General features: G+C 41.1%; 3 protein-coding genes and 1 long non-coding RNA gene across 4 annotated transcripts in view; all 4 read right to left on the reverse strand.

Annotated features, from left to right (window-relative positions):
- Positions 1–7,940, reverse strand: part of LOC308098580 (phospholipid-transporting ATPase ABCA1-like) — a 91,462-nt gene extending 83,522 nt beyond the window's left edge. Inside the window, exon 1 of the mRNA XM_080446990.1 lies at positions 7,796–7,940. The gene's annotated coding sequence lies outside the window, so the exon portion shown is untranslated. The remainder of the gene's footprint in view (positions 1–7,795) is intronic.
- Positions 7,941–25,741: 17,801 nt separating this feature from the next.
- LOC308093993 (C-type lectin domain family 17, member A-like) lies at positions 25,742–57,978 on the reverse strand (the record flags this gene model as incomplete). The annotated part of the gene is made up of 6 exons (XM_080440409.1): positions 57,791–57,978; positions 48,275–48,364; positions 47,649–47,753; positions 26,461–26,597; positions 26,122–26,234; positions 25,742–25,865 (listed from the first exon to the last, which is right to left on the reverse strand). Exons 1-6 carry the CDS (start codon positions 57,927–57,929, stop codon positions 25,742–25,744), a joined length of 708 nt encoding a protein of 235 aa, XP_080296535.1. The 5' UTR covers positions 57,930–57,978.
- On the reverse strand, positions 26,852–32,519 carry LOC308099069. The gene is made up of 3 exons (XR_013934353.1): positions 32,336–32,519; positions 27,483–27,572; positions 26,852–26,970 (listed from the first exon to the last, which is right to left on the reverse strand). It is a non-coding gene; the product is annotated as an uncharacterized lncRNA (long non-coding RNA).
- Positions 34,473–44,066, reverse strand: LOC308098965 (uncharacterized protein). Its single transcript, XM_080447446.1, has 6 exons — positions 43,884–44,066; positions 36,943–37,032; positions 36,170–36,424; positions 35,918–36,051; positions 35,511–35,623; positions 34,473–35,230 (listed from the first exon to the last, which is right to left on the reverse strand). Exons 1-6 carry the CDS (start codon positions 44,020–44,022, stop codon positions 35,107–35,109), a joined length of 855 nt encoding a protein of 284 aa, XP_080303572.1. The 5' UTR covers positions 44,023–44,066; the 3' UTR covers positions 34,473–35,106.
- Positions 57,979–71,869: the final 13,891 nt, after the last annotated feature.

Raw genomic sequence — 71,869 nt, forward strand, 5'->3', positions numbered from 1 at the left:
TTGAAATGAAAACGTTTGAGAACCACTGATATAGCAACAGACGTTTTTTTTCAGAAAACTGTTAGGATTTAGAGGACATTTTGTAGATGCGTTCCAGCAGAATGGGAAACCCCCAGTGTCGTGAGGCTGAATAAGGGTTTTATGGGTTTTTCTCCTGAATTTCAACAGTAAACTGTTGACCCTCGGCTGTTGACCTTTTCTTGGCAGATCCCAGCAATCCCAAGTTACGTATTTAACTTTAACTGTGGTGTCCCTGATATGTGGGTCCTGTAGAGAGAGGATTTAAGAGTCCTAATGTGATGGATCGTCAAATTTCACAATTTTCCCTTTGTAACTGCAGATCATATTTGAAAAATCAAGAAATAGCTAAATAAATATTAAGGAATACGATGAGGAAACTTCAGTTATGATTACATAATTAGATGATATCCACTCCCTGAGAAGCATTTTTCATCTATTTAACAATCTGATATCCTTTTGCATCATAGCCTACACCAGTGGTTCTCAAAGTGGGGTCTGGGGACCCCCAGGGGTCCTTGGTGGGGTTCCAGGGGGTCCCTAGCGAAAGTAGTTAATATGGCGTCACAATCATTTTAACCACTTTATCCATTCATATGTTGGCTATTCAAAAACAGCAGATCTACAGGCTCACATCTGCTATTTTTGAACATTTCTGAAAAATCTTAAATATATATATATTTTTTAACACAAATCTTTGTGTCCGCGACCAAATATATATAATGTTTTCCTTGGCACGAAAAGGTTTTTAGAACTACTGGCCTACACAGTGCAACTGTGTATATAAACCATAACATTCTAGGATTTAATTCACTGTCAGTGAGTTGCAATATTGCATCGTTCAATTCTAAATCACACCTGAATAAATAATGGATGTTTTCACTGTCGCAATAAAACACAAACAGGGACTTAGACCTCCAAACATTCTAACACCCACTCTTTGGCACCGACAGCTTCTCCTCTCACTCAGATAAAAGTGATTTTATCTGAACAATCAAAATAAAATATAGTTTTTTTGTCACGGTGTGGCTCTGAAGGAGTCTAGCCGTCTAGAACAATGGTTCCCAAACTGGGGGTCGGGACCCCAAGGGGGCCCCCAAATGAAAAGTAATAAGAAGAAGACCATTACTACGTCAAAAGTAACCAAAAACAACTATAAAAATTGGCAAACATTGGCCAAATTGTCAAATATTACCCAAGAAAGGTGCACAAATTGTGAAAATAGACGATCTAGAGCTTGAAGTTCGGCTATTTTTCCACAATATTTATCTGTGGAACCGAGTCAAACTCAATTAATTCCTCAACTCGTCTCCTACAATTCCAAGTGCTTGTCATGGTGGGGGGTCCCCAGTTTTAATTCTTTAGGGGGGTCACGGCCTGAAAAGTTTGGGAACTCTTGGTCTAGAAGAGGCTAGACTTCTAGTCCGTCCGTCTGTCTGTCTGTCTGTCAGTGGTGGAAAAAGTACTCAATTGTTTTACTTAAGTAAAAGTACCAATACTGCAATGTAGAAATACTTTGTTACAAGTAAAAGTCAGAAATCCTAAATTTACTTGAGCAAAAGTACAAAGTACACGCTGCGCGACGCATTGTGAGCTTGTAGATCGGCTATTTTCAAATGGCTGAAGTGCACTGACGGGTGGATAAAGAAGCAATTATGACATTATCTATGAGACTAATAAAGTGCACAGGGATTGCTAAAGTAGCCTAACTTCACATCAGTAAATATTTGACATCAAATTTGTATCACATAAAGACATAATAGCCTTACTTGTGCAAAATGTCATCAACTTCAGATTCTCCCCAGTGATTTGTCTTATAAGCCATTCAACTGGTGATGAAGTCACTGTTTAATTAATGTGAAATAGATCAAACTGTCCGTCCTAGCCAAGACAACAACATTTGCTCCTGATGCAATCAATTTGAACATGGTAGTGAGTCACTATGTAAATGAGCACTTAAAGTAGCTACAGTCCATTAAAGGAGTAGTTTACCCCAAAATAACTTATTTTCTATCAATTACACACACCATGAAGCATTGAAAACATGGAGAATTCATAGAAAATAAGTACTTTTTGGGGTGAACTACTCCTTTAAACCAGGGCTGCCAACTTTCAGAAATTTGTAAGAGTGAGACTTTAACTGTCATAATGCGTTCGGCCGCCGGCGAAAAAAATTTTGGGGGCCCAAAATTTTAAAAGGGCCCTTTTTAACGCTGATTTAAAGGAATTTAACATTAAGACTGATGTCTTCACCCCCATGCCAGCTGCTCTCCCTGTCGGCCCCCTCATGCTTATATAGTGTTAATAATTGCATTTATTAATTAATTCTGATGAAAAACACGACTACATTATGCCAGTCACATTTATTCAACATTGGGTTTGGACACAGGTTTCACTTAGAGCAAAGGTATTATAATATGTTACTCTCTACCTCCCCCTACAGGCTGGTATTATAATATGTGACTCTCTACCTCCCCCTACAGGCTGGTATTATAATATGTTACTCTCTACCTCCCCCTACAGGCTGGTATTATAATATGTTACTCTCTACCTCCCCCTACAGGCTGGTATTATACTATGTTACTCTCTACCTCCCCTACAGGCTGGTATTATAATATGTTACTCTCTACCTCCCCCTACAGGCTGGTATTATAATATGTTACTCTCTACCTCCCCCTACAGGCTGGTATTATAATATGTGACTCTCTACCTCCCCCTACAGGCTGGTATTATAATATGTTACTCTCTACCTCCCCCTACAGGCTGGTATTATAATATGTTACTCTCTACCTCCCCCTACAGGCTGGTATTATACTATGTTACTCTCTACCTCCCCCTACAGGCTGGTATTATAATATGTTACTCTCTACCTCCCCCTACAGGCTGGTATTATAATATGTTACTCTCTACCTCCCCCTACAGGCTGGTATAATAATATGTTACTCTCTACCTCCCCTACAGGCTGGTATTATAATATGTTACTCTCTACCTCCCCCTACAGGCTGGTATTATAATATGTGACTCTCTACCTCCCCCTACAGGCTGGTATTATAATATGTTACTCTCTACCTCCCCCTACAGGCTGGTATTATAATATGTTACTCTCTACCTCCCCCTACAGGCTGGTATTATACTATGTTACTCTCTACCTCCCCCTACAGGCTGGTATTATACTATGTTACTCTCTACCTCCCCCTACAGGCTGGTATTATAATATGTTACTCTCTACCTCCCCCTACAGGCTGGTATTATAATGTTACTCTCTACCTCCCCCTACAGGCTGGTATTATAATTTTACTCTCTACCTCCCCTTACAAGCTGGTATTATAATATGTTACTCTCTACCTCCCCCTACAGGCTGGTATTATACTATGTTACTCTCTACCTCCCCCTACAGGCTGGTATTATAATATGTTACTCTCTACCTCCCCCTACAGGCTGGTATTATAATATGTTACTCTCTACCTCCCCCTACAGGCTGGTATTATAATGTTACTCTCTACCTCCCCCTACAGGCTGGTATTATAATTTTACTCTCTACCTCCCCTTACAGGCTGGTATTATAATATGTTACTCTCTACCTCCCCCTACAGGCTGGTATTATAATGTGATTCTCTACCTCCCCCTACAGGCTGGTAGGGCCTGTAATAAAGGCCAATCAAAAAGAAGGCCATCAAATAAAACGATGATTTTTAAGTCCACGGAAATAATGAATTTAACTTGAAGGTTAAGGATGATTTAATTTTAATATAGTACAAGAATAGTGTAACTACTGTATCTGTAAAATATAACCCATTTATTTCATAAAATTATGTATTGGGTTATAGCCTATTTGTCTCAATATTTGTCACATTCAGCCCTGGACTTCACTGACTGTAGGGGTCACATTAATCACATTAGAATCACAGATTAGAGATTTTATGTATTTTCCCCTATTTTCTGTATTTTTCACTATTTAAAATATAGTATTTCTTAATCTTTAATAATTATAGCTCGTAGATTGGCTTTTTTCACCATTTGAAATTGTTTTAAAATAAAAGGTCAACAGTTTTCCCAACCGACAGAGAGTCAGAGACAATATTTTGCCTATATATGGTTCTGTATTAGTGTATGAGTCAGTTTTAGCAGATTTCATTCTAATTGGCTACTGTAGACTGCCTATCAATTTCATGGGCCTGGGTAGGGCCACCTGGCCTGGCGGATATCTTCCCTGTTGCGCAGCAGCACGTCAGCAAGTGAAGGAAATGAATAAATACAAATAAACATAATGTTTTGATGGATAAATGCAAATGATTAAATCATATATATATCTTCGCTGTCAGGCCGAAACCTTGTATTTCCATATTTCAACTTTATGTTTTTTCATAAATGAATGCCTTACTTCAGCGGTTCTCAAACTGGGGTCCGGGGACCCCCAGGGGTCCTTGAGGAGTTACATGACTTTAACTATGAGAGTGTTCCATTTGTACACTCTCAGAGTTAGGATTTCTTAGTATAGATTGGGGTCCCAGAGATAGCAAAGAGGTATCAAATGGGGGTCCGTGGCCTAATGCTTATTAAACTGGGGGTCCATGAAATTAAAAAGTATGAGAACCACTGCCCTACTTCATCATACAAGAGTGTCACACTATAAGAGTAAAAATAGCCGATCTACAAACTACCAACATGCCGAGATATGATGTGTTGTGAGCTTGTAGATCAGCTATTTTCACAAATTACAATTTCCTATATTGTTTGTTGATTACTTTTCATGCAGTAATGCTATTTTATATTTCATTTCTTCCTTCTTTTTTTTATTAAAAAGGTCTTTAAAAAAATGGTCACTTTACTGTCATCTGGGGACCCCCCCCAAACAAAAAAATTACGTGGGGACCCCCCTGGGCCTTGTGGGTCCCTGGTCCCGACACACAGGTTGAGAACCAGTGATTTGACTAACACTGCTAGTCACAGTTTGTTGTTAAAACCACCAGCAACATGTATGCTGCTCACCAGCAGCCTGTGTAACGTTTAAGTCTCATGTAGTCAGACCCACCATTTCATCAAAATAAAATGATTTGTAAAGATAATGTGTTTGTAAAAAGGAGGTGGTTAAGTTATCTACCGTTTGACCCGCTTCAGAATCAGTCACGGCATATTGAGGCGCTGACAGACTCGTCGGTCGGCGTTTCACGTTGTATACTTTTTTAATTTCTCCACCAAAGTATTGTGCTTCCTTAAATCCTTCTCCTTGGCTAGAGAGACGCAATGACCCGCCTTAAGCTGCCTCTGATTGGTTTGTATTAGTGACAGACGAGCGTCATGTGAACCGTGGCTGCAGTCCATCGCGCAGCGCACCAACCACAAATCTGGAAAAGTCGTCCTAAAACACCCTCGCCCCCGGTCTAATGCGGCGGCCACGGTCCGCGAAAAAAGGGTGGCAGTGTGTTTTAGGACGAGGCTTCCGTTTTCCACCCGAATGCTCTTTTTTTTTTTTTTTGCTGTGAGAGGGGGTAAAAAGCGTGAGAAATGGCAAGTGTGGCGTGAGGCGTGAGAAGAGGTTAAATTGCGTGACTCTCACTCTCAAAGAGTGAGAGTTGGCAGCTCTGTTTAAACAAAGTAAAAATATATAATTTCCAAAGGACTAAAGAGACTAGAGACAGACATACATAGGCTAGAAACACAAACATATAAATTCTATTCATTCCACTGATGGTTTCGAACTCTACGGGCAGCCTTTCCTTCAATGTAGCCTATATGTAGGCCTACTGTGTGTGTGTGTGTGTGTGTGTGTGTGTGTGTGTGTGTGTGTGTGTGTGTGTGTGTGTGTGTGTGTGTGTGTGTGTATATATAAATGTTTTGCGTGTGTGCGTGCAACATAGGCCTATTGCACACAATTATTGCCTTAGTAGCTCATATTTGCATATGAACAGGCACAGCCAAATGAAATGGAAGCTCAGTGACATCATGATGCAATATGGCGAGTGTCACAACAACAACAACAACAACAACAACAACAACAACAACAACTGATCTATAAGCTGGCCTGGGTAGTAATACAGTGGTTCTCAGCCTGTGGGTCGGGACCCCCAGGGGGGTCCCTAGATGACAGTGAAGTTACAATACGCTCTATGCACAACCAGACATTTTTGGAGAGAATCGGCCCTCTTTCTTACTTCCTTCACATGTGTTACCGATGATACTAATCAAGGCTCTGTTTCATTCTGGTCAGGGTGCTGATATTGTGCATGCTGGCTCACTGGAAAACACTCCATTTTGGTTCCCAAATTGCCCATTATGGTGGGTGTGTAACTCTGAGGGTGTACAAATGGACCCTTACGGGTCCATTTGGTTCCATTTGTACACTCTCAGAGTTATGGGGGTCCTTGAAAATAAGCCATTTCACAACAACTGTGCTACAGTAAGTGGAACAGAGCCTTAATTAGTCTCATTGGTAACACCTGTGAAGGAAGTAAGGAAGGAATGTGGCTGCTGTGCATAGAGCCTATATTGAATGACTTTTTAAGATCTGCTACTTTCACAATGTTTATCTGTGGAACCGAGTCAATCTAAATGTAAATGCATCAACACCTCAACACCTACACATTTCCATTTGCTTATCAGGTTGGGGGGGCGGGGGTCCCCCGACTCCCCCCAGTTCAAATATGATTATTTGGGGGGGGGTCGCGGCCTGCAAAGTTTGAGAACCACTGGCTGAATAGATGATCTGTGAGCAGCGACGCGACACCGTGGTACCGAGGAGTTCTATCACTATGCCTAGAATGGTGCAAAGCACCACTGCGCCCCTGGCGGCAGAACGCGGACATGATCAATTCCTGTACTTGTTTACTAAAATAATACCCGACTCACGTGCCTCAAGATCACATCCACACACACAGTGATACACACTGATTCATTCATTTATCTACATCGAGGACCTTTCGACCACTGTCTCACTGGAAACACATCAAACATAAAAAATAAAACAAAATATTTTTCCAATTCAATTTGATCCTGGATGATCGGATCAAAAATGATATCGTTCCACACATTTTGCACCACGATGAATGAAATCGATCGGTAATATAAACGATCGTTACTTCAACATCAACGTAAACCAAAAACAATCACTTAAAAACAACATTTTGCAGCGCAAACCCCCGTTGGAATCGTAACAAACAAAACCCCTACGAAAAAACACTTGACAGCCATAAAAACACGTTCCTTTTCATCACATTGAGCATAATGTTGTCCCTGTTGATCGGTGTTGATCAAGTCAGTGAAATAAACACATAAAATGCGTCTAAACTTGAATCTGCGGCTTCTCTATTGTTCCCAATGAACACTGGGGTTACTGTCGGTCATTTCAGCGCAGCTTCGCTCTTCAATGAAAACGACGCTCAAGATGCTTTTGGTGAAAAAAGACAAACCGCTTTGATCTGATGTGATTTTGTTCCTATAATAATACATATAAAATAAGCTATAACTTCAAATGCCATTCAGCACATTGTGATCGATCAACAGTTATACAATCATGGCAAAAATAAATGTTTATAACTCATGATTAAGCTGTTGCTTTGTCCAGAAATCAACGGACTAGTGGAAATCATATAGTCTTAAAAAACAAACGCACATAACTCACAGGGAGGATTTCAAGCTGTATAAACGGATCGTGTTAAAAACACATTTATTTTATTTGTGGAAATGATTGATGACACGTTATTACCAATAGCCTATGATCACGAAAACAACAAAAAAAACATAAACAAAAAAAAACCTTAAAGAAAACTCCGGTACTCACCAAAACCGTTATCCTTTTAAGCTTTATGTTTTCCTGCTCTCATAAATTGTAATCCCTTTGTGGAGGAGAAAGCTTAAGAAAAAGGTCACTTTCTCCTGTCTTTTGTGTGCCTCTCTCTCTCCCTCTCTCAGCTGTTAACTGTATCTGTTCCAACGCACAACTGTTCCCCCCCAACAGGCTTTTATACCAGCGCTGAGTCTGAGTGCGGAGCGGAGAGGAGAGGAGAGCCGAGGAGAGGAGAGGAGGAGAGAAGGAGGTAACTATCGGTCAGATCGAGCAGAGAGAGCCTTGCCTGCCTGTGTTTATTACTGCTGCCACATATAAGGCGAGCACGTGCCCGGTCAAAACATGCATTAAAGGGGCCACGGTGCCCTTATCATAGCCTATATACAATCCTATCATAACATATTATATAGGTTTTGTGTATAATGTGTGCCTGTGTGTGTGTGTGTGTGTGTGTGTGTGTGTGTGTGTGTGTGTGTGTGTGTGTGTGTGTGTGCGTGCGCGCACACACAGCCTAATAATCCTATCATCATAACATATTATATAGGTTTTGTATATGTTATTTTATGTATTGTGTATTGTGTATGTATGTATGTGTGTGTGTGTGTGTGTGTGTGTGTGTGTGTGTGTGTGTGTGTGTGTGTGTGTGTGTGTGTGTGTGTGTGTGTGTGTGTGTGTGTGTGTGTGTGTGTGTGTGTGTGTGATAATGCACAGTAGATTTTACATTTCCCAATCAATAAAGTATTATTGGTTTAATATCACAATTTATTTCTATCAATGTTCTGAGTCTGAAGTTAAATATAGTTATGAAGTTATTATTATGTCAACTCACTTGTTAATACTCACATTTGTACTCAGGGGCATTACTTGAATACATTAACTTAAGTTACTTTCCACCTGTAGTATTTTTTTAATATTGTTGAATATGATGTGATGTATAGTGCTATATGATGCATTGGTCATGGAACGCGGTAACACGCCGTCCCACCACCTTTTGAGCAGGAGCACACGCACGGACGTGCACGCGTCGCGCGTGCACATAAGAATGCGTTCCACTCGATTCGTGCACCAAGTACCCACCTGGCTACTTTACATATAACAGTAGGTCAGGTGTGATAGCTAGTTGCGTCTGTAGATCAGTTGTTGGCACTTGGTAGGCTGTAGGCAAACAATAGCCAGCAGATAAAGGCATTTCACACCCATCAGATGCGCAACTCAACCCCCGTCTGGGCTCTCTCCATTCAAATGCATTGGTCTAGCAAAGGGCAGTGGAGTGAAAGATCAAGCTCGTTTCACAAGCCATAGTCAGGAGGATAGCCTAATCTTATCAGCGTCCATATTCGTTTTTGTTCTTTCCTCCCCCGTCATCCCACTGGCCGGCAACAACATTTTGTTCCGGGAGGGCCAGAGTCAAGCCCGTCTCACCACCTCAAGAGCAGACACTGGGCAGATAGTTCAGTTCAGTTCAGTTTATTTCCATCTCTTTTGGACAAACAGAAAGATACATATATATACACAAGTGCATATATTAATGCAAATTTGAAAAGTCATAATCACAAGAAAAAAGGAGGTCCATGGCACAAGTTCGTGTACATGAGAAGTGTCCAAGAAGCTGGAAAAGGGGACAGGGAGACGCATAATGCTTTTCGAGCCCTACCCCTGGCTCAGTTTGCAAAAGGAAATAAATAAGAAATAAGGTACAGTGTTTGCAACAGCAAACCTGATTGGAAGTTGCTGCATGAAAGACATAGGCCAAGAAGCTCTGCTTCCCAGCTGAGATTGTGTCCACCACCAACCTACGACCTGCCCCTGTGCTATATAGGTCGGCCTCCATCAGGGATGATCAGGCACATGTAAATCCTCAAGCTCACGGTGCCCAAGACGCGGAGGTACGCTGAGCTTCAGTCGATGCGCAACAGCAAGGCTGGAAAGTTAAGGTCCGACCCGACCAGTGGAAGTAGGCTGCAGAGGCTTAGTAGCCACCTCAACATCCAGGCTGGAAGTGCGAGGGAAGGCCCAGCCCAGGAAGGCCAGTCAAGGAGGAAAGACTCCACCTAGGCCCTCAAATGAGTAATCCAAGGCGGAGTTCCCTATACCAAAAGCCGTGAAGGAGTGTAAAACCCTACTCTCCTTCAAAACCACTCTAAAAGAGTACAGGTGGCTGCAATTCGAAACTGGCCCCTGTAAAAGTCAAAGCATACGCCCCCCCCCCCCCCCCAACTGTTTACTGTACATGTTTTTGTTTTTCTGTTTTCAACGTTTTTATGATGTTTTGCATGTAGTTTTTAATTAGTGTATATCTGTCTGTCATTAACTGTCTCTGTGAATTGAGTACAAAGGACCCCAATGGAAACAAGCCATAGGCTTTCTTGGGTTTTAAAACTCTTAGCTTTACAATACATTACATTACATTACAGTCATTTAGCAGACGCTTTTATCCAAAGCGACTTACAATAAGTGTATTCAACATAGGTAGGCAAGGAAACTACTAATCACCAGAAGAATTAAGTGCATTCTCTTCTAAAACAAGCAACTAAGAGTATACCTAGCGCTAAGGTAAAAGTGCAATATATCAGCTACCTACTTTCATAAACAGATGAGACAAATAGGAAAAGCAAATGAGCAAGAACTAAAACAAATAAGTGTATCAAATAAACAAGATCCAGTAAGACAAGAGCTCGTACAACTAATTGACGACAAGTAGGCAAGGCAAAGAGGGCTACCCGTGTTTCCTGAAGAGGTGGGTTTTCAGCCTGCGGCGAAAGATGGGCAGTGACTCTGCTGTCCTGACATCAGTGGGGAGTTCATTCCACCACTGTGGGGCCAGAACAGAAAAAAACGCGTGTGACCGTGTAGATCGGCCAGAGGGACCACTGAGCAACGGGGCAACCAGTCGTCCCGAGGCGGCAGACCGAAGTGGTCGGGCAGGAGTGTAAGCCTTGACCATAGCCTGGAGGTAATACGGGTGCCCTAATAGGCTAGCACCTGTATTTGAACTGTACTTTCCTTTGCCTTTTTTTGCAAACTGCTGTCTGTCTGTGTATTCACATGAGAAGCGCAGTGCCTTAAAGCACGTACACATTTTGACACCTTCATAATCCTTGACACCATACAGTAAGCATTACATAATCTGTCCTGTCCTCTGTGTGTGTGTGTGTGTGTGTGTGTGTGTGCGTGCGTGCGCGCGCACGTGTGTGCGTGCGTGCGTGCGTGCGTGCGTGCGTGCGTGCGTGCGTGCGTGCGTGCGTGCGTGCGTGCGTGCGTGCGTGCGTGCGTGCGTGCGTGCGTGCGTGTGCGTGTGTGTGTGCGTGCGTGTGTGTGTGTGTGTGTGTCAGAAGCCCTTCTATGCCTCTAAGCTAGGTTAACTTCACTGGTTAACTGGGCTGGCCTGGCCACTGTCCTGCAATGGTCCAATACTCCATATATTCAAAGGCCATGTAGCCTACTGTAAGGACACTATCAGGACTAGGTCACTAGTGCAATAGTGTTGACAACAATTCAAGATCATGAACCCACACATGCGCGCCTGTCTGTCTGTCTGTTTCGCTGCTTAGTAGACTGTCCGTCTTAAGATTTATACTGTATGTTTATTCATCTGTCAGAAGAGCACATGATGGGGTGATTTGAGGGAGGATGAGGCATTTGTGTTGCTACTGAAAGGGGCAGGCATCTTGCAGACAATATATACTGTATTCACCCATTTTCAACCATATCTTATGGTCCTCACTAATGTTCATTTTAAGATGGCACAGTTTGGCTGTGGACAGTTTAGAAACCTGCCTGGGGAAGGGGATTCCAAGCTAAAATAAACTACAGCCTTTATCTTCCTGGAAAGTTAGCATGCTGAAATGGAAGCTATTTTTTTGCTAAATCAAATAAAATATAAAACGTTTGTTTGAAATGACCAAACCTGTCTACCAATGATGTCGCTGGTAGGGTAGAGTGAGACTGCCATCTCATAATGAGCATTAAGTAAGTAAGTAGGGCGGAGAGGCTTAGTGAGGACCAATTATATGGAGATGAGGTTGAAAATGGGTCCTTCTACATTACATCACGCATAATTATAAGCAATGATTTACAGTAGCTGCCCTGGCATCGCTAACGTAGCAAAGGCTTGACATACAGTACAGAATAACACAGTGACAAATGACATATCAGCAGTGAGAAACGTCAGAACTGCTTACTGTTCCATTAACAATCAATTATAGAGCATTCTAGAACTTTCTTTTAAATCAAAGCTGAAGACTTTTGCTGCTGCCTTATATTGACATATTTGACTAATTAATTCTGCTTCAATGTAACTTTATTCTCATATTTCTATCTGTTTAATTTGATCGTATTCTTATTTCCTATTATCTTAACTCTTTAATAACTATTTTTAATGTATTCAAATGTCCTTTATAATGAGTTTATTTTGCCCTTAACCACTTAAACTCTATCTATAATATATTTGATTGACCAGAGTCCCCCAGGGGTCTATACTTGGCCCCCTCCTTTTCTTCCTCTACACCAAATCTCTTTGTCAAAAAGAGCAGCTCTAATAACTCATAATGTGTTGTGTGCTTGAACAGTAGATCTGCTATTGTTGCCGAATGTTCACCTATTATTACATGCTACTTGAACATTAACCACTTTACACTGTAAAGCCTTTTGAATAGCCTTGTTGTTGAAATGTGCTGTACAAGTAAACTTGCGTCTGTGTCATTTTAGATGTCTTTGGCTATTCAAAAATAGCAGATATAGAAGCTCATAGTGCGGCACTCTGTGCCGCACTATGAGCTTGCATATCTGCTATTTTTTTTAAATCGTGATTTTTTTTGCAAATCTTTGAATGTATATTTTTTTAAACGAACATTTGTAACTCAAATCTTTGCTTCTGGGGGTCCCCTGGAACAAAATATTTTGAGATGGGGGTCCGCGACCAAATACATATAATCTTTGACATGAAAAAGTTTGAGAACCACTGATATACTGGTTAAACCCTGAGGAAGACTTTACTGTTGAAACGTTGGTTTCATTTAAAAAAAACATTTTGCATCGTGGCCATGTGGCAAGAGCTGTTGCGGCCTCATCCTTTGTCAATACCACTGATGTCCTCATGTCTTATAAATGTATACAAAAAATTGTGACCAATAAAATACTCCAGTCAGAGTCAGACATTGTCTAAAAAGGCAAAATTGTTACTCCTACGACTTTTAATATCCACATAAGCCATATATTATACTTATATAGTGTCGTGTGGCAAAAATAGTCGATCTACAAGCTCACAAAGTGTCACACTACAATGTGTTGTGAGCTTGTAGATCTGCAACTTTTTGCTTTTGATTCGTTTCTGGATATTTTGGCATATTTTGGATATAATGACCTACTGTATAATATGCCCAAAATAGAGATAACGTGGTGAAGTTTAAATTTGTATTGTTTGTTTCTTGGTTGGTTGTCTTTTGGATGAAAAGGTAGAGTTGTATGATTCAGACTCAGAGTCTGAGCCAGAGCATGATGGACGACCATCTGGTGGTGATTATCTGGGACCTGGATAATCAGGCCAGGAGACGACATAACCTACATTCTGCTCCTCCACTCTGCTCAATTCCCTTCCACTGAGTCAGCACTTTCTTCTTAATGTGTCATCCTTTCTTCCTGACCTTTCCCCCAAGATATGTGGTTACTGTAGCAGCAAGGAAGTGGTCTCACACGTGATTCGGCCCCGATTGTCTTACGTCATCGGTTGCAATGCACAGAGGGTCTTTATATCACAAGGCAGCATGTCCGGCTCTGACAGAGAGAAATGTGGGAATACTGGACTGTCTGTGGTTGGTCTCCGGAGGTCCGTGGTTGGTCATTTCATATGTCTGTCACGCATCTTTACGCCGCGGCTCTGCAGGATTCTAGCCGTCTATAAGAGCAGTGGTTCTCAAACCTTTTCGTGCCAAGGACCCCCAAATTGATGTATGTGGCCGCGGACCCCCACCGGAAAATATGTTGTGCCAGGGACCCCCAGAAGCAAAGATTTGTGTTAAAAATGTTCGTCTTTTAAAAACAAGATTTAAAGATTTGCACACATTTTGAAGATTTTTCAAAAATATCTGTTATTCAAAAATATCTTGTAGATCTGCTATTTTTGAATAGCCAAATGATAAAACATGGTTAAAGAGGTTGGAATGATTGTGACGCTGTATTAACACATTTTGCTGGGGACCCCCTGGTCCCCCCCAGGGAGCCCTGGGGGTCCCTGGACCCACAGGGGTCCATCTGTGTGTCTGTCTGTCTGGGTGTCTGTGTGTCCGGACCAATCAGTGCCAAATGTCTTTGGTATGCTGTCAGCGGGCCACAGAAGAACCTCAATTATTATTATTTTTTGCATAATGTTTTATATCATCTGAAATATGTAGGCTTCAAGACTTCATGGGACTTAGATCGGGCCGAAACTTTGACAGAATTTGGAGTCATACATGATAGATGAGATCATAGATGTCTGAGGTCACAGGCTGGTCTCATGAAGACCTTGATCCACATTGGAGCCACGCCGTTCCCATGTGGGTCCCGAGATTCAAAAAGGAAATGTGTCTTAGAGGGCCTTAACCACTTTTCAATAGTCGTTCCCCAGACGTTACATTATGGGGCTTTTACAGGACATAGAATTGCAACTAACAGTCTGGCTATTGTGAGACTAGCAAGGAGGATACCCCTACCTAGATTGCTCTACTGTAGATTGTTAATGGAGGTTTTGTTCTTTTGGTGTAATCTTATGCTTACTTTGTAAATATTAGTCAAATGAGAAATGATTACTTTGTATGCTGTACATTACTGTTATACTTTATTGCATATTTTCTACACTCTATTAATACTTTCCCAAAGGTACCATACTCGGTAAGTACGGTCAGGTTTTCCAATACAGTGATTTAACAGCAATATAATATTCCTTAACCACATGACATGAACCCTAGCGCCCCGATTCTGGGCATGTCAAAGGCAAACATTCTGCTAAAATATCCAAGCTACAAGCTCACCACGCATCACAAAGCTACACATTGTGAGCTTGCAGAACGGCTATTTTCAGCAAAAGCGTTTTGTAGAAGAGAGGAAAATGGTGGGGGCCAAGTATCGACCCCTGGGCAGGGACACAGGAGGAAGGAGGGGGGCAGGGGGGATTGAACATACTCAGAAGAAATAGAAAAAAACTCCAACATCTACACTTCATGGAGTACCTTTAAAATAAAAAATAAAAATAAAATAAGTTACAAATCCGCAGATTTCCGCGCCCTTCGGTTCTAAAATGCCCTCTGCGTCCTTGCCCCTGGGGATATAGGCTTTAAATGGTTCATCTTTTATCTGACGGACGAACAAATGTTAGTGCTATAATGCGACATTCCAAAAAAATCCATTCCCGTGCCTGCATGTGAATCTAAATCAGCTTTTATAACACATTTGATGTTACTCTGTTCGTTTTGGGAGCACCGTAAAACATTTTTGGATCCTTCCTTGCCTCAGGATAGAAAAAAAGACTTGCACCCCACAGCCTTCATAAATCCCTGCTGGTTGGCACCTGGCACCGCACCGCTAACAAGGTGAAACACAGTATCTGGGGAATGTCTGGGCATGCAGGGCTACAAGTTAATCAGCACATCGTGCAAAACGGTCCCCTCCTCCCGTGTATGAGCAGCACCGTCTGGGGAGCAATGAGTTCTTCTCCCCAGCGGGGGGTCTCCTTAAGACAGACTCCTCATTGAGACAGATTAGTTATTTAATAAATCACGCGGATCAACACCTGTCATCGGTCCTAAAATTGCTCTAATTCTGGTTCATTTTGCATGCAACGTGCCCATGCCAGGCTACGTTTGGGTTCACTATGTTGGTCAATGTAGATTTTTGGGGCGTTTTCAGGAGGATACATGAATATTGATGAGCTCTCACAAATGACAGACTGATGAGGGTGTTGTCATTACAATGACTGCATGTTATGACATTTGAATTCATCACAGTTATTTAGTTAATGAGTTTGATGGTTAGGCAAGAAGGTTGAGTAAATAAATACCATAGTTGCAATTATTTATTTGCTGCAATGGTAAATAGTAGTGAAAGAGCTGATTGATAAGATTATTGGGGGGATACATTTGAATACAATACAATACACAGATATATAGTGGGCTACCTAATCTATCAGGAAATCCCAATAAAGTCACATCTCCTAAACCTTGAAGTGGCTTGGCTGTAGGGGAAATGTAATGTCCCCAAGGGGCAATTTGCTTTACAGACAAAAGTCCATACATTATACAAACAAACACGGAACCAGTGGTGGTAAAAAGTACTTGATTTTTTTACTTACAGTAAGTAAAAGTATCAATACTGCAATGTAGAAATACTTTACAAGTGAAAGTCTGATATTCAGAATTGACTTAAGTAAAAGTACAAAAGTATTGACACCAAAATGGTACCAAAAGTAAAAGCACTCATTATGCAGAGTGTCCCATTTCAAGTTTTCAAAATGTATAAATATCTTTTGAAATAGCCGATCTACCCGCCGATCTACAAGCTCACAACGCGTTGCGATGCGACACGTTGTGAGCTTGTAGATCGGCTGTTTTCGAAGGATTTGTGAGCTTGCAGGTCGGCTATTTTCATCGAATGTTAGTCTACGCTATATGACATTTATGTGGGTAAGAGTAGCACCAGTGACCATTTTTTTCCAGGTTTGTTCCTATTTTCAAGACTGAAGGTCATTACACACGTTGGTGGCAGGGGCTAAAATCATAGCCTGCAGCTTACACATGACACAGTTCAAATTAATTAATGCAAATTCATACACACAAAATAAACACCCCCAGGGTGGAAGGACCTTAACACTGCCAAACCAGCAAATCATAGAAAAGGAAAATACACAAACCGGTGAATATATATATATCTTCCTCATGTCCACTTTAAAACTATTGGCGCCAAAGTGAAGCTTCTCGTCTAGGACAGCGCCCAAATACTTATATTACCATTGGCTCACACTTAATCACACAGAGTGCAGGGGCAAGGGGACGCCTCCCAAAATCAATAGACATTTCTTTGGTCTTAGACATATTTATTTGTAGGAAAGACTGGCCACAACAAATTAATCTGGGCCTGGGTCATGACTGGGCCATGATAGGGCTCCACGCCCTGCAGATGACTCACGTCCCGATTATACAGTCATCGGAATACTTAAAGACACATCTTGATGCGTCATTGCATCAGCCACTCACACTCATTTTTATGTAAAAACGAATAAATGGTAAAGTATGCATTTATAAAGTAGCCTACCTTTACCCAAAGCTCGGTACAATGTTGGTACAATGTGAATGTGTGTGTACATTCACTGACACATTCACACATCGACAGTGGAGGAAACCATGCAAGGCACCAACCTGCTCACCAGGGAGAAGCTAGGGGTTAAAGTGCCTTGCTCAAGGACACTTTGACGCTAACAAAGGGAGCCGGCGGGATCATACAGGGAACCTTCCAATTCCAATGTGGCCGCTCTACCTCCTGAACCACTGGTTTGCCTGCCACATGAAAATGGTGCACTGAGGGGATCCAGTGGAAGATGAGGGTTTACTGGATTCCATAAACCCAGACCCTTTGATATTTGTTTGTGAAGAAATCAGTGAGCCAACAAGCTGTGCTCAAATCCATATTAAAAGAGCCTGTGTGCAATAACACGTGGCTGAATACAGTTAAAAGCAGAAGAACACTCAACAGGGGTGGACTGGCCATTTGGCGTACCGGGCAAATGCCCGGTGGGCCGCGGGCCAGTGGGCCGCTGGGCCTCAAAAAAAAAAAAATATTTTCGCTCCCGTTTTCGGATTATTACGGTCATTTCCGGGTCGCGCGGCCCAATTATTAGTTACGTTAATGTTTGGGCTGGGATGCTTACCAGCAGGGGCCTCAGTGCGGCTGCAGAGTTCATGTGCAGGGCTGGGCTGAAACAGTGAAACGCTCTTCCCCCCCCCCCCCCCCCCCCCGTTGACAAAACGGCCCAGGGGGTGGTGGGCCGGTCTGGACCAAAATGCCAGGGCTGAATTTTGGTCCCAGTCCGGCCCTGACACTCAATAAAAAAGCAAACATGCAAGGTCCTTGTGTCCCGAATTGGGCCAGTACGTGTCTAAGTACAAGATTTAACAGGGGACTGTACCTCCACTGCCCTCGTTGCCCCTGTAGGTAAACTGTAAGGGGTCCAACATGTCATGCAATATATGCATGGAAATGTCACATGACAGATTTGACAGCTTTGAGGGATTGGGCTGTGTTTACAAAGATATAAATCACCCCATAATTTCAGCATAACAGAAGAGTAACTTGACACAGCAACTGGATAACATACTGTACACCAAAAGGTGTACCACATTGCAACATGCAATGTCGTGAGCATGCACATGTGTTAATTTAACTCAGAGAGTATACAAATAGAACCAAGGAGTAGTTCACCCAAAACATTACTTATTTTCTATCAATTACACACCACATTTTTTAATTTTTTTTCCTAAGCCAATAATTTGATGACCGGTGGAGTCTCCATTGAGTCCGCCGGTCATCAAATTATTGGCTTAGGAATGCAACAAAAACAAAAACAATATCCATGAATTCAAGGCTTCATTGGGTTTGTGTAATTGTTAAAAACTAAAAACTAAAAAGTACTTTTTGGGGTGAACTACTCCTTTAAGTCCAATTTGGTCCATTTGGCTCCATTTGGTTTCAGAGTCAAATGAACACTGAAGATTTGACTGTATAGCATTTGCCTTAACGTGCTAAGTCACCGGTATTCAAAGGCCCATTTTCAAAAATACTTTTAGATGGAAGTTGAATATAGACCTTTATATTTGTATTTATTGTTTACGGTTCAACAGCTTGTCTCTCATTCATCTCTATATGTCAGGTGCAGTTATTTCTACTGTATGGAGAACAATTAGTTGTTATGGCTGGCGCAGCTTGGGGCCAGCTTACACATTAGGGGCTGACGGGACCACTGGACTAATTATCCCTCTATTGTTAACCACTTAGGCCCTGTTATATACTTTGTCGTACGACATTGTTGCACGAAAATAGCTAAAATAGATGCAACCCTTTGTGAGCTTGTGGATTGGATATTTATTGGTTGTAATAATATAAAGATTTCACCTATAATGACATGCATAAAATATTTACGCTAGGTTGAAAGTGGTTAAATGAATTGTGAAGTGAATTTCTACCACAGTATCATTTACAGTCTTTGGAAAATGATCTTATGTGTTGTACTTCTCAAACATTTTCAAAACCAAGACCAGAATGGTTGACAATTTAAGTTTTGTGTTTCAATGAACGCTGGTACCAAAAGTTCATTGTCATTCGTCATTTAGAGCAGTACAGTGCACAAACTGTGGATCGGGCCCAAACTTGGGTCATGGGAGAGAAAACTATTGGGTCACGGAATTACAGCAACATTGAAAATACAACAAACCAAGAAATGAAAACATACTCTCAGTTACATCTTCACTTTTAAACGTACTGCACGCCTACGTTTATGTATTATGTGTTAAATATATGTTTCTACTTTCGGAGTATGCTTTGGTGCCTTGAAACACTTGACAAACTGTGCCTGAAATAGACCTCGTTTGCTCATGAATGCTGTGAAGAAAACTAAAGAAACAGAACTTTTTTTTCAGAACGCAAATGCTTTATCCCGACCCTTTCTTTAGCTTTTAACCACTTTAACCCTTTGATTGATTGATTTAGCACTTTATTGAAAATGAATTCAAAAGGAAAAAAACACAAGCCCGAAGGCTAGTTTCCATTGTGGTCCTTTTGGTGAAGGGAGGCACGGAGCAACAACACAAATACAAAACAGATACAAAAAAAAAATTCAAAACAAGAAAAAAAAAAACAACGGAAATTGACAAAAGAAAAAGACAAAAACAAACAGAAAAGAAAAAAGGGCATTTTCACATTAAAGAAAAACAAAAAAGAAGTAACATTTATTCTCTATGATCAGTATAGACCCCTTAACAGACGACGTCACACTGATAAGAACCAGTATGCGCACGCAGGCCGGCACCAAATGAAACCCATTCTGTCTCGCTAGGACGCGCCTCACTAGCCAACACACAAGAGGAGGTTGATTGAACTGATACCAGCGCACCCCGAAACAATATGTTTGGAATTGATTGCATGAAACAATCACCTGTGCGTCCAGTCTCAATGTTGGTAAACACATAATTGCTCTATAGGTTTAGAATTAAGTCATATTATTGTAAAACCAGCTTGGGCATGTCATTATAGCAGAAGTGGATCAGCTATTTTCCTTTAAAAAAATAATAATGTTCAAAACATTTTGAAAATAGGGTTTAAGTGGTTAATTTAATCATGGCTGTTTTCATCAGTCAGTCAATATTTTTTGGGTCATTGCTGAAAAAGACTGCACCTCATAAAGGGCCCATCAGAAACAAGCCTCTTGGCACTTTTGAACGCTGGAAATAGCTATTTCACTGGAGAGAAAGAAGAAGAAAAAAACGTTGATGGAAGTGTGCACAGTGATTCTGCATGATTCAGCAAATGCCTTTCCAACATGATCTGCTTGCCTCAGATATGTCACATAACGTTGTTGTCGGGCAGAAACCTCATATCTCCACAATTCTACTTTTTATGCTTTTAAATGATTGCCCTACTTTGCAGTGGTGGAAAGTAACTAAGTACATTTACTTAAGTACTGTACTTAAGTACAATGTTGAGTATTTCCAATTTCCAATACTTTTACTTCTACTCCACTACATCTCAGAGACAAATATTGTGCTTTTACTCCACTACAATTATTTGAAAACTTTAGGTACTAGTTACTTTGCAGATATAAATTATTACATTATGAAACATACATTAACCACTTTAGTCCTATTTTATACCGAGGCTATTTGAAAATAGCAGATCTACAAGCTCACAACGCGTCGCATCGCGACGCGTTGTGAGCTTGTAGATCAGCTATTTTCAAACATTCTAGTACTTTTACTTTTGGTACTTTAAGTACATTTTGATACCAATACTTTTGTACTTTTACTCAAGTAAATGTTGAATTCCTGACTTTTACTAGTAACTGAGTAGTTCTACATTGCAGTATTGATACTTTTACTTAAGTAAAACATTTGAGTACTTTTTCCACCACTGCTACTTTGTCATATAAGTGTCTCATACAAAAAGATACAGTTTTATAAATATTGAACCAATGGAAAAGTATTAGCAAGAGCTTGGGACTAAATAAGAACTACATTGGATCCATTGGAAGACAGGTTCTTTTTTTCCATTTCCTGAAAAGTAACAGTTTTGGACATACAAGGTTTCCACCCGACAGCGACAATAAGACAAAGTGATGAGTTTCCACAAAACCTCAGAATTCTGGGATATTGCCAAGTCAGAATTGCAAGGGAAATAAACTTGCAGCTCAAGCTTGTTTATTTTTTACTCCGTGGGGAGAAAGGACTTCACATCTCCATAGGTTCACTCGGATACAAAACAAAGAAAAAGACACTACAGGGGAGACAGGCTACCGGGGGCATCTGTAACAACTTGGTTTTTATGTCATTACTCAAAAACCCCTTCAATAGTTCAGTTTTTTTTAAAGATTTATTTTGGGGCTTTTCTGCGTTTATTGGACAGGACAGTAGGCTGACAGGAAATGGGTAGACAGAATGGGAGTGACATGCAGCAAAGGCAGAGTCGAACCCGCGGCGCGCCGTCAGGCTACATCGAGCCTATAGGTGCCTGGAAAGCTACGCCAGCGGTCCAGAATTCATTCATTCAACCTTTATTTAAGACTCTCGGAGAACTCATTGAGGGAGACCCTCATTTACAATGATGCCGAGATTACACACATAAATAACATAAGAACAACAAGAAAAAACAATAAAGTTGACACAAACAGTTAAAACATTTAGTTAAAACAGAATAGTTCACTTTTTGAGTAATGACATCAATTGGATACACTGTTTTATGTCCAGTAGGTTATTTGTATCTGTGTTGTACTTGTAACAGTCCTCAAAATGTTTGTACAACAATGTTAGAGTCGTAATTGACTGCAACACTAGAAGTCAACAATGGGCGGCCGAAGCTGAATGGTCAGTGAGCCTGCCTGGGAAACTGAAGGCCCTGGGTTCGGTTCTAGACCTCAGCAATGTGTCGAGGTGTCCCTGAGCAAGACACCGTGCCCCCGTAGCACCCACTGCATCCTGTTACTTAGTTAGGATGGTTTAAATGCAGATACCTCATTTCACTGTATATGCAAATGTGCAGTGACAAATACCACACAAAGGAGTGTGGACTACATTAGTATTATCTAGCAGTTACATCTTCCCCCACGGGTGGGGATTGCAACAGCATATGGGGACAATTGTAAATACCAAAGACCAGTGGTGGAAAGTAACTAAGTATATTTACTTAAGTACTGTACTCAATTACAATTTTTAGGTATTTGTACTTTATTTGAGTATTTCAAATGTCCAATACTTTTACTTCTACTCCACTACATCTCGGATCCAAATATCCACTACAATTATTTGAAAACTTTAGTTACTAGTTACTTTGTAGATTTTGATTATTATCACAAAACATACATTAACCACTTAAGCCCTACAGTATATACATTTGACCATTTGAAAATAGCCGATCTACAAGCTCACAATGCGTCGCGATGCGATGCATTGTGAGCTTGTAGAGCTGCTATTTTCAAAAGATTTTTATACTTTTGAAAACTTGAAATGGGACATTCTGCCTAATGATTAGGCATAATGGTACTTTAAGTACATTTTGATGCCAATACTTTTGTACTTTTACTCAAATACATTTTGAATTCCAGACTTTTACTTTTAACAGAGTATTTCTATATTGCAGTACTGATACTTTTACTTAAGTAAAACATTTGAGTACTTTTTCCACCACTGCCAAAGACCACAATAAACTCCCAAGTGTATAGATGTAGTTAAAGGACAACTTTGTTTTTTTACAACCAAGGTTTATGTTTTAGCTTGTAATTAAAGTAAAGTTTTTTTTACACAATAAAAAAGGTCCGTGGTCTTTGATGGCCAGATGTGAGTTATTGGGGGCTAGAAGAGCTACTGTAAATAATAATTGCTAAAACTATTCGCCTGTTTCCTAGGCTCTGTGTTTTCCACTTCCTGTCGATTTGATCCAATGAAATCCAATGAAACTGGTCAGATGACCAATGATATCCAATGAAATCGACAGGAAGTGGAAAACACACAGCCTAGGAAACAGGTGAATAGAAAGCAGTAAATGAAAACAAATTAACACTCATCTTTTATTTACTTTAATTACAAGCTAAAACATAAACCTTGGTTGTAAAACAACAAAGTTGTCCTTTAAAGTTGCAATCTGGAACTTAGTTTAATGAATAAAATGTTATTTTAACCAATCTGTATTATCATTCAGTATCACTATAGCACATCTGAAGAGGTTGGAGGTGGTGTCTCTGCTCTTCCACTGATGCATTTTGACCCTGGTGTCGGGTATACAGGACACCTGCTGGTTGATGAGAAGCACTACTGTCAGAAGCTCATACGCGCAATCTATATATATTTTTGTCTCCGCCAGGCCGAAAGGCATGGCGAGAGAGTATGTTTTGCACCCTGTCCGTCCGTCCTTCCGTCTGTCTGTCTGTCTGTCTGTCTGTCTGTCTGTCTGTCTGTCTGTCTGTCTGTCTGTCTGTCTGTCTGTCTGTCTGTCTGTCTGTCTGTCTGTCTGTCCGTCCGTCCGTCCGTCCGTCCGTCCGTCCGTCCGTCCGTCCGTCCGTCCGTCCGTCCGTCCGTCCGTCCGTCCGTCCGTCCGTCCGTCCGTCCGTCCGTCCGTCCGTCCGTCCGTCCGTCCGTGTGTCCGTCCGTCCGTCCGTCCGTCCGTCCGTCCGTCCGTCCGTCCGTCCGTCCGTCCGTCCGTCCGTCCGTCCGTCCGTGTGTGTGTGTGTGTGTGTGTGTGTGTGTGTGTGTGTGTGTGTGTGTGGGGGGGTGTGGGGGGGTGTGGGGGTGTGTGTGTGGGGGTGTGTGTGTGTGTGTGTGTGTTCAGGGTTGTGATTGTGTGCGAGCAGGTCACTGAAGTCAAGGTGTGCGTTATCACCAAGTAGACTGTTGATCCTATAAAATACAATGTGGGTCGTGCAAAAAAACAGTTATGTACAGTATGTTAGGGCAGATCAGTTCAGGGTGGAACAGCTAGAACTGAACAACATGTAGAACAGCACTATAGCCTCTGAACACCTGACGCTCTCATCCACAGTGACATATAATATGTCACATATCCCATATTGACAGACCGTGCAATTGGTACAGGCTAACTGACCCCATTTGTTTCCAATAGCATTGATAACAAGCTCCCAGTGGATATTTCTGAGTAACCATAAAGTGCTGTTTTAAATAATGTTTTCAAATATTTGACAAGAAACATTTATTATAATGTTTACACATGGTGTGGTGTAACCCAACCCTCGCCTCGTTTGATTGGCAAAGTTCTTAGTTAATCTCACTTTCTAAAAATGTGCTTCCTGTCAATTCCTGCTCTGTTGCAGGAGCGCAGGAGAGACTAGAGTCTGAATGTTAAAGGAGAATTCCGGACAAATTAAGTGTTATCTTTGATGTCTCGTTACTCACCTACCGACGTAAAAAGTGGCGTTCTTTTTTTCCATAGATTCCCCTGTCGTCATTTTTTAAACCCCCTCCGTTGTCATAATGGGAGCGCGTGGGTTAGGGAAATTCGTCTATTATAACCGATGCAAAGTTATTTTTTTCTCTACTACGATTCATTGTAGAGTCTCATGATGCTGGATGCTTGTTTCTTTCCAGAACCTGGCAACTCGTGTTGCCAGGTTCTGGAAACAAGCAACCAGTGTTAAATCGTTCGCCATTAACGGTAGCCTCGCAGGAAGTTTCAGTGCATGTTTGACTATCATGAGACTCTACAATGAATCGTAGTAGAGAAAAAAATAACTTTGCATCGGTTATAATAGACGAATTTCCCTAACCCACGCGCTCCCATTATGACAACGGAGGGGGTTTAAAAAATGACGACAGGGGAATCTATGGAAAAAAAGAACGCCACTTTTTACGTCGGTAGGTGAGTAACGAGACATCAAAGATAACACTTAATTTGTCCGGAATTCTCCTTTAAGTCTATTTATGACAAATGACTGTACAGACAAAAGGGAACACATACAATGCCATTGAGTGACAGTAGAAACCTTTAATTGAAAATAAATTTAAGTAGCAACATATTCAACCAATATTCATAATAAAACATAGTATAAATTTATAGTAGGCTACTTTTAGCCTGGTAAACCCTCCCTCCGGAAATCTCATTTCCAAAATAAAATACAAATGAGATTTCTGGAGGGAGGGTTTACCAGGCTAGGCTACTTTAACACAGCATTGATTGGAAGTAGGGGGAAAGGAAAACAATTAGCTACAGAGACAATTCCATCTCTGTACAAAGCCCACAAAAGCTCACCAATGAAATGAACACATAATCTCATTTGTGTAATCTGCACAAAATGTGTGTGTGTGTGTGTGTGTGTGTGTGTGTGTGTGTGTGTGTGTGTGTGTGTGTCTCATGGTGGTTGCAGCTGCAAAGCATAACGAGGTGGGAGGGAACATGACATCACTGCATCAGGTGAAAACTGAAACTGAAACCTGATTGATGGCAGCCACCATGTATTTTATAATGTAATTATGAATAATAATTATTATAGAACATGTATTATTTATAAATTGTTATTCTTGATAAGGGCCATGGGTGTTGGGCAGGCCTTAATTAAAACAAGGGCACTTTGGGCATCAGGGGCTAAAGGGCAGGTAGGCTACCCTCCTGCACGTGTCTCTAAATAAAGATAACATTTCAATTGGTACTTCAAAGTACAATTTGTCCAAATATTTGGCATCATGTAGTTGTACCCACATTTCACTAGAAAACTCTTTCACAGATCAGAGAGCTCTGGGAAAAACATGGCACGTCGCCCCATCTTCCATTATAAAGCACAACACAGTCTTCATCTCCAGAGCTATCAGGCTCACCAGGGTACCAGTACCTGGAGTAGGAACATTTAATTCATTATAATACCTCTACATTATATTTAACCATAACCACAAATTATTTTCTAGATATTAGAATGAACAGAATGGTGAAATAGACAACATGCATAATTATGTTGGTGACAGTGTGGTTGGTTGGTATTTTATTATAAGATGTTATACCATGTGGATTTAACACCATTTAGAAAAAAGTAGTGAAGATGTAATCCCTGTATGTGAAAAGAGAAGAATGAAGGTAAAGTAAAGTCTTACATTGGTGTGGTCAGTGTTGTACCATCTACCCATTTCCACTCTCCTTCCTTCTCTCTGTCAGTCAAACCCAGCCACACCCTCAGGTTTCTGTTAACAACTGTGATAACAAAGTCCTGGACAGAAAGGATGCTGGTTACTGAAATACACACTGTACAATATAGGTTACAACACACACACACACACACACACACACACACACACACACACACACACACACACACACACACACACACACACACACACACACACACACACACACACACACACACACACACACACACACACACACACACACACACACACACACACACACACACACACACACACACACACACACACCTGCTTTTCTTTGCTGTTTATGACCATCAGGTCTGATTGTTTGTCTCTACAGTGTTGTCTGCTCTGCTCCCAGGTTCTCCACTCAGTAGAGATGTAAGAATAACACACACCACCACCAAATGTAAATCCATGTTGTTCTAATAACAAAAGAATAAAGTTAGCCACTGTTTTGTCATTTGATCAGATTAATGATAAATGATAAACAACATGATATAACAATGAACCAAAAAACAACAACTTTGATGTCTCACTGACCACAAAGAATCTTCTTGATGTCATTTTGTTCCATTATGTTGTTATATATGGCCTGTAGATGGACAAAACTGGTCTGTATGTGGTCTAGGTCTAGACCACACTGGTCCTTCTGCTCAGTTAAGTTGTTGTATCTGGACTGTAGATGGTCAAAACTGGACTGTATCTGGTCCTTCTGTTCAGTTATGTTGTCGTATCTGGACTGTATCTGGTCCAGGTCTTTGACCAGGTTGTTGATCTCTTTAATCAGTTCAGAATCTGTAAGAAGGAGAATCAAACAAACTGATGAGTTTTATTTACAACTTTGTTCTGAACAGATTTCCTTAACCCATTAAAACCGGAAAGCATCAACGTGTCATTTTAGTTGTTTGCGTTGGCTATTCAAAAATAGCAGATGTACAAGCTCACAGTGCGTTACTTTGTGCCGTGCTGCGAGCTTGTAGATATGCTATTTTTGTTGAAGCCAACACAAGCCGAGACAGATCAGACACATCCATTTCCCATGTTATCTTGCAGGGCTGTAGGCAGCTTTGACATGACAGCTGGTTTTCTAGTGTGTGTAGTTAGAATTATATAGGCTCACTGAAAGAAAACTACAAGCCAAATGGCTGCCAAGTGGGGTCAAACTACTAAATCTACTGCTACTATTAATACATTGTATGGGGTATCATACAGTATTTGCTAATATTGAAAATAAAATGAATGAATGTTGAATCACCACAGAAATATAAAACATTAAATAAAATACACTGTTCTGAAACTTGACTTACAGAGAGAGAGTCTGAGGCCAATGTTGAGCAGAGCTTGAACACCACAAAGCAATCCAAGACCCAATCCAACCAGCCTGTACCGTCTTCTGACTGGAGACACACACACACACACACACACACACACGCACACGCACACGCACACGCACACGCACACACACACACACACACACACACACACACACACACACACACACACACACACCACACACACACACACACACACACACACACACACACACACACACACACACACACACACACACACACACAGGAGGGAGGGAGATCAGTTAATATCTTGTTTGAAAAGCTAGAAGGTTGTTTAGGATGTATCTTTTAGTGGTAGAGATAAAACTATAGCAATCCCCAATTATGTTGTTATAATATAATAAATATATATAAAGTCAAGCTCTCCAGAATCATGCTGCAAGACATGGCTTATTTTTTATTTGATACTTTTAAAATCTTAGAAACAAAATGCCAAAGGTAAGATAGCAACAAGTGATGTTCATATGATATTAATATTGTGTATGATTTAACAACTGCAGCTGAGGTGAATGCAATATGCTAATATAATGCATGGTTTAACCCCAACCCAATTATTATTATTTTTTTCCAGAAAACTTAGGTTAGGATTTAGATTTAAAATCGGCCTCAGGTCTAAATGGATTTAGAAAAAGTGATATGATCTATAGCACTTTATTCTGCTGGGGGAAAAAGAAAAAAAGAGTAAGAAGGGAGCGGGTTTGAGAGGGCCGTTGTGTCTTGTGTGATCGCCAGAAACATAAGGAAAGCACAGAATATTTATACAGTTTTAAACTAGTAGCTGTAGACGTGAGATTATTCAAGACTGTCATGACATTATTTAACGCCTAAAAGGTATCGATCTTTTATAGTCAAACTGTCAAACGAACAGACCACAACAAACATATTAATGGTGAATGAATAATGAATAGGTCTGCCTTTTAAGAAAATACATATATATAGCGAATACGATGTAATTACTGTATATTAGGTAACAACAGGTTTATTATATATAGTTTTTTGTTAGACAGAACAGAAGAGGAGGAGGGATGATGGTGGTAGTTTGGTGTGGGAGCACAGAGATACCATCATCTTGGACCAGTGGTTCTCAACCTGTGGGTCGGGACACTCATGATTCATGAGTCATGATTGGACAGCTGATAAAAAGTGGTGCTCCCCATTTCTCAAAAAGTGAAACTATTGTAATTTCTCAACTCTGCTTGGTCTGCTTGGCCTAAGTGCCTTAGTAAAAGCTGCCACTTTTGGATAACTTGACAAATAAACTGTGTGGTGTGATTGTGTAGGTTTCTGTCTTTCTTTCTTTTTTTTTACTTAGCATGACAAAATTGTACATTTTAAGTGCCATTTGTGAAAATAAAAATTGACATGGCTTGGATAATCCTTGTGGTGTTTTTTTGTCTTTCACTTATGATATAATTGCTAATAACCATTACAAAGTTTTGTCACTTTACTTAAAGGTCTCAAAGTCATGTTATTGCGTACTATTGATGTTTATAAGGCATTATTGTATTTCATAAACATATAATTTATAATGTGTTATGATACATAATAGCGCTTCTCTACAGTATGTGCCTTTATAACTGACTAAGTTATGGTAGTTATAAATTATAATGTGCTGTTCCACTGCATTATGACCAGCAAAGAAATTAATAAAAAATCGGAGAGATCCATATTGATCACATGACTATAGAGATACTCTGTACAGATTTGCGTGATGTTTGGACAAAATCTGTAGGAGTAATATCAAGAAATGTGTTTTGCAAAAATCTACCTCCTGGTGACGCTAAAAAAGGCTGAGGTTTTTCCTTGGTCTCTAGGGAGTGTCCGTACAAAGTCCGTACACGTTTATGCAGATCGGCCTGTTATAGCGCCACTATGAGGTTGATTTGAACAATTTCAAGTGGCATTTCTTCCTCGGCCTAGTGGTAATGTGTGTGCACAATTTCACAGAAATCGCAGGCTGTGTTCATTGTTTGAGGCATGTTGTTGAAAACTGAGCACTCCTGCAAACTTTGGAAGCCAAAATAGCCAATCAGGATGGAACATGAAAAATCTGACTGACCTGTTTGGTTTAATGACTATAAGAGATACTGTGTACCGATTTGCTGAGGGACCTGTCATAATGTAACCAGATATTTTTTTATTAAATCATAAAATCCTTCTAGAAAGGGACACTTTGCAGAGCGCATATCTCTGCCAGGCTGGGTGGCCTACACTCATTGTCATATCTCGAACATCAGCGGCGGACTGGCCATTTGGCGTACCGGGCAAATGCCCGGTGGGCCGCTGGGCCACCCAAAAACCAAAATGCCAGGGCTGAATTTTGGTCCCAGTCCGGCCCTGTCGAACATGTGTACCTAATTTGGTTTCTGCCAGAAACAGTGACATTTTGTTGCATTGTGGTGTGGTGTTCACTATGGGTGAAAGTTATACTTTTGTCTCTGCGTTATTCAGAGACTCCTCAATATGTGAATATGTGTGAAAAGAAACTAAACAAAATGTAACCTAGGAGAATCATTTTGGAGGTGCACAGCACACTTAGTTCCGTCAGTGGGTTCCGGCCACATGATGACGTTAAGTTATTTCTGCTCCAGACCGGATCAGAAATACTTATTAAAAAAATCTATAACATAAACAAATGTTAATGAGAGAGACCACAAAAAAAAAAAAAAAGAAAAAAAAAAAAAAGAAAAAAAATCCCTCTGTCTCCGTCTCCGTCTCTGCCTCTCTGCCTCTCTCTCTCTCTCTCTCTCTCTCTCTCTCTCTCTCTCTCTCTCTCTCTCTCTCTCTCTCTCTCTCTCTCTCTCTCTCTCTCTGATTCTGAGAAGAAAAAGTACAGAGGAACACAGGACCTTAAAAAAGATGTCTAAGAGTCATCTTCAACAGGATGTGGTCTATCTTATGCTGCAGGTCTGAACGTGTGCTTTTTATTCTCACACGAACATCAGCAAGAGTATCATTATGCTGTTATAACTCACCAATGATTATACTTTTATATCAATATAGTTCTTAAGATAAAACAACACTCATAGTCATAGTTATTTATTATTAAATATGGAGTCTCTTTAGACTGTAGGGAAACATACTGCACCATACTGAACCAACTTTGCTTGTTATGTTTAATTCATTTATTCAGGAGCATTTGAAGAAATCAAACAATACAGCCATACATCTGCAGTCATTAACAATGATCTGTTACAGTCAGACTATTGTCTATTATTTTAATGTATTTGGGGTTGGTTGGCTGTGGTACCACACAGTCCCACCACCACCTGATTGCTGAAGTAAAACCTACACCCACCATGGTCAAAACTATGTTATGATGTGCCAGTGAAAATGTAGTGATGTAGGTCTGTCAAGCTACTCAGCTATTGTTGAAAAAAAGAGGCTTAAACTGCTTGAAAGCCACATTATTCAGAAAGCAGTGAAGCTACCCACAGGCTATTGTAGTGCAGTGGTTTTCAAAGTGGGGTCCAAGTTACAGGGGTCCCCAGCAACATTAGTTAATTGAGATGCCACGTCTTTCCACTGGGTCCTGTCGGCCATTGCTGCTCCCAGTTCTTTATTGAGTCGTGACATCATTGATCTTGTCTTTTGCTATAGTGAATCTGAGGGCACAACTCCTTCAGTTACCCTTTGCTGTCAGAGCTGGTCCAAGCCCCCAGAACCGGGAGGCGCTTACCTGGTAGTGCAGCTGGTAGTGCAGCTTGACCACAGCCCATTACAAGGTGTTCCTGCAAGGCAGCAGAGTCCTCATCTGTTAGGGCTGTTATCGTAGCCTTTGTTCAACCAAGCTGGTGCTGGGATTGGTATGCAGCCAGGGCATATCCACATGCCGGTGGGCCTTGCGCCACATACATTTTAAGGGGTCCCTGCTCCTCCAGAGTCAGAGCCTTGTTTGTTGTATCGCATGCAAGGGTGATAGGTTCCAGAAGAGACCGAGCATGACGAGGTGAGGTTGACTTGAGATGAATGCAGGAATACTTTTGTTTTAAAATGTGTAGCACATTGGCATAGACACAAGGTTACATTTAGGGTCTATGTGTTTCTGTTAATATTATTGACCGCTCATTTTGTCAGTCCATGGCAAATAACAAACACATACTGGCCTCTGCCAACAATTCTGTCCACAAAGTCCTGCAGAAAAGCTACTGGTTACTGAAGTACAAATTGTATAATACAGTGTTTCGACCTCAGATAGGGTAGGGATGACCCGACAGCAGCGGTAAGCTGTCCGGGTTGAGGAGGAACAGGCTATTTTTGGCCCGCCTTTTCTAGGCCTCTCCCACTTCGGGGTGAGCAGAGTGGGGCTGCTCAGTTGCACGGGAAGCTGCCACGTGGAGGCACAATAGGAGTCTTGGTGAACGAGAGGCTATGTTCTGACCTCGGAAGACTTACGCACCCGGCTTCCTTTACCCAGACTGGGTTGGTCAGTGGCAGGGACTAAGGGAGGAGGATCACATGCATCCCTACATGCAACGTCTCTCTAGCATGCTGTACTAGACACATCACTAGACCCTGCGAGCAAAGCCCCCACACAGTAGATAATACAGTAGATATATTACAATACACACACACACACACACACACACACACACACACACACACACACACACACACACACTCACGCACGCACGCACGCACGCACGCACGCACGCACGCACGCACGCACGCACACGCACACACACACACACACACACACACACACACACACACACACACACACACACACACTAACAATAAGAATAAGAATAAAGAGGGAGTGAGATCAGTTAAATATATTTCAACCTCTCGTTTAAAACATCTCTTACCAGGTCTTATCTTCCGTGGATGTTTCTGCTGAGCTGTAGTCTTGGTCTCAACATTTGCATAGTTTATGTCATCATCTTCTTCCTCATCATCATCTTCCTCTTGGATGTCAATGTTTTCAGAATGTAAAGCGACAGCCATTTCTACCTTTATGACTTTAATTCATCTTGCAGGTATTTGTTATGGTTCACCTCTTCACAACAGAATGAACAATAGAGAAGGGTGGTCTTTATTTTATGAAATGATGAGTTGCCATATCATCCTCCCCCTCCTTCCCCCTGTTGTTTCCTCTTAGCAGAGACAGTGCATTCACCTCCTCAACCCCATCCTCCACCCACACCATCGTATACCCTCCACCCTCTTGACCACTTTCAGTCTCACATAGTGTGAGAAACTTCTGTGTAACATATAAGCAGGGCCGTGGGAAGACGTTATAGGTTACGGGTGCTGTATGCGCATGCGTGCCCAGCGTGTGCGCGTGCGCGAAGATTTGCGGTTTCTGGGCTATGGGTTATTTTCTGGGGTTATTTTGTTAATTTAATTCGGTTAATTCGGTTCCAGAACACTTATTGCACTAAATCCCCCCCAAATAACGACCAACAACAACAGGCACATTATGCAGAAAAGAAAGAAAAAAAAAAAAAAAAAATATATATATATATATATATATATAATTATGTATATATATATATATATATATATATATTTTTTTTTTCATTCTTTATTTTCAGGGGGTGCTGCAGCCCCCTCAGCCCCCCCACTTCCCACGGCTATGCATGTAAGTATATTTTGTTATTTGTATTATTTCCTAATAAGTGACTTGTCAAGGCAAATGTACAAAAAACATCTATGTATACAGTAAGACCCAGCTCAAAGCCACAAATAAGCAATCAGCAATAAACACAAGTAAATAAACCGTGAAAGCAATAATAAAAAAAACTATGTGATACATTAATGATAAATCATATCAGTGGGAATCAATAGCTAGTGAATAAAACATAATGTTGGATTCAGTGAAGGGAGCAGATCTGACAGGGAGGATGATGCTGTTCCACTGTGTAGGATCTGAGACAGAGAAGGTATGGTCACCCCTGAGAGTTTAGTCTGTGGGACAACTAGGAGCCTCTCTAGCCAGCTGACCTGAGGGACCTGTATCATAACTTATTATGAGAGTTGTTTCCGATGATCATCAGTGATTATTATTACAAGACTAAAACCAACCTGTTTTCAGGCCTGTTTTTGTCAAATATCATATGTAACCAGATCATTTTGTATGAAATCATGAAGTCCTTCTAGAAAGGGGCACTTTGCAGAGCGCATATCTCTGCCAGGCTGGGTGGCCTACACTCATTGTTAGATGTGTACCTAATTGTCTCCACCAATCCGAAAGGCATGGCGAGAGTATGTTTTACCCCCTGTCCGTCCGTCCGGGCCTGTTATAGCGCCACCAGGAGGCCGATTTGTGCAAACCAATCTTTTTATATTCAGGGTTGTGATTGTGTGCGAGCAGGTCACTGAAGTCAAGGTGTGCGTTATCAACACAGTGTGGTGTCTGCAGTAGGCAGAGTAGACTGTTGATCCTATGAAATACAATGTGGGTCGTGCAAAAAAAACAGTTATGTACAGTATGTTAGGGCAGATCCGTTCAGGGTGGAACAGCTACAACTGAACAATATGTAGAACAGCACTATAGCCTCTGAACACCTGACGCTCTCATCCACAGTGACATATAATATGTTAATATCCCATATTGACAGACCGTGCAACTAGGTACAGGCTAGCTGACCCCATTTGTTTCCAATAGCATTGCTAACAAGCTCCCAGTGGATATTTCTGAGTAACCATAAAGTGCTGTTTTAAATACTGTTTTCAACTATTTGACAAGAAACATTATTACAATGTTTACACGTGGTGTGGTGTAACCCAACCCTCGCCTCGTTTGATTGGCAAAGTTCTTATTTAATCTCACTTTCAAAAAATGTGCTTCCTGTCAATTCCTGCTCTGTCGCAGGAGCGCAGGAGAGACTAGAGTCTGAATGTTAAGTCTATTTAAGACCAAATGACTGTACAGACAAAAGGGAACACATAGAGCAATGCCATTGAGTGACAGTAGAAACCTTTAATTGAGAATAACTTTAAGTAGCAACATATTCAACCAATATTCATAATAAAACATAGTATAAGTTTAGTAGGCTACTTTAACACTTAGCAGACAAAGAAGCATTGATTGGAAGTAGGGGGAAAGGAAAACAATTAGCTACAGAGACAATTCCATCTCTGTACAAAGCTCACAAAAGCTCACCAATGAAATGAACACATATCTCATTTGTGTAATCTGCACCAAAAAATAAGTATGTGTGTGTGTGTGTGTGTGTGTGTGTGTGTGTGTGTGTGTGTGTGTGTGCGCGTGTGTGTGTGTCTCTCGTGGTGGTTGCAGCTGCACAGCATAACGAGGTGGGAGGGAACATGACATCACTGCATCAGGTGAAAACTGAAACTGAAACCTGACTGATGGCAGCCACCTCATGTATGTTATAATGTAATTATAATTATTATTATAGAAAATGTATTATTTATAAAATGTTCTTCTTGATAAGGGCCATGGGTGTTGGGCAGGCCCTAATTAAAACAAGGGCACTTTGGGCATCAGGGGCTAAAGGGCAGGTAGGCTACCCTCCTGCACGTGTCTCTAAATAAAGATAACATTTCAATTGGTACTTCAAAGTACAATTTGTCCAAATATTTGGCATTATGTAGTTGTACCAACATTTCACTAGATAACTCTTTCACAGATCAAATGGCTCTGGGCAGAACATGGTCTGTCGTACCATCTTCCATAATAAAGCATAACACAGTCTTCATCTCCAGAGTTATTAGGCTCACCAGGGCGCCAGTACCTGGAGTAGGAACATTTAATTCATTATAATACCTCTACATTATATTTAACCATAACCTCAAATTATTTTCTAGATATTAGAATCAACAGAATAGTGAAATAGACAACATGCATAATTGTGTTGGTGACAGTGTGGTTAGTTGGTATTTTATTATAAGATGTTATACCATGTGGATTTAACACCATTTAGAAAAAGGTAGGGAAGATGAAATCCCTGTATGTGAAACGGGTTTATAATGATAGTTTAAATGAAGAAGAGAAGAATGAAGGTAAAGTCTTACGTTGGTGTGGTCAGTGGCGTTCCATCTACCCATTTCCACACTCCTTCCTCCTCTCTGTCAGTCAAACCCAGCCACACCCACTGGTCTCTGTTAACAACTGTGTTAACAAAGTCCTGGACAGAAAGGATGCTGGTTACTGAAATACACACTGTACAATAGATATGTTACAACACACACGCACGCGCACCTGCACACACACACACACACACACACACACGCACACGCACACGCACAGGCACAGGCACAGGCACAGGCACAGGCACAGGCACAGGCACACACGCATACACACACACACACACACACACACACACACACACACACACACACACACACACACACACACACACACACACACACACACACACACACACACACACACACACACACACACACACACGCACACACACCTGCTTTTCTTTGCTGTTTATGACCATCAGGTCTGATTGTTTGCCTTTACAGTATTTTCTGCTGTGCCCCCAGGTTCTCATCCCAGTAGAGATGTAATAACACACACCACCAGCAAATGTAAATCCATGTGGTTCTAAAAACAAAATAATAAAGTTAGCCACTGTTTTGTCATTTGATCAGATTAATGATAAATGATGAACAACATGATATAACAATGAACCAAAAAACAACAACTTTGATGTCTCACTGACCACAAAGAATCTTCTTGATGTCATTTCGTTCCATTATGTTGTTATATCTGGCCTGTAGATGGACAAAACTGGTCTGTATGTGGTCTAGGTCTAGACCACACTGGTCCTTCTGCTCAGTTAAGTTGTTATATCTGGACTGTAGATGGTCAAAACTGGACTGTATCTGGTCCTTCTGCTCAGTTATGTTGTTGTATCTGGACTGTATCTGGTCCAGGTCTTTGACCAGATTGTTGATCTCTTTAATCAGTTCAGAATCTGTAAGAAGGAGAATCAAACAAACTGATGAGTTTTATTTACAACTTTGTTCTGAACAGACTTCCTTAACCCATTAAAACCGGGAAAGCATCTGTGTCATTTTAGTTGTTTGCGTTGGCAATGGCTATTAAAAAATAGCAGATCTACAAGCTCGCAGTGCGTTACTTTGTGCCGTGCTGCGAGCTTGTAGATATGCTATTTTTGTTGAAGCCAACACAAGCCGAGACACATCAGACACTTCCATTTCCCATGTTATCTTGCAGGGCTGTAGGCAGCTTTGACATGACAGCTGGTTTTCTAGTGTGTGTAGTTAGAATTATATAGGCTCACTGAAAGAAAACTACAAGCCAAATGGCTGCCAAGTGGGGTCAAACTACTAAATCTACTGCTACTATTAATACATTGTATGGGGTATCATACAGTATTTGCTAATATTGAAAATAAAATGAATGAATGTTGAATCACCACAGAAATATAAAACATTAAAATAAAATACACTGTTCTGAAACTTGACTTACAGAGAGAGAGTCTGAGGCCAATGTTGAGCAGAGCTTGAACACCACAAAGCAATCCAAGACCCAATCCAACGAGCCTGTACCGTCTTCTGACTGGGGAGACACACACACACACACACACACACACACACACACACACACACACACAGACACAGACACAGACACAGACACACACACACACACACACACACACACACACACACACACACACACACACACACACACACACACACACACACACACACACACACACACACACACACACACACACACACACACACACACACACAGGAGGGAGGGAGATCAGTTAATATCTTGTTTGAAAAGTTAGAAGGTTGTTTAGGATGTATTTTTTAGTGGTAGAGATAAAAGCAATCCCCAATTATGTTGTGTTTATAATCTGAGTGTCAAGCTCTCCAAAATCATGCTGCAAGACATGGCTTATTTTTTATTTGATACTTTTGAAATCTTAGAAACAAAATGCCAAAGGTAAGATAGCAACAAGTGATGTTCATGATATTAATATTGTGTATGATTTAACAACTGCAGATGAGGTGAATGCAATATGCTAATATAATGAAAGTGCACATAAAGTATGGTTTAACCCCAACCCAATTATTATTATTTTTTTTCCAGAAAACTTAGGTTAGGATTTAGATTTAAAATCGGCCTCAGGTCTAAATGGGTTTAGAAAAAGTGATATCTATAGCACTTTATTCTGCTGGGGAAAAAAAAAAAAAAAGAGGATGAAGGGAGCGGGTGTGAGAGGGCCGTTTTGTCTTGTGATCACCAGAAACATAAGGAAAGCACAGAATATTTATACAGTTTTAAACTAGTAGTTGTAGACGTGAGATTATTCAAGACTGTCATGACATTATTTAACGCCTAAAATGTATCGATCTTTTATAGTCAAACTGTCAAACGAACAGACCACAACACACGTATTAATGGTGAATGAATAATGAATAGGTCTGCCTTTAAGAAAATACATATATATATAGCGAATACGATGTAATTACTGTATATTAGGTAATAATAGGTTTATTATATATAGTTTTTTGTTAGACAGAACAGAAGAGGAGGAGGGATGATGGTGGTAGTTTGGTGTGGGAGCACAGAGATACCATCATCTTGGACCAGTGGTTCTCAACCTGTGGGTCGGGACACTCATGATTCATGAGTCATGAGTCATGATTGGACAGCTGATAAAAAGTGGTGCACGTCATATCCCCATTTCTCAAAAAGTTTAACTATTGTAATTTATCAACTTTTAAAAGCGCTCTGCTTGGCCTAAGTGCCTTAGTAAAAGCTGCCACTTTTGGATAACTTGACAAATAAACTGTGTGGTGTGATTGTGTAGGTTTCTGTCTTTCTTTTGACCAGCTTGCAAAGCACGCTGGTCTAAGAAGAGACTGAGGGCGGTTTCACACTATGGTCCCGGGTGCGCACCCCGGACCACATGGCAGATGTTGTGGTAGTGTGAACGTAGCGAACCGTTCCCCGTAACGCATCACCGTACCGTACCCGAAACCACCTTGGAAGGTAGTCTCGGGTCCGATTGCTGCGGAGTCGGGAACGGAACGCGGCAGTGTGAATCCATCCGTACCAACAGGAGGAAGTGGACTGCTAATCATATATCATTTATATCTTTTTTATAATGACGCATTATTTTAGCTGGATTATACCTTCTCATAGTTCTACTTGAATGTTGACAAGAAATAATAATCCCGCTAGTGTTTGAGAAGCGCGAGCCGTGAAAAATAATAAACAAAAAACACATGTGTGGCGAACATATTTATAAGGATAAATACACCAAGGATTAGTCCATGACGTCTACTGCTAAAATACCAAGGATGCGTCCGTGACGCCAATATCATATTAACAGACGACGTTACATTTCGAGGTTTCAAAGACCAGTGCACACACTGCTTTGGTTGTGTATTGTTGATCTGTTGTTATTATAACTCAAGACAATGTCAGGAACACAGTCAAACTTTATTATTCACTCTAGAGTGACTTTTCTTCTGTGAATGACATTCTCTCTTCCAAAGCCCCATAGTCCACAGCGCCCCCATGAGGCACATATTTACCATTACTGTTAAATGAAATGGTCTCGAGTCTTGGCCAGTGTGAATGCTGGCCAGCCAAGCGTACTCGGGAACGGTTTGATTCAATCGGACCCAGTGTGAATCCGCCCTGAGTCTAGTCAACACTTTCTCAGCACTTTCTCAACACTTTTTCATCATTGGCTGTCCTTTAAGCCAATGGGGATACTTTCCCATACTCTGAACGGGCGGTCTCGTCCTCCCAAGCTATGGTACTAGACACGCCTCTCGCCTCTATGGCAGTGTTGCCAGACTCTGCGAGAGAAATAAGCAACAGGTCTAAGCCAATGGGGAGCCACTAGCAGTGTTGCCAGATTCTGCGAGACAAATCAGAGAAAACAGAAAGCAAGCTGGTATACATGACTGAGTCATATCTTTTTTTTTACTTGGCATGACAAAATAGTTTTATTTTAAGTGCCATTTGTGAGATTGCTTTTTACATGGCTTGGATAATCCTTTTGGTGTTTTTTTGTCTTTCACTTATGATATAATTGCTAATAACCATTTCAAAGTTTTGTCACTTTACTTAAAGGTCACAAAGTCATGATAAGGGGTATTATAAAATTATGCAATTGCTAATGACGATTATAATATGTTGTCACTTTACTTAAAGGTCTCAAAGTCATGTTATTGCGTACTGTTGATGTTTATAAGGCATTACTGCATTTCATAAACGTATAATTTATAATGTGTTATGATACATTATAGCGCTTCTCTATGTGCCTTTATAACTGACTAAGTTATGGTAGTTATAATGTGCTGTTCCACTGCATTATGACCAGCAAAGAAATGTATAGAAAATCGGAGAGATCCGTGTTGATCACATGACTATAGAGATACTATGTACAGATTTGCGTGATGTTTGGACAAAATCTGTAGGAGTAATGTCAAGAAATGTGTTTTGCAAAAATCAACCTCCTGGTGACGCTAAAAAAGGCTGAGGTTTTTCCTTGGTCTCTAGGGAGTGTCCGTACAAAGTCTGTACACTTTTACGCAGATCGGTGTAAAAACGCGAATCGGCCTGTTATAGCGCCACTATGAGGCTGATTTGAACAATTTCAAGTGGCATTTCTTCCCCGGCCTAGTGGAAGCCAAAATAGCCAATCGGGATGGAACATGAAAAATCTGACTGACCCGTTTGGTTTATAGTCAGGGGATATTTAAAAAATCTTGGAATAAATTCCTTACCAAAACAAATCTTCACCAATGTGTTTGTAAAGGTGTCTAGTAACACATCTCACAAAGACTGAAATGCAGTTTCCCTAGGAGAATTTGTGACAGCTCCTGAAAGTTGGGGTATCCACCATAACCTTATGCGGGGAAAAAAATTGAATTTTAATTCTGTTTTAAGTAGCATGTGAGGGGTCAAACTAGGGTGTTTTTATGATTCTGAATCCATTGCAAGCATTTGTTTTGCACCAAAACCTTGGGCTAGAAACGGCCATAGCCATCCTTTTCCAGGTATACTTTTTGTGTAAAAAGCCCATTGAGATTGGGCCGTTTTTAGCCCAAGGAGTGGTTTTACATTCTGAAAACATTGAGATCCAAGAGGAAGATGACGATGAAGAAGAAGATGATGACATAAACTATGCAAATGTTGAGACCAAGACTACAGCTCAGCAGAAACATCCACGGAAGATAAGACCTGGTAAGAGATGTTTTAAACGAGAGGTTGAAATATTTTAACTGATCTCACTCCCTCTTTATTCTTATGTTAGTGTGTGTGTGTGTGTGTGTGTGTGTGTGTGTGTGTGTGTGTGTGTGTGTGTGTGTGTGTGTGTGTGTGTGTGTAAAACGGCCATAGCTATCCTTTTCCAGGTATACTTTTTGTGTAAAAAGCCCATTGAGATTGGGCCGTTTTTACCCCAAGGAGTGGTTTTGGTGCAAAACAAATGCTTGCAATGGATTCAGAATCATGAAAACACCCTAGTTTGACCCCTCACATGCTACATAAAACAGAATTAAATTTAGATTGTTTTCCCTGCATAAGGTTATAGTGGGTACCCCAACTTTCAGCAGCTGTCAAACATTCCCCTAGGGAAACTGTATTTCAGTCTTTGTGAGATGTGTTACTAGACACCTTTACAAACACATTGGTGAAGATTTTTTTTGGTAAGGAATTTATTCCAATATTGGAAATGTTTCTGCTAATATCCCCTGACTATTAATGACTATAAGAGATACTGTGTACCGATTTGCGTAATGTTTGGACAAAATCTGTAGGAGTTATATAAACAAATTGTTTTGCAAAAATCGGCCTCCTGGTGGCTCTATACCACCAGGCCCATGTGAAACATTTGGGGCAGAAGTTCTGCTCTGGCATCCAGGGAGTGTGTGTGTACAGTTTCACGTCGATCGGTTCATGGGTGCCGGAGATTAGCTTTCCACAGAGACAGACAGATACACGGACACACAGACAGACGGACGGACAGGGTGCAAAACAGTCTCGTGACACGCCTGGCAGAGACAATCAAACAGAGTGTTGGATTCAGTGAAGGGAGCGGATCTGACAGGGAGGGTAATGCTGTTCCACTGTGAAGGAGATTTGACGGTGAAGGCATGGTGGTCACCCCTGAGAGTTCAGTGTGTGGGGCAACTAGGAACCCCAACCTAGCTGACCTGAGGGACCTGTATCATAACTTCTATGAGAGTTGTTTCCTCAATATGATGATCAGTGAACATTATTAATATAATAATATATATATAGGTGGCCTACACTTATTGTTACATCTCGAACATGTGTACCTAATTTGGTTTCTGCAAGAAACAGTGACATTTGTTGCATTGTGGTGTGGTGTCCACTATGGATGAAAGTTAAAGTACTTTTGTCTCTGCGTTATTCAGAGACTCCTCAATATGTGAATATGTGTGAAAAGATGATATCAAACTAAACAAAATGTAACCTAGGAGAATCATTTAGCACACTTAGTTCCGTCAGTGGGTTTCGGCCGCATGATGACGTTAAGTTATTTCCGCTCCCTCTCCCCCTCCCCCTCCCCCTCCCCCTCCCCCTCCGTCTCTCTCTCTCTCTCTCTCTCTCTCTCTCTCTCTCTCTCTCTCTCTCTCTCTCTCTCTCTCTCTTTCTCTCTCTGTTTCTGAGAAGAAAAAGGACAGCGGAACAGAGGACCTTAAAAAAATGTCTTCAACAGGATGTGGTCTATCTTATGCTGCAGGTCTGAACGTGTGCTTTTTATTCTCACACGAACATCAGCTAGAGTATCATTATGCCGTTGTAACTCACCAATGATTATACTTTTATATCAATATAGTTCTTAAGATAAAACAACATTCATAGTCATAGTTATTTATTATTAAAGATGGAGTCTCTTTAGACTGTAAAGAAACATACTGTAGGCTACCACACTGTACCAACTTTGCTTGTTATGTTTATTCGTTTATTTAGGAGAATTTGAAGATTTGGAGAATAATATGCACAAGCCATACATCTGCAGTCATTAACACTTATCTGTTACAGTCAGACTATTGTCTATTATTTCAATGTATTTGTGGTTGGTTGGCCTACACCTACACCCATGGTCAAAACTATTTTATGATGTGCCAGTGAAAATAGAGTGACGTAGGTTTGTCAAGCTACTCAGCTATTGTTGAAAAAATGAGGCTTAAACTGCTTGAAAGCCACATTATTCAGAAAGCAGTGAAGCTACCCACAGGCTATTCTAAAGCAGTGGTTTTCAAAGTGGGGTCCAAGGACGCCCAGGGGTCCTTGAGGGGGTTACAGGGGGTCCCCAGCAAAATTAGTTAATTGAGATGCCACGTCTTTCCACTGGGTCCTGGCTGTCGGCCATTGCTGCTCCCAGTTCTTTATTGAGTCGTGACATCATTGATCTTGTCGTTTGCTATAGTGAATCTGAGGGCACTGCACACTTGTTGTGCCCTCAGATAGTGAATCTGAGGGCACAACAAGTGCAGCTTGACCACAGCTGGGGCCCATTACATGAAGGAGCGAAAACGGTTTTGAACCAATTACCTCGACTCACAGGCTTGCGCACGGAGGTAGTTTGTGACGTAGACGCAAAAAATACATTAGCATATACTGCACATACGAAAGAGTACCATGGAAACTACTGCGCTTGTGAATCGGCCCACCATCACCATGACATCAACAAACCAGAGCGGAAGAAGCAGGAAAAAGTGAGTATGCACTGGGTGAGCAACTTCATTGAAATGAATGGGTGGGCAGAGAGTAGATTTGAGTGAGCGTAGGGGTTGGTGGGGTGCAGTGGTTGGTGGGGTGCCAGGGCGTGTCCACACTGGTGTGGGCCTGCACACCTCACCTCTAGTCTATAGGGACCACTGCTGCTCCGAGATCCCCTACTGGTTTAGCCTGGCCTCGCGAGATGCCAGTTACTGTGTGTTGCCTCGTGGAGGCACAATAGGAGTCTTGGTGAAGGAGAGGCTATGTTCTGACCTCGGAAGACTTACGCACCCGGCTTCCTTTACCCAGACTGGGTTGGTCAGTGGCAGGGACTAAGGGAGGAGGGTCACATGCATCCCTACATGCAACGTCTCTCTAGCATGCTGCACTAGACGCATCACTACACCCTGCGAGCAAAGCCCACACACACAGTAGATAATACAGTATTACAATACACACACGCACGCACGCACGCACGCACGCACGCACGCACGCACGCACGCACGCACGCACGCACGCACGCACACACACACACACACACACACACACACACACACACACACACACACACACACACACACACACACACACACACACACACTAACAATAAGAATAAGAATAAGAATAAAGAGGGAGTGAGATCAGTTAAAATATTTCAACCTCTCGTTTAACACATCTCTTACCAGGTCTTATCTTCCGTGGATGTTTCTGCTGAGCTGTAGTCTTGGTCTCAACATTTGCATAGTTTATGTCATCATCTTCTTCCTCATCATCATCTTCCTCTTGGATCTCAATGTTTTCAGAATGTAAAGCGACAGCCATTTCTACCTTTATGACTTTAATTCATCTTGCAGGTATTTGTTATGGTTCACCTCTTCACAACAGAATGAACAATAGAGAAGGGTGGTCTTTATTTTATGAAATGATGAGTTGTCATGTCATCCACCCCCTCCTTCCTCCTGTTGTTTCCTCTTAGCAGAGACAGTGCATTCACCTCCTCAACCCCATCCTCCACCCACACCATCGTATACCCTCCACCCTCTTGACCACTTTCAGTCTCACATAGTGTGAGAAACTTCTGTGTAACATATAAGCAGGGCCGTGGGAAGACGTTATAGGTTACGGGTGCTGTATGCGCATGCGTGCCCAGCGTGTGCGCGCACGCGAAGATTTGCTGTTTCTGGGCTATGGGTTATTTCTGGGGTTATTTTGTTAATTTAATTCGGTTAATTCGGTTCCAGAACACTTATTGCACTAAATCCCCCCCCAAATAACGACCAACAACAACAGGCACATTATGCAAAAAAAAAATAAGTATATATATATATATGTATATATATATATATATATATTTTTTTTTTCATTCTTTATTTTCAGGGGGTGCTGCAGCCCCCTCAGCACCCCCACTTCCCACGGCTATGCATATAAGTATATTTTGTTATTTGTATTATTTCTTAATAAGTGACTTGTCAAGGCAAATGTACAAAAAACATCTATGTATACAGTAAGACCCAGCTCAAAGCCACAAATAAGCAATCAGCAATAAACACAAGTAAATAAACCGTGAAAGCACTAATAAAAAAAACTATGTGATACAACAATGATAAATCATATCAGTGGGAATCAATAGCTAGTGAATAAAACATAATGTTGGATTCAGTGAAGGGAGCAGATCTGACAGGGAGGATGATGCTGTTCCACTGTGTAGGATCTGAGACAGAGAAGGTATGGTCACCCCTGAGAGTTTAGTCTGTGGGACAACTAGGAGCCTCTAGCCAGCTGACCTGAGGGACCTGTATCATAACTTATTATGAGAGTTGTTTCCGATGATCATCAGTGATTATTATTACAAGACTAAAACCAACCTGTTTTCAGGCCTGTTTTTGTCAAATATCATATGTAACCAGATCATTTTGTATGAAATCATGAAGTCCTTCTAGAAAGGGGCACTTTGCAGAGCGCATATCTCTGCCAGGCTGGGTGGCCTACACTCATTGTTAGATGTGTACCTAATTGTCTCCACCAATCCGAAAGGCATGGCGAGAGTATGTTTTACCCCCTGTCCGTCCGTCCGGGCCTGTTATAGCGCCACCAGGAGGCCGATTTGTGCAAACCCATTTTTTATATTCAGGGTTGTGATTGTGTGCGAGCAGGTCACTGAAGTCAAGGTGTGCGTTATCACCACAGTGTGGTGTCTGCAGTAGGCAGAGTAGACTGTTGATCCTATGAAATACAATGTGGGTCGTGCAAAAAAAACAGTTATGTACAGTATGTTAGGGCAGATCCGTTCAGGGTGGAACATCTAGAACTGAACAATATGTAGAACAGCACTATAGCCTCTAAACACCTGACGCTCTCATCCACAGTGACATAATATGTCACATATCCCATATTGACAGACAGTGCAACTAGGTACAGCCTAGCTGACCCCATTTGTTTCCAATAGCATTGCTAACAAGCTCCCAGTGGATATTTCTGAGTAACCATAAAGTCCTGTTTTAAATACTGTTTTCAACTATTTGACAAGAAACATTACAACTTTTGTAATACACATGGTGTGGTGTAACCCAACCCTCGCCTCGTTTGATTGGCAAAGTTCTTATTTAATCTCACTTTCTAAAAATGTGCTTCCTGTCAATTCCTGCTCTGTTGCAGGAGTGCAGGAGAGACTAGAGTCTGAATGTTAAATCTATTTAAGACAAATGACTGTACAGACAAAAGGGAACACATAGAGCAATGCCATTGAGTGACAGTAGAAACCTTTAATTGAAAATAAATGTAAGTATCAACATATTCAACCACTATTCATAATAAAACATAGTATAAGTTTATAGTAGGCTATTTTAACACCTAGCAGACAAAGCATTGATTGGAAGTAGGGGGAAAGGAAAACAATTAGCTACAGAGACAATTCAATCTCTGTACAAAGCCCACAAAAGCTCACCAATGAAATGAACACATATCATTTGTGTAATCTGCACCAAATAAGTGTGTGTGTGTGTGTGTGTGTGTGTGTGTGTGTGTGTGTGTGTGTGTGTGTGTGTGTGTGTGTGTGTGTGTGTGTGTGTGTGTGTGTGTGTGTGTGTGTGTGTGTGTGTGTGTGTGCGTGTGTCTCGTGGTGGTTGCAGCTGCACAGCATAACGAGGTGGGAGGGAACATGACATCACTGCATCAGATGAAAACTGAAACTGAAACCTGACTGTTGGCAGCCACCATGTATTTTATAATGTAATTATAAATAGTTATTATTATAGAACATGTACTATTTATAAAATGTTATTCTTGATAAGGGCCATGGGTGTTGGGCAGGCCTTAATTAAAACAAGGGCACTTTGGGCATCAGGGGCTAAAGGGCAGGTACTGTACCCTCCTGCACGTGTCTCTAAATAAACATAACATTTCAATTGGTACTTCAAAGTACAATTTGTCCAAATATTTGACATCATGTAGTTGTACCAACATTTCACTAGATAACTCTTTCACAGATCAGATAGCGGTGGGCAGAACATGATCTGTCGTTCCATCTTCCAGCATGAAGCACAACACAGTCTTGATCTCCAGAGTTATTAGGCTCATCAGGGCCCCAGTACCTGGAGTAGGAACATTTCATTCATTATAATACCTCTACATTATATTTAACCAAAACCTCAAATTATTTTCTAGATATTAGAATGGACAGAATAGTGAAATAGACAACATGCATAATTGTGTTGGTGACAGTGTGGTTGGTTGGTATTTTATTATAAGATGTTATACCATGTGGATTTAACACCATTTAGAAAAAGGTAGGGAAGATGAAATCCCTGTATGTGAAACGGGTTTATAATGATAGTTTAAATGAAGAAGAGAAGAATGAAGGTAAAGTCTTACGTTGGTGTGGTCAGTGGCGTTCCATCTACCCATTTCCACACTCCTTCCTCCTCTCTGTCAGTCAAACCCAGCCACATGTTATGGTCTCTGTTAACAACTGTGTTAACAAAGTCCTGGACAGAAAGGATGCTGGTTACTGAAGTACACACTGTACAATATGTTACAACACACACACACACACACACACACACACACACACACACACACACACACACACACACACACACACACACACACACACACACACACACACACACACACACACACACACACACACACACACACACACACACACACACACACACACACACACACACACACACCTGCTTGTCTTTGCTGTTTATGACCATCAGGTCTGATTGTTTGTCTCTACAGTATTTTCTGCTCTTCTCCCAGGTTGCGACCCAAGTAGGCATGTAATAATAACACACACCACCACCAAATGTAAATCCATGTGGTTCTAATAACAAAATAATAAAGTCAGCCACTGTTTTGTCATTTGATCAGATTAATGATAAATGATGAACAACATGATATAACAATGAACCAAAAAACAACAACTTTGATGTCTCACTGACCACAAAGAATCCTCTTGTTATACTGTTCAGTTACATTGTTGTATCTGTACTGTAGCTGGTCTAGGTCTTTGACCAGGTTGTTGTTCTCTTTCATCAGTTCAGAATCTGTAAGAAGGAGAATCAAACAAACTGATGAGTTTTATTTACAACTTTGTTCTGAACAGACCTCCTTAACCCATTAAAACCGGGATAAAGCATCTGTGTCATTTTAGTTGTTTGCGTTGGCAATGGCTATCAAAAAATAGCAGATCTACAAGCTCGCAGTGCGTTACTTCGTGCCGCGCTGCAAGCTTGTATACACCTGCTATTTTTGTTGAAGCCAACACAAGCCGAGACACATCAGACACATCCATTTCCCATGTTATCTTGCAGGGCTGTAGGCAGCTTTGACATGACAGCTGGTTTTCTAGTGTGTGTAGTTAGAATTATATAGGCTCACTGAAAGAAAACTACAAGCCAAATGCCAGCCAAGTGGGGTCAAACTACTAAATCTACTGCTACTATTAATACATTTTATGGGGTATCATACAGTATTTGCTATATTGAAAATAAAATGAATGAATGTTGAATCACCACAGAAATATAAAACATTAAAATAAAATACACTGTTCTGAAACTTGACTTACAGAAAGAGAGTCTGAGGCCAATGTTGAGCAGAGCTTGAACACCACAAAGCAATCCAAGACCCAATCCAACCAGCCTGTACCGTCTTCTGACTGGAGACACACACACACACACACACACACACACACACACACACACACACACACACACACACACACACACACACACACACACACACACACACACACACACACACACACACTTCTTATCAGGACCAGACTCTCTTCACTCAACAACATCACCCCTCGTACAGTCACTCCATCAAACCTCACTCACATTCACTGCTTACCTATAGCTCCTCCTATTAAGTCTGTTCCTTTTAAAATTGCTTTAATTAACGCTAGGTCAGTCTGTAACAAGCCCTTCATCATAAGAGACTTTTTTAACTCTCATCACCTTGATTTCTTATTTTTAACAGAGACTTGGCTGAAAGAAAATGACAACGTAACTGTGAATAAGTTTTGTCCCGCTGCCTGTAGAGTTATAAATGCTCCTAGGCTATCTGGACGTGGGGGTGGTCTAGCGGCTGTTTTTTCTAAACAATTTGCTTGCCGCTCTATGGACATTGATAATTTTACTACCTTTGAAGCTCTCCTGCTTAAGATTGGATCTGCTAATCCTCTCTTTATTTTATTATGCTATCGCCCACCAGGTTCTAAAAGCGAGTTTTTAACTGAATTCTCAGAATTTTTATCATCGGTTGTCATGAAATTTGATAACTTGATTGTGACAGGAGATTTCAACTATCACATTGACAATCCCTCCGACAACTTAACTGATGAGTTTATCAGCCTTACTCAATCGCTAAATCTAATTCAGCATGTGTCTGGGCCAACGCATGACCATGGCCATACACTGGACTTAGTTTTCACAATGGGCGTGAACCTCAATAATCTGTGTTTGGGTGAGTTCTTTCTCTCCGACCACAAATATATCCTTTTTAACATAAATGTTACTGTTGAGACCCAATCCATCATACGCTCCATCCGCTCCCGCACTCTCAACAGTTCCTCTGCTGAAAAATTTTGCTCTGCTTTTTCAGCCCTTAGCAACAATGTAACAGCTCCAACCGCCACAAATGACCTCGTCTGCCATTTTAACAATTTATGTCTGTCTGCCCTTGATGTAGTTGCCCCCCTCAAAATAAAAAACAAATGCGCCGTTAAATCATCCCCATGGATGAACGATGACATCCGCAGCCTAAAAAGGGAATGCAGAAAGGTAGAGCGGCAGTGGAAAAAGTCTAAGGAGACAGTCCATTTCAATCATATGAAGGAACTGCTGTCTGCTTTTAATCTTAAAATTGAGGATGCAAGATCGGCATATTTCTCAAATCTGATCAATCTTAATAAAAATAGGCCAAAAGCACTTTTTACCGTCATTAACACTCTGGTTAACCCAGCCATCCCCCCAGTTCCGGTCTTCTCTGACGATGATTGTGAACAATTCTTATCTTTCTTTCTGAACAAAGTTGACAATATTAGATCCAAGATAATACCACCTAGTACCACCATAGTTGACCACCCTCCTCTAGTCCCCTCAATGTCCCAGTTTAACATGATCTCCTTGGATGATCTTTCACCGATCGTGTCACATATGCACCCCTCATCTAGTCCTGTTGACATCATGCCTACTGCACTCTTAAAAGATGCTTTTGACTGTCTAGGCCCCTACTTTTTATCCATCATCAATAGCTCCTTATCCTCTGGTTGTGTGCCTGATCACTTTAAGCATGCCATTATCCAACCACTCCTAAAAAAACCAAGCCTCGATCCACTAGTTCACTCCAATTATAGACCCATATCCAAACTCCCGTTCATTTCTAAAGTATTAGAAAAGGTTGTCTGCAATCAACTTTTACATTTTCTAAATAACAATAACATTTTTGACAAGTTTCAGTCCGGTTTCCGCCAGAAGCACAGCACTGAAACTGCACTCCTCAGAGTCTCTAGCGACATCCTCATGAGGGCTGATGTTGGTGAGTGTTCAGTGCTGTTGCTGCTCGACTTAAGCGCAGCTTTTGATACAATCGATCACTCCATCCTTCTACATAGGCTTCAACAGTGGGTGGGATTAAATGGGTCGGCCTTGGAATGGTTCTCCTCCTATTTGTCAGGGAGAAGTGTGGCTGTCGCTGTTGACAGTTATGCGTCCTCCTCAGCTCCCTTGACATGTGGTGTCCCCCAGGGCTCCATACTTGGTCCAGTCCTGTTCTCCCTATATATGCTACCCCTTGGTACTCTCATTAACAGCTATGAAGGTATGTCATATCACTGCTACGCTGATGATACACAGCTGTATCTCTCATTCAAGCAAAACAACCTCAGTAAACTCACAGTCATGCATGACTGTTTAACCGGCATTAATAATTGGATGGCACAAAATTTCCTACAACTTAACCCAGATAAAACTGAAATACTCATCATAGGCCCCGAGTGTAGCTCAGATGCAATTCGGCTGTCCCTTGGTCCATTGGCTACTAATGTAAAACAAACAGCAAAAAACCTGGGTGTCTTTTTCGACAACCAGATGAACTTCGAGTTCCATGTTAAAAAGGTAACTCAGTCATGTTTCTACCATCTGCGCAACATTAATAAAATAAAATCAATTATCACATCTCAAGACCTGGAAAAAATCATGCATGCATTTGTCTCTTCCCGTCTTGATTACTGCAACGGACTCTACACCACTCTGAGCCGTGCGTCACTATCACGACTTCAACTAGTACAGAACACGGCGGCCAGAATTCTCACCAACACTAATCGCAGAGCACACATAACACCAGTGTTAGCCGCACTTCACTGGCTACCAATTAGGTCCAGGATAGATTTTAAAATCTTGTTAACCACCTATAAAGCTCTACATGGGCTAGCACCACTTTATATTGCTGACCTACTGCCCCCTAAGGACAAGGTGAGGTCCCTCAGGTCCTCTGACAAAGGCCTTTTGAAGATACCCGCGTCCAATCTAAAAACAAAGGGTGACAGGGCCTTTGCAGTAGTTGCTCCCACACTGTGGAACGCCCTTCCCCTGGCATTAAAAAATGCTGAGTCGGTTGATTGTTTTAAGAGAATGCTTAAAACACTTTTGTTTCGTAAGCACTTTGTCATTTGAAGACCTGACTCACATAGGTCAATGCTTTTGTTTTTATCCTTGCTGTTTTGTACTTTTCACAATTTTTTTTTTGTACTATAATACCCTGTTGTTATCTTGTTAATTGTATGTATTTTATGTTCCATTGTACAGCACTTTGTAACACTGTTTCGAAAGGTGCTTTATAAATAAAATTTACTTACTTACTTACACACACACACACACACACACACACACACACACACACACACACACACACAGGAGGGAGGGAGTTCAGTTAATATCTTGTTTGAAAAGTTAGAAGGTTGTTTAGGATGTATTTTTTTGTGGTAGATAAAACTATAGCAATCCCCAATTATGTTGTGTTTATAATAAAGTCAAGCTCTCCAAAATCATGCTGCAAGACATGGCTTATTTTTTATTTGATACTTTTAAAATCTTGGAAACAAAATGCCAAAGGTAAGATAGCAACAAGTAATGATATTAATATTGTGTATGATTTAACAACTGCAGATGAGGTGAATGCAATATGCTAATATAATGAAAACAATCAAATAAAAATTGAGTGCACATAAAGCATGGTTTAACCCCAACCCAATTATTATAATAATAAAATAAGCCTCAGGTCTAAATGGATTTAGAAAAAGTGATATCTATAGCACTTTATTCTGCTGGGGGAAAAAATTAAAAAAGAGGAAGAAGGGAGCGGGTGTGAGAGGGCCGTTGTGTCTTGTGTGATCACCAGAAACATAAGGAAAGTACAGAATATTTATACAGTTTTAAACTAGTAGCTGTAGATGTGAGATTATTCAAGGCTGAGCAACATACATGACATTATTTAACGCCTAAAATGTATCGATATGTTATAGTCAAACTGTCAACCGAACAGACCACAACAAACGTATTAATGGTGAATTAATAATGAATAGGTCTGCCTAATACATATCTCTCTCTCTCTCTCTCTCTCTCTCTCTCTCTCTCTCTCTCTCTCTCTCTCTATATATATATATATATATATATATATATATATATATATATATATATATATAGCAAATACGATGTAATTACTGTATATTAGGTAATAATATGTTTATTATATATAGTTTTTTGTTAGACAGAACAGAAGAGGAGGAGGGATGATCGTGGGAGTTTGGTGTGGGAGCACAGAGATACCATCATCTTGGACCAGTGGTTCTCAACCTGTGGGTCGGGACACTCATGATTCATGAGTCATGAGTCATGATTGGACAGCTGATAAAAAGTGGTGCACGTCATATCCCCATTTCTCAAAAAGTTAAACTATTGTAATTTATCAACTTTTAAAAGCGCTCTGCTTGGCCTAAGTGCTAGCCTGGTTCCAGACGAATCTGCCTTTGCAAAATTGCATGCACTTTAGCCCTCGGCAGATTAGGTCTGGCCCCCCTCCATAGAGAATTTATTTCTCTCCCGCTGAGGTTGTGCGGGACCAATCAGGGCCCAGTATCCAAATGTGGGCGGGCTTATCACCTTATTTGGAGCAATGACGTACAAGGAAGCACTGCTCTGATTCGTTCGTACAAGGAAGCACTGCTCTGATTGGTTTAGGTCTAACCAATAGAGTCCGTTTGGATCTTTTTGTAACCGCCCCTTGGAAAAAATTCTATCGTTGATAGGGACCAGACTAATATCCACGCAGTGTGTCGTGTGATATTGTCTGGCCACGCGAGGCTACCTAAGTGCCTTAGTAAAAGCTGCCACTTTTGGATAACTTGACAAATAAACTGTGTGGTGTGATTGTGTAGGTTTCTGTCTTTCTTTTGACCAGCTTGCAAAGCACGCTGGTCTAAGAAGAGACTGAGTCTAGTCAACACTTTCTCAGCACTTTCTCGACACTTTTTCATCATTGGCTGTCCTTTAAGCCAATGGGGATACTTTCCCATACTCTGAACGGGCGGTCTCGTCCTCCCAAGCTATGGTACTAGACAAGCCTCTCGCCTCTATGGCAGTGTTGCCAGACTCTGCGAGAGAAATAAGCAACAGGTCTAAGCCAATGGGGAGCCACTAGCAGTGTTGCCAGATTCTGCGAGACAAATCAGAGAAAACAGAAAGCAAGCTGGTATACATGACTGAGTCATGTCTTTTTTTTAACTTGGCATGACAAAATAGTTTTATTTTAAGTGCCATTTGTGAGATTTTTTTTACATGGCTTGGATAATCCTTTTGGTGTTTTTTTGTCTTTCACTTATGATATAATTGCTAATAACCATTTCAAAGTTTTGTCACTTTACTTAAAGGTCACAAAGTCATGATAAGGGGTATTATAAAATTATGCAATTGCTAATGACGATTATAATATGTTGTCACTTTACTTAAAGGTCTCAAAGTCATGTTATTGCGTACTGTTGATGTTTATAAGGCATTACTGCATTTCATAAACGTATAATTTATAATGTGTTATGATACATTATAGCGCTTCTCTATGTGCCTTTATAACTGACTAAGTTATGGTAGTTATAATGTGCTGTTCACTGCATTATGACCAGCAAAGAAATGAATAAAAAATCGGAGAGATCACATGACTATAGAGATACTATGTATAGATTTGCGTGATGTTTGGACAAAATCTGTAGGAGTAATATCAAGAAATGTGTTTTGCAAAAATCAACCTCCTGGTGACGCTAAAAAAGGCTGAGGTTTTTCCTTGGCCTCTAGGGAGTGTCCGTACAAAGTCTGTACACTTTTACGCAGATCGGTGTAAAAATGCGAATCGGCCTGTTATAGCGCCACTATGAGGCTGATTTGAACAAGTGGCATTTCTTCCCCGGCCAGGTGGAAGCCAAAATAGCAAATCGGGATGGAACATGAAAAATCTGACTGACCCGTTTAGTTTATAGTCAGGGGATATTAAAAAAATCTTGGAATAAATTCCTTACCAAAAAAAATCTTCACCAATGTGTTTGTAAAGGTGTCTAGTAACACATCTCACAAAGACTGAAATGCAGTTTCCCTAGGGGAATGTTTGACAGCTGCTGAAAGTTGGGGTACCCACCATAACCTTATGCGGGGAAAAAAATCAAAAATGTATTCTGTTTAAGTAGCATGTGAGAGGTCAAACTAGGGTGTTTTCATGATTCTGAATCCATTGCAAGCATTTGTTTTGCACCAAAACCGCTCCTTGGGCTAAAAACGGCCATAGCCATCCTGGATTCAGTGAAGGGAGTGGATCTGACAGGGAGGGTAATGCTGTTCCACTGTGTAGGAGATGTGATAGTGAAGGCATGGTGGTCACCCCTGAGTGTTCAATGTGTGGGACAACTAGGACCTGAGGGACCTGTATCATAACTTCTATGAGAGTTGTTTCCTCGATATGATGATCAGTGAACATTATTAACATAAGTCTAAAACCAACCTGTATTCAGGTATACTTTTTGTGTAGAAAGCCCATTGAGGTTGGGCCGTTTTTAGCCCAAGGAGTGGTTTTGGTGCAAAACAAATGCTTGCAATGGATTCATTGATTCATGAAAACACCCTAGTTTGACCCCTCACATGCTACATAAAACAGAATTAAATTTAGATTGTTTTCCCTGCATAAGGTTATGGTGGGTACCCCAACTTTCAGCAGCTGTCAAACATTCTCCTAGGGAAACTGCATTTCAGTCTTTGTGAGATGTGTTACTAGACACCTTTACAAACACATTGGTGAAGATTTTTTTTGGTAAGGAATTTATTCCAAGATTGGATTTTTTTCTGCTAATATCCCCTGACTATTAATGACTATAAGAGATACTGTGTACCGATTTGCGTAATGTTTGGACAAAATCTGTAGGACTTATATAAACAAATTGTTTTGCAAAAATCGGCCTCCTGGTGGCTCTATACCAGGCCATGTGAAACATTTGGGGCAGAAGTTCTGCTCTGGCATCCAGGGAGTGTGTGTGCACAGTTTCACGTCGATCGGGTCATGGGTGCCGGAGATTAGCTTTCCACAGAGACAGACAGATACACGGACACACAGACAGACGGACGGACAGGGTGCAAAACAGTCTCGTGACGCGCCTGGCAGAGACAATCAAACAGAGTGTTGGATTCAGTGAAGGGAGTGTATCTGACAGGGAGGGTAATGTTGTTCCACTGTGTAGGAGATATGACGGTGAAGGCATGGTGGTCACCCCTGAGAGTTCAGTGTGTGGGGCAACTAGGAACCCCAACCTAGCTGACCTGAGGGACCTGTATCATAACTTCTATGAGAGTTGTTTCCTCGATATGATGATCAGTGAACATTATACAAGTCTAAAACCAACCTGTATTCAGGCCTGTTTGTGTCAAACATCATATGTAACCAGATATTTTTTAATGAAATCATAAAATCCTTCTAGAAAGGGACACTTTGCAGAGCGCATATCTCTGCCAGGCTGGGTGGCCTACACTCATTGTCACATCTCGAACATGTGTACCTAATTTGGTTTCTGCAAGAAACAGTGACATTTGTTAGCATTGTGGTGTGGTGTCCACTATGGATGAAAGTTAAAGTACTTTTGTCTCTGCGTTATTCAGAGACTCCTCAATATGTGAATATGTGTGAAAAGATGATATCAAACTAAACAAAATGTAACCTAGGAGAATCATTTTGGAGGTGCACAGCACACTTAGTTCCGTCAGTGGGTTTCGGCCGCATGATGACGTTAAGTTATTTCCGCTCCCTCTCCCTCTCCGTCTCCGTCTCTGTCTCTCTGCCTCTCTCTCTCTCTCTCTCTCTCTCTCTCTCTCTCTCTCTCTCTCTCTCTCTCTCTCTCTCTCTCTCTCTCTCTCTCTCTCTCTGTTTCTGAGAAGAAAAAGGACAGCGGAACAGAGGACCATAAAAAAATTTTCTGAGTCATCTTCAACAGGATGTGGTCTATCTTATGCTGCAGCATCAGCTAGAGTATCATTATGCCGTTGTAACTCACCAATGATTATACTTTTATATCAATATAGTTCTTAAGATAAAACAACATTCATAGTCATAGTTATTTATTATTAAAGATGGAGTCTCTTTAGACTGTAAAGAAACATACTGTACCACACTGTACCAACTTTGCTTGTTATGTTTATTCATTTATTTAGGAGAATTTGAAGATTTGGAGAATAATATGTACAAGCCATACATCTGCAGTCATTAACACTTATCTGTTACAGTCAGACTGTTGTCTATTATTTTAATGTATTTGTGGTTGGTTGGCCTACACCTACACCTACACCCATGGTCAAAACTATTTTAGGATGTGCCAGTGAAAATAGAGTGACGTAGGTTTGTCAAGCTACTCAGCTATTGTTGAAAAAAAGAGGCTTAAACTGCTTGAAAGCCACATTATTCAGAAAGCAGTGAAGCTACCCACAGGCTATTCTAAAGCAGTGGTTTTCAAAGTGGGGTCCAAGGACGCCCAGGGGTCCTTGAGGGGGTTACAGGGGGTCCCCAGCAAAATTAGTTAATTGAGATGCCACGTCTTTCCACTGGGTCCTGGCTGTCGGCCATTGCTGCTCCCAGTTCTTTATTGAGTCGTGACATCATTGATCTTGTCGTTTGCTATAGTGAATCTGAGGGCACTGCACTTGTTGTGCCCTCAGATAGTGAATCTGAGGGCAGCAAGTGCAGCTTGACCACAGCTGGGGCCCATTACATGAAGGAGCGAAAACGGTTTCGAACCAATTACCTCGACTCACAGGCTTGCGCACGGAGGTAGTTTGTGACGTAGACGCAAAAAAGTACATTAGCATATACTGCACATACGAAAGAGTACCATGGAAACTACTGCGTATGTGAATCGGCCCACCATCACCATGACATCAACAAACCAGAGCGGAAGAAGCAGGAAAAAGTGAGTATGCACTGGGTGAGCAACTTCATTGAAATGAATGGATGGGCAGAGAGTAGATTTGAGTGAGCGTAGGGGTTGGTGGGGTGCAGTGGTTGGTGGGGTGCCAGGGCGTGTCCACACTGGTGTGGGCCTGCACACCTCACCTCTATAGGGACCACTGCTGCTCCGAGATCCCCTACTGGTTTAGCCTGGCCTCGCGAGATGCCAGTTACCGTGTGTTGCCTCGTGGAGGCACAATAGGAGTCTTGGTGAAGGACGAGGCTATGTACTGACCTCGGCTTCCTTTACCCAGACTGGGTTGTCAGTGGCAGGGACTAAGGGAGGAGGGTCACATGCATCCCTACATGCAACGTGAGCAAAGCCCACACACACAGTAGATAATACAGTAGATATATTACAATACACGCACGCACGCACGCACGCACGCACGCACGCACGCACGCACGCACGCACGCACGCACGCACACACACACACACACACACACACACACACACACACACACACACACACACACTAACAATAAGAATAAGAATAAAGAGGGAGTGAGATCAGTTAAAATATTTCAACCTCTCGTTTAAAACATCTCTTACCAGGTCTTATCTTCCGTGGATGTTTCTGCTGAGCTGTAGTCTTGGTCTCAACATTTGCATAGTTTATGTCATCATCTTCTTCTTCATCATCATCTTCCTCTTGGATCTCAATGTTTTCAGAATGTAAAGCGACAGCCATTTCTACCTTTATGACTTTAATTCATCTTGCAGGTATTTGTTAAGGTTCACCTCTTCACAACAGAATGAACAATAGAGAAGGGTGCTCTTTATTTTATGAAATTATGAGTTGTCAAACCATCCACCCCCCTCCTTCCTCCTGTTGTTTCCTCTTAGCAGAGGCAGTGCATTCACACCTCCTCCCCCTCCTCAACCCCATCCTCCACCCACACCATCCTATACCCTCCACCCTCTTCACCACTTTCAGTCTCACATAGTGTGAGAAACTTCTGTGTAACACGCATGCATCTTTTGTTATTGTCTACGCCAGGCCGAAAGGCATGGCGAGAGAGTATGTTTTACCCCCTGTCCGTCCGTCCGTCCGTGTGTCCTGTCCGTGTGCGACCAGCTAATCTCCGGCACCGTTGGCCCGGACGCTGCGAAACTGTGCACACACACTCCCTGGATGCCAATTCAGAACCTCTGCCCCAAAGCTTTCACATGGGTCTGTTATAGTGTCCGGGTTAAATGTAACAGTGTTACAATTGCCCCCAAATAGGCGCTCGGGTGGCACAGTGGTAAAGTGACCCACTGAACGCATATCCTACAGGCTGGGTTGGCACCTCCTGTCAGCAGGGAGTGTTGTGTTGGGCGGGAGGAGTAGTACGAAGGCTCTACGCGTCATCCCCGGTGGGGGCTCCTCACCAGTGGTGGAAAAAGTACTCAAATTCTTTACTCAAGTAAAAGTACCAATACTGCAAAATAAAAATACTCTGTTACAAGTAAAAGTCCAGAATTCAAAATCTACTTGAGTAAAAGTACAAAAGTATTGGCATCAAAATGTACTTAAAGTACCAAAAGTAAAAGTACTAAATATTTGAAAATAGCAGATCTACAAGCTCACAACGCGTCGCGATGCGACGCGTTGTGAGCTTGTAGATCTGCTATTTTCAAATAGCTTAGGTATAAAATAGGGCTAAAGTGGTTAATGTATGTTTTATAATATCATAGTTTATATCTGAAAAGTAACTAGTAACTAAAGTTTTCAAATAATTGTAGTGGAGTAAAAGCACAATATTTGCCTCTGAGATGTAGTGGAGTAGAAGTAAAAGTATTGGAAATTGGAAATATTCAAGTAAAGTACAAATACCTCAACATTGTACTTAAGTACAGTACTTAAGTAAATGTACTTAGTTACTTTCCACCACTGCTCCTCACTGGCAGGTGAGTCAGTAGGATACAACAGCAGTGACAACACACAAATGTGTGAGGAATCAATTGGCATAAACGACTAAATTGGGGATAAAAAGGAGTAAAAACACAAAACAAAAAGAAAAATACAATTGCCCACCCATGACACAGCCACCCTGCTAGCTAGGAGAGGACGCCACTCCCACAGGACTCCTTCCCATGGAGCTCGCCAAGGAAGGTAAATTTAAGGAAAGGACTTTTTCTCTATCCAGCGAATTCCAGCCACCAGATTCGTCACACTGGGTGGCAAACTGCAGCCGGGAGTTTCGATGGAATGCATTGCAGTCAATGAGAGCCAGGTGGACCGGTTTATAACTAATTACCACGATACCTGCCACTGTTTAGATGCCTCAATAAAATTACGAAGTAAGTAATACTGAGCACATCGAAAAAAACAGTGATCACAAAACAACCTGTGATTATGTCTTCTTTTATATAGAGGCTATGCGCGTGACATCATCGTACCCGGAAGTTATGCCAGGAACGCCTACTGAGTGGCAAAAAAACGACTTTCTGGCCTTGACAGCCCATACATCCAAAAATAAAGTCCTATCTGATTGTATTAAACAACGTTAAACTCACCAACATGGCAGCTGTACGGAAAGCATGAATTATCCTCTTTCTATCTGCCAAGTTTGTGTTTCTTAAAAATCCACTGTAGACATGTTATGAGCTACTTTCTGTCAATAAATTCCATTCAGGTGATTATTTTTCTAAGTGTCAGAGTTTGGAAGCGCTCGTTTTCAATAACGCAACGTCCTGCTGCCTCCTGCATTGTGTGATATTTAGAAACAGGTGGTACGCAGGACCGTTGAGTGATATCCAACGAGCACTTCCAAACTCCAATGCTGCTCAATGTTTTGCCACTCAGTCTAGATGAGGGGGGCGTGTCCCGGTGGAAAAGTGACGCACGTGCATACTCTCTATTCCTGAACCGATTATATGATCAAATCGTTCAGAAATAGTGTTTGTTCACAAGCTAGTCCAGCCGGCTCTCATTGACTCCAATGTATTTCACCGAACTTCCGGTGCGAGTTTGCCACCCGTGAGCGCCATGGCGCATCCGCGGCGTCCAGCGCGTCCCCTTGCTTAATTTACCTTCCTTGGAGCTCGCTGAGGGAGTGCGTTGTTTGACTCTCCGGGGTCAAGCTGGTAGGGGATAGAATTCTACGTGTTGGTGTTGGTGCCGAATTTAGGGGGTTATTAGGGGGTTAATTTAGGGGGTTATGTATCAACACCATTGTGTTGTTACACGATGGTCTTGAAAACTAGACTAATTCACAGACATAAAAAAAGTTAAGGCAGTGTGAGGAAAATACTGCAGATGAAAAATGAAGTACTTTCATACCTCAAAAATGAACCTTGGCAGAAAAAAAAGGAATGCTGTCCCTTGGCAGGCAGAGAGGGATCAAACAGACCATGTGCATAATGAGTTCCATGGTTCTGTTTCTGATTTGAGACGTTACAGTTGCCCCTGACCTCTCCCATTGCTCCAATAAACAGTATGTATCTTCTGGCTCGACTTTAAAAGTTCAACGGTGTCATTTCAGCACGGAGGAGGCAGCTGCTTACTGTACAGGCCACGGTGTACTGCTGTCAATGGATCCTACGACTAGATGAGCTACGGTAACTAAATTTAGTCTGAAATAGGAAATAGTTCACCCCCAAAATGACAATTTTTATATCTATATAGTCACCCCATGGAGACTTGAATTCATAGATATTTTTTTGTTTTTGTCGCATTCCTAAGCCAATAATTTCATGACCGGCAGAGGTTCCGGTAGGAGACACAAAGAGTCTCCTTTGTGTCTCCTACCGGAATCGCTGCCTAGTACCAGTCCGCTGGTCATCAAATTATTGGCTTAGGAATGCGACAAAAAAAGGTTATATATCCATTAATTCAAGTCTCCATGGGATGACTAATCGACAGGAAAAAAAAGTCATTTTGGGGGTGAACTATTTCCTATTTCAGACAAAATTTTTTTTACCGTAGCTTATCTAGTCGTAGGATCCATTGACAGTAGTACACCGTAGGCTATAAAGTAAGCAGCTGCCTCCTCCTCCATTATTATAACCCTTTTTTTGGGTGAACTATCCCTTTAATTCTGCCTTAATGTTTATTTTAAAGCGATTCCTCACACACTAGGCCTACACTGCAAGCTAGGTGTGACAACACACCTGTTTTGCATCAATGGACACAGGATGAAACAGCCTGTGTGTGTAAGAGAGAGAGAGAGAGAGAGAGAGAGAGAGAGAGAGAGAGAGAGAGAGAGAGAGAGAGAGAGAGAGGGAAGAAGGGGGGGTTGCGCTATCATTGCTCTGAGGGAGGAAGTTGGAACACATTCTGTCAGGGGGAGGATGCACAATTTGGCAGGCCTATTGACCCATATAATGCATTGTAATTCACTATTCTGATAGCCAAGCAGCCATGAATCACTGTAGGTGTACTAGCTGGTACAGTCAGGTTAAATCAACACAATCCCAGTTCACTTGACCGATAGTAACCCCAGTCTGCACCACATGCATGCCACGAACTGAGCTACTGTCAGTGGTGTAAAGTAACTTAAGTACATTTACTCAAGTACTGTACTTAAAGTACAATTTTGAGGTGCTTTTACTTTACCGGAGTGTTTCCAATTGTCTAGACTTTTACTTCTACTCCATTACATCTCAGAGGCAAATGCTGTTCTTTTACTCCACTACAATTATTTGAAAACTTTAGTTACTAGTTACTTTGCAGATATAAATGATTACTATAGCCTATAAAACATACATTAACCACTTTAGCCCTATTTGATACCTAGGCTATTTGAGAATAGCCGATCTACAAGCTCACAACACGTAGAGATGCGACGCGTTGTGAGCTTGTAGATCTTCTATTTTCAAAAAATGAAGTACTTTTACTTTTGGTACTTTAAGTACATTTTAATACCAATACTTTTAACTCAAGTGCATTTTTGAATTCTGGACTTTTACTTGTAACAGAGTTCTACATTGCAGTATTGATACTTTTACTTAAGTAAAACATTTGAGTACTTTGGCTACCGTGTAATAAGCTGCATGAATGTTGGTCGGTGTGATGTGACGTCATTCTTTTAATGACTGCGTGTTGTTAGCAGGTCTATAATAGACGTAGCTGTGATGAAAACAAGAGGGAAACATGTGCCGTATACGTGCGTTGGTGGATAGAGATACAGCCTGGATGAGACTGGAGCAGACTGTCCGATAGTAACCCCATGAAAGGAAGGGGGGAGGGAGGGTGTCTGTGCTGTGGGAGGGTTATAAATAGCACCGCAAAAAAGGAAAATATGCCAGAAATCTGTGTCATGCACCTCTGGCCCAAATTATCCCCCCAAAACACCTGTGAGAGAATGAATTATAAGTGTTTTTCTGGGGACGACATCCCCCCTTGCCACGCAGACCTACTGCTGCCATGTGGTGGGAAAGTAACTAAGTACATTTACTCAAGTGCTATACTTCCAAGTGCATTTTTTTTTTTTTGGTATTTGTACTTTACTGGAGTATTCCCAATACTTTTACTTCTACTCCACTACATCTCAGAACCAAATATTGTACTTTTTACTCCACTATTTGAAAACTGCAGTTACCATAGTTATTTTGTAGATGTTTTTATTTGTATTAAAAAACATACATTAACCTCTTCAGCCTTATATACCTTAAGCATGAGCGTGTAGATCTGCTATTTTCAAAAGATGTGTACACATTTGAAAACTTGTGAAAAGGGACATTCTGCATAATGAATACTTTCTACTTTTGGTACTTTTTGATACCAATACTTTTGTACTTTTACTCAAGTAAATTTTGAATTCCGAACTTTTACTTGTAACTGCGTATTTCTACATTTCACCATTGATACTTTTACTTAAGCAAGACAATTGAGCACTTTTTTCAACCTGCAACCTATCTGCCTGCCTGCGCTCTGTTATAATAATGCAGCCTGCCCTATATTGTGTAAGATTATGTTCTGTTTAATTGCACAATACACAAGGTCGGTTGAAAGCAAAGAAATGTCTCCAGAGATGTCTATAAACCACAGTATCATAAACAGAGAACTGATCACGACGACATGATGATCTCAATTCTTTCACAGACATCCCCCTTCTTTCTGCTGCTGCTCAGTGTTGCCAGATTGTGTGAGAGAAACAAGCAACCAGGTCTAAGAAAACAAGCCCAAAAGAGGCCACATGAGCACTTTATTGATTGGTTGGTTGATTGATTGATTGATTGAATACTGTATTAACAGTTTGCAAAAAAAGCACAGAAAGTACAGTTCAAAACAAAAGGATGCTAAAAGGATTAAACCCAAGAAAGCGCTATGTCTTGTTTCCATTGGGGGTCCTGTATGCGTTGGCTATTTGAAAATAGCAGATCTACAAGCTCACAACGCGTCATATAGATCTGCTATTTTCAAACACATCTTGAAAATAAGTACAAAATGTGGAATATTTTTGAAATATTTTAACAACACAAATCTTGTATGGGGGTCCCTGGCATAAAATATGTTTAGATGGGGGGGGGGGGGGGGGGGGGGGGGGGGTAGACAAATACATATCATTTGAGGGTCCTTGGCATGAAAATGTTTGAGAGACGCTGGTTTAAACAACATTAGGAAACAAGCCCAAATAATCAACTAAACAAGCCCAAATAAGCAATTAACTACACTTTAGAAACAAGCCCAAAATAAGCAACTACTCTTTAGAAACAAGCCCCAATAAAACGTACCCCCTAACTACCAATATTTACAAGTAACTTTACAGGAAAACAAGCCCAAAGTCGCTTATAATAAGCGGACATGGCAACACTGCCTTCTTTCTGCTGCTCGTGCTTCTCAGTTGCTTAGCAGAATCTAGATCCCATGTCCCGGAGGGGATGTAGCCGCACTGTGATTGGCTAAATTGGTTGCAAGGAACCCACTGTTTTAAATGAATACATGTCTCATTTACGCATACATTTTTATTATATCATATTATAAATCAGTGATTTACACTATTTCCTCAAGATAAATGACGAAGAATCTTGAAAAACCCCAACCAGTCTAATGGCAGCGGGGTTCGGCTCTACGGGCTATGGGATCCAGAGATTACACTCGGTTTGACCGAGAGTAACCTCGCCGTGCAGCCGGCAGAGAAGTGGGTGAAAGGGGAATGATGTCACTGCCTGGCATCGTTGCCAGATTGGGTGAGAGAAACAAGCCTGGTCTATTAAAACAAGCCAAAAAGAAGTGACTACAGGCCACATGAGCACTTCAAAACCTACAACACTCACAACACGATGCGTTGTGAGCTTGTAGATCTGCTATTTTAAAAACAATCTTGAAAAAAGTGACATTATGTGGAATGTTTTTTAAACATTTCAACAACACAAATCTTGTATGGGCCCGGGGTCCCCATAACTCTATGGGGGTCCCTGGCACAAAACATTTTCAGATGGGGGTCCGCAGCTCCGTGGAAAAATACATAATAAATTTGGGGTCCTTGCCATGAAAATGTTTAAGAACCACTGGTTTAAACAAATTAGAAAACAAGCCCAAATAAGCAACTACACTTTAGAAACAAGCCCAAATAAGCAACTACACTTTAGAAACAAGCCCAAAAAAACGCAACCACCAATATTTACAGGCACCTTTACAGAGAAACAATTAAGCCCAAAGTCGCTTATAATAAGCGAACATGGCAACCCTGGCTGAAAGCTGGAACACAATTGAGCAGCAGCATCCCATTCCTGGAGGCTGCTGCTGATGCATGTCAGAGCAATGGCAAAATGTGTTAACACAAGATGGTGATTGGGCACAATTGTGGAATTGTTGACTATGTATAGCACACGTTACTGAGCAAAAAAATGTTTATTGGTGTTTTCTTTTCCCCCCAAATTGCAGTGATTCTCCTCAACCTTTTTAATTAAGGAGCCCAGGTCAATTCTGTTTAAAAGGTTTTTCACAGATTTTTGGGGGGATTTTCTGCCTTTATTTATAGGTATAGTGAAGATGGACAGGGAACAGGGAGAGAGAGATGGGGAGAGACATGCAGTAAAGATCGTCGGGAACGGGACTCGAACCCACGATGCACTGTCAGGCTACATTGCAGCCTAAGTGCCCGGACCGATGGCCCATGTTGATGAATTGAATACATAGGACCACAATGGAAACAAGCCCTTAGGACTTTTTGTGTTATCCTTTTAGCATCATTGTTTAATTGTACCACTGTGCTATTTTGCAATCTGTTAATAAAGTATTCAATCAATCAATCAATCAAAAAAGTTTGACATGGATTTATTAGGCCATAAATGCATGTCCCCGATATGATTTGAATGTCTGGGACCCCAATGTACACTCTAAAATCCTCAGTGTTAATTTGACCCTGAGAGGGTACAAATGGTCCATTTGGTTCCTTTTGTATACTGTCAGAGTTACACACTTGTAAGGGTCAATTTAGAACCCCATAATAAAGGAACCCTGAGAGCCCCTGGACCCAACTTTGAGAACCACGGCTCTATGGGATGGAAGATTGAGCAAGTGTGTTTTTGATATACTGTAGATTAGAGTGGGGTCTTCAACGTTTTCAGGCCAAGGACCCCCTAGCTTGTAGATCTGCTATTTTCGGCTAACGTTCCTCTCAGAAAAGGAATTCTAGGGTTCAAGTGGTTAATGTAAAAAAACTAAATTCTATCACACAAAGATTTGGCGGACCCCCTATAGTAGCTCTGAGGACCCCCTAGGGGTCCCGGACCCCCTGTTGAAGACCCCTGGAGTAGACGTATGGTTTCAGATCCAAGCTAAAGAGAGAATATTTGTTCTCACTTTACGAGCGTACAGTAAGTGGCCTCTGTGCGTCAGATCGCATGTTATTTCTTTAAGCCGTTTACACCTCCTGATACAGTGTATGTTGCAAGCATGTGAACTCTCTTAACGTTGTGCATCCTACACAGGTCAATGAACTGTTTGCTGCAGTCACGTAATGTTACAGTGTGTGTGCGTGTGCGTGGGTCTGTGTGTGTGTGTGTGTGTGTGCTCGCGTGCGTGCTTGCGTGCGTGCGTGTGTGTGTGTGTGTGCGCGCGCACACACACACACACACACACACACACACACACACACACACACACACACACACACATATAAGGGCATGTGCTTGTGTTGTTGCTTCCCTATTGCTCTCTTTGTTCTCTCTCTGGATGTGTGCACACCCATGAGAGTGCACAAACACCCATGAGAGTGCATACACACACACACACACACACACACACACACACACACACACACACACACACAGACACAGACACAGACACAGACACACACACACACACACACACACACACACACACACACACACACACACACACACACACACACACACACACACACACACACACGTACGTATGTACATGACCCTATTACACAGTGAAATGGGTCTCATGATTCATGCATATTGTAGGCTGGGACATATTATTCAATTTAGCCGCTAGATTTCATCATTTAAATTATCATTTTTATTTAACCAAGTGAGTCACAGTGAGATTACAAAACCTCTTTTTCGAGGGAGCCCTGGCTCCTGGCCAGCAGCAAACACAGGTGTTGAAAACTACGTAAAACAGTAAAAGCACATATCTCTAACATACAGTAAAAACTCACAGAATCATTATGCCTAAAAGACAGACAAGCAGTGGTGGAAAAAGTACTCAAATGTTTTACTTAAGTAAAAGTATCAATACTGCAATGTAGAGGTACTCTAAGTAAAAGTCTGCAATTAAATGTACTTGAGTAAGAGTACAAAAGTATTGGTATCAAAATGTACTTAAAGTACCAAAAGTAAAAGTACTAAAATGTTTGAAAATAGCTACAAGCTCACAATATCTACAAGCAATGCGACACGTTGTGAGCTTGTAGATCTGCTATTTTCAAATAACCTAGGTATAAAATAGGGCTAAAGTGGTTAATGTATGTTTAATAATGTAATAATGTATATCTGTAAAGTAACTAGTGACTAAAGTTTTCTAATAATTGTAGTGGAGTAAAAGTACAATATTTGCCTCTGAGATGTAGTGGAGTAGAAGTAAAAGCATAGACAATTGGAAATACTCCAGTAAAGTAAAAGTACCTAAACATTTATTTCAGTACTTGAGTAAATGTACTTAGTTACTTCACAGCACTGCAGACAAGGAAACAGAATCTAGCTGAGGAAGCAATTACAATTTCCAATTGAATCTGCCAGCAAACCATTCACTGCATTCTTTTAAAGTCCTAATCAGGATCAGCTCATTTAATATAACTGCAGATGTGTCTGCAGTGCACATGGTTCCAAGTTGCAGGGGCAATGAACATAGAGGCCTGCTTACTGAGTTTAGTTCCAGCCAGAGGTGGAAGAAGTATGCATTTTGAACTTAAAGGTATATTTCACTTTAAACAAAAAAGTGGGTCATTTTATCGTCTACTCAGGCTTTTGTGAACACCCCAGACAGTTTTTTAGTTGCTCAAAAATGAAATGAAATATTGAAAAAACACGGCCCCCTCACGTATTAGGAGGGCAGCATGAGTCACCGGAACCAAGGACGGGTGTTTTTGATGAATCTATCATGGTTAAAATGGAGTTTGAAGTTATAATGGGTCTGTATAGGAAGGGGGCGTGTCTGCTAAAATGAATATCAAATATCTAAATACTGAATCAAGCAACTTAAAAACTGTCTGGGGGGCTCACAAAAGCCTGAGTAGACGATGAAATTACCCAATTTTAGTTTGAAAGTGAAATATTCCTTTAAGTAAAAGTAGCAATACCACAATGTAAATACTCTGTTACACGTAAAGGTACCAGTATTCAAAATGTACTTGAGTAAAAGTACAAACGTATTGGGATCAAAATACACTTAAGTGCCAAAAGTAAAAGTACTCATTATGCACAATGTCCCATTTCACAAGTTTCCAATTTTATAAAATCCTTTGAAAATAGCAGATTTAGGCTCACAACACGTCGCAACGCAGCACATTGTGAGCTTGTAGACCGGCTATTTTCAAATAGACAATTAGGTCTGAACTGGTTCATGCATGTTTTACAAAGTAACTAGAACAATAAAGTTTTCAAATAATTGTAGTGGAGTAAAAAGTACAATATTTGCCTCTGAGATGTAGTGGTGTAGAAGTAAAATTATTGAAAACTACTAAAAATTGCACTTAAGCACAGTACTTGATTAAATGTACTTCTTTACTTTCCACCACTGATTCTTACTGGTTTTGTATGAGATATTGATTGATTGATTGATTGATTGATTGATTGATTGATTGATTGAATACTTTATTAACAGTTTATCAACAAAAAAGTACGGTTATACAATAATGCTAAAAGGATAACACATAAAGACTAATATACAAGAAATCATCAATGCCAGGAGCAATAAAAGTCTATTTACAGAAAAACAGTCATAGGAGGGAAGCAGACCAAGGAATAGGATGGACTTATAAATAAATCAATACTAGGGGCAATAAAAGTATATTTATAGAAACAAAACAGTGATAAGAGGGAAGCAGACCAAGGATGGACTTATAAATACATATCAATGAGTGAGTCTGTACAAGGCCAATGAAGGCCACTCACTTAAAGGGGTAGTTCACCCCCAAAATAACTTTTTTTCTATTGATTACTGACCATCTGGAGCCTTGAATTCATAGATATTTTTTTGTTTTTGTCACATTCCTAAGCCAATAATTTGATTATAATAAATGTGTCCCCATTGATTCCGGTAGGAGACACAAATGCATTTGTGTCTCCTACCGGAATCAATGGGGCTAAATTTATTATAATCAAATAATAAAGGAAGGAATGCGACAAAAACAAATAAATATCCATGAATTCAAGGCTCCATGGGGTGAGTAATCAATAGAAAAAAAGTTATTTGGGGGTGAACTACCCCTTTAATGCCAGAGTGATGGAGAGTGAGAGCTTTGCAGCATGTGATGAACCTCGCTGTGCTCACTGTGTATACACAGTATTCAGCCTTAGATAAACCTCAGATCAGTGCAGTGCACAGTATTCAGCCTTGGATTTACTTGAGTATTTCCAATTTCCAATACTTTTACTTCTACTCCTACACTTACTTCTACTCCTACTACATCTCAAAGGCAAATATTGTACTTTTTACTCCACTACAATTATTTGGGCGCCCCAGTCTGTGTCTTCCGTGAGGAAGAAGCCCAACAAATCCACGGTGAGGCCTTTGAGGAGGGCCATTCAAGCAAGCCGCAAGGGGAGCCTGCAGTATCACCACGGGCCAAGAAACCATCACGCCAGAATGCAATGTTTGGAATGGGGGGAGTCTGGTGCAACGGTCAGGTCCTGGACCTGGTGAGACGAAGGAGGAGCCCGGCCAGGAGGCCATCCACAGAGCCTAGTCCCTCCACGTGCCAGAGCCTCTCTTCTCCCCCTGTCCCGGCAGAGTAGTTCCGGAGAAGCGGACTGAGTGGCCCTGTCTTTCCCTAAAAGGACTGACCGTGGGTAGCTACCTAGGACGTAAGTCGGGGCTTGATCAACCCTGGCTGGGTCACCTGGGTCACCAGACCCGAAACACCCTATGACCCCAGGCTAACACTGATGATACGTCCCAGGTGCATCCATGTGATGTTTTTTCGTTATTTGAAAACTTTCGTTACTAGATACTTTTCAGATATAAATTATGATATTATAAATAAAACCACTTTAGCCCTATTTTGTACCTAGGCTATTTGAAAATAGCCGATCTACAAGCTCACAACGCGTTGCATCGCGGCACGTTGTGAGCTTGTAGATCTGCTATTTTCAAACATTTTAGTACTTTTACTTTTGGTACTTTAAGTATATTTTGATGCCAATACTTTTGTACTTTTAATCAAGTACATTTTGAATTCTGGACTTTTACTTGTAACAGAGTATTTCTATATTGCAGTATTGATACTTGTACTTAAGTAAAGAATTTGAGTACTTTTTCCACCATGGCCTCAGATGACTGTGTTACACAGTAACCAGGCCTGTGGTACACAGTACACAGAATAATTTACCCGTTAACATTAGATCCATTTCATCATTCATCGTGTTCTGTCTCCTTACTTTGAGGTGGACTGCTCTGGTTATCGTTAAACTCACTGTATTGAACGTAGTGTTTTAAACACTTTGTACAAGAAGGCAGTTATTGATCCAGTCTCATCTGACTTCATTTATTAACCCTTATAAGACCGGGAACGCATCTGTGTCATTTTAAGATTTATTTGGCTATTAAAAAAAATTCTTGAACATTTTTGCAAATCTTTGAATATATTATGTTTCTAAAGCGAACATTTGCAACTCAAAATGTATTTATGTTGGGACCCCCTAAAAAATGAGATAGTACATCTCAAGGGGTTTATCCTTATAAAGAAATTCGACCACCCAGTATCCAGCCTGTGATAAACCTCACAGTGCTGTGCTACTGTACACAGTATCCAGCCACTGCTAGCATTTTGACAGAGGCATGCATGCAGATCACCAGGCACGTAAAGGAAGGAACATAGCCTCAACCATTTTACCTTTTCCCTGGAAACAAAGGAAAAGCAGGATTTGTTTATTGAAATAAAAACCTAAATAGAGCTTCAGCTTCTTCACCAAGTTTCCAATGCGAGATTCAAAAGTTAAATGGTCATCAATTAAAATATCTAGATACTTATACTGTGACTAATTCAATCTGTCTGCCCTGTAAATTTACAATGTTAGGAAGAGAAACAAACGTCTTCCTTTGCGTTAGAAAACTAGATTAAGTACTTCTTTGTGGCGTTCAACCCAATTTCAAATCAAACAACTGTGATGAACTGTTGGCAATGTTTTTCAAGCATTTCTCTGGTAAACATACTTTGAAAATAATTCTTTCTCATGACCCAGACGCATTTTATAGACCACTACATGGGCGCAACTAACTACATTTTCTGTTGTTTACTGCCCGTTTGTGTCTATTTGTGTCAGAGCTTGTGAGGACACATCCAGAAGAACAGAAACAAGCCAGTAGAAAATAACCAAACCAGATTTCTTGAGGGAAAAAAGGAGTGGATCTTGAGCACTGGGGAACCCCGGTCAATTAAGTATATAGAGTTTAAGTGTCTAAGCTAACAGCCACCCGTAGCTGACACCTTTGCGAGTGGACTTTTCTATTCTAGCAAGTAGCGCTGCATTCAGCTGGTGTCAAATTAGTTAGATGGCTTAACCCTATATTCCCAGGATATCTACTGAAGATGAATGTGACCGGGTCATTCCTGTGTCCAAAAGGGAGGGGGGCATGCAGACAGAGTACTGCTGTCTACTCTAGTGGTCAAGCCAAAACGTCAACAGGAAGTGTAATTGTACGGCTCAACTAGATGAATTTTCTAGTTGTCATTCCCTATTTGTGTCTGTTTATTTGTGCCAGAGCTTGTGAGGACAAGGCTAGAGCAACAGAAACAAGGCAGTGGAAACTAACTAAATACAAACTAAACCGATGATTCTACACCAAATGGCAACAGGAAGTGCAAAGGTGATACTTTCTTGACAGTTTGAGCTATTGATTGATTGATTGAATATTGCTTCTGATAGATCCATATCCCCTTTTTAGTGATTTTCAATCTACTCCTAGTTTTTTGTCTGAGGAATGTAAACAACAGAGTTTGAGGAGGAAATGTAAATCAAGAATTAAGGTCAGGGACCTTGATCAAGTTACAGTATGGGTACGCT

Source organism: Gymnoscopelus braueri, assembly GCF_963280865.1.
Source record: "Gymnoscopelus braueri genome assembly, chromosome: 2".
NCBI lineage: Eukaryota > Metazoa > Chordata > Actinopteri > Myctophiformes > Myctophidae > Gymnoscopelus > Gymnoscopelus braueri.

Excerpts from the sequence above, each read along its gene's own strand:
- LOC308098965 (XM_080447446.1), bottom strand. The coding sequence starts at position 44,022 with ATGGCTGTCGCTTTACATTCTGAAAACATTGAGATCCAAGAGGAAGAT. Across the intron at positions 36,425-36,942 it reads TGGCCTCAGACTCTCTCTCT|ATTCTGAACTGATTAAAGAG; the intron begins GTAAGTCAAGTT and ends TCCTTCTTACAG. Across the intron at positions 36,052-36,169 it reads CATCAAGAAGATTCTTTGTG|AACCACATGGATTTACATTT; the intron begins GTCAGTGAGACA and ends TTTTGTTTTTAG.